Source organism: Aegilops tauschii, chromosome 5, assembly GCF_002575655.3.
Source record: "Aegilops tauschii subsp. strangulata cultivar AL8/78 chromosome 5, Aet v6.0, whole genome shotgun sequence".
Taxonomy (NCBI): domain Eukaryota; kingdom Viridiplantae; phylum Streptophyta; class Magnoliopsida; order Poales; family Poaceae; genus Aegilops; species Aegilops tauschii.
Window position 1 is genome coordinate 493,477,879 of NC_053039.3, and position 72,089 is coordinate 493,549,967.

A 72,089-nucleotide genomic window follows, 5' to 3' on the forward strand; every position below is an offset into this window, starting at 1 on the left:
AGGAAGAGAAGTTGAAAGAACAAGGTGATCCTTGCAATGATTTAGATGGAGCTTCGCGACGAGATAAAGCGGAAAACTTGGAACTCCGGAAAAGAAAGATGAAGCAACTCGAACCGAGAATGTGATATGATGAACAACTCCGGAAAGAAGAAATTAATCACTTGGATGAAACAAGAATAAGAATTATGTTATGCATATCCTTCACCAATTTAAATTGATGACAAGCAACGGATTTGGCATGCCACTTATTTATTTTGCAAGGATTGAAGAGGGATATAGCGCCAACTTGAAGAAATCTTCGCCGAATCACCGGGAGGATTGGAAAGAACGAATGAAATGATACGATAATAAAGGAATAGGAATGTTGAACAAACCACCGGTAGGATTATGAGAGAACAAATGAATTGATACGATGCCAAACGAAGAGGAATCTTAAACAAACCATCGTAAGAACTGAAAATGAAAGTAGCAAAGGCACAATTCACCGGGAAGAATTGGAAAACAAAAGAAGATACTTGAGGGGATTTAGATACAAGTGAACGAATAGATGACGAGCTGATTAGAGAATACTTGAATGATGCACCGGTTGTTGTGGATCGTAGCAGAAATTTAAAATTTTCTACGCATCACCAAGATCAATCTATGGAGTCATCTAGCAACGAGGGAGAGGAGTGCATCTACATACCCTTGTAGATCGCGAGCGGAAGCGTTCAAGTGAACGGGGTTGATGGAGTCGTACTCGTCGTGATCCAAATCACCGATGACCGAGCGCCGAACGGACGGCACCTCCGCGTTCAACACACGTACGGTTGGGAAGACGTCTCCTCCTTCTTGATCCAGCAAGGGGGAAGGAGAGGTTGATGGAGATCCAGCAGCATGACGGCGTGGTGGTGGAAGTAGCGGGGATCTCAGCAGGGCTTCGCCAAGCACAGCGAGAGGGAGAGGTGTCACGGGAGGGAGAGGGAGGCGCCAGGGGCTGTGGTGCGGCTGCCCTCCCTCCCCCCCACTATATATAGGGCCCCTGGGGGGGCGCCGGCCCTGGGAGATGCAATCTCCAAGGGGGGCGGCGGCCAAGGGGTGGCTTCCCCCCCAAGCCAAGTGGGGGCGCCCCCACCCCTAGGGTTTCCAACCCTAGGCGCAGGGGGAGGCCCAAGGGGGGGTGCACCAGCCCACCAGGGGCTGGTTCCCCTCCCACTTCAGCCCATGGGGCCCTCCGGGATAGGTGGCCCCACCCGGTGGACCCCCGGGACCCTTCCGGTGGTCCCGGTACAATACCGGTAACCCCCAAAACTTTCCCGGTGGCCGAAACTGGACTTCCTATATATAATTCTTCACCTCCGGACCATTCCAGAACTCCTCGTGACGTCCGGGATCTCATCCGGGACTCCGAACAACTTTCGGGTTACCGCATACTAATATCTCTACAACCCTAGTGTCACCGAACCTTAAGTGTGTAGACCCTACGGGTTCGGGAGACATGCAGACATGACCGAGACGACTCTCCGGTCAATAACCAACAGAGGGATCTGGATACCCATGTTGGCTCCCACATGTTCCACGATGATCTCATCGGATGAACCACGATGTCGAGGATTCAATCAATCCTGTATACAGTTCCCTTTGTCAATCGGTACGTTACTTTCCCGAGATTCGATCGTCGGTATCCCAATACCTTGTTCAATCTCGTTACCGGCAAGTCACTTTACTCGTACCGTAATGCATGATCCCGTGACCAACCACTTGGTCACTTTGAGCTCATTATGATGATGCATTACCGAGTGGGCCCAGAGATACCTCTCCGTCATACGGAGTGACAAATCCCAGTCTCGATCCGTGTCAACCCAACAGACACTTTCAGAGATACCTGTAGTGTACCTTTATAGTCACCCAGTTACGTTGTGACGTTTGGTACACCCAAAGCACTCCTACGGCATCCGGGAGTTACACGATCTCATGGTCTAAGGAAATGATACTTGACATTGGAAAAGCTCTAGCAAACGAACTACACGATCTTTGTGCTATGCTTAGGATTGGGTCTTGTCCATCACATCATTCTCCTAATGATGTGATCCCGTTATCAATGACATCCAATGTCCATAGTCAGGAAACCATGACTATCTATTGATCAATGAGCTAGTCAACTAGAGGCTCACTAGGGACATGTTGTGGTCTATGTATTCACACATGTATTACGATTTACGGATAACACAATTATAGCATGAACAATAGACAATTATCATGAACAAGGAAATATAATAATAACCATTTTTATTATTGCCTCTAGGGCATATTTCCAACAGTCTCCCACTTGCACTAGAGTCAATAATCTAGTTACATTGTGATGAATCGAACACCCATAGAGTTCTGGTGTTGATCATGTTTTGCTCTAGGGAGAGGTTTAGTCAACGGATCTGCTACATTCAGGTCCGTATGTACTTTACAAATATCTATGTCTCCATTTTGAACACTTTCACGAATGGAGTTGAAGCGACGCTTGATATGCCTGGTCTTCCTGTGAAACCTGGGCTCCTTGGCAAGGGCAATAGCTCCACTGTTGTCACAGAAGAGAGTCATCGGGCCCGACGCATTGGGAATCACCCCTAGGTCGGTAATGAACTCCTTCATCCAGATTGCTTCTTGCGCTGCCTCTGAGGCCGCCATGTACTCCGCTTCACATGTAGATCCCGCCACGACGCTTTGCTTGCAACTGCACCAGCTTACTGCCCCTCCATTCAAAATATACACGTATCCGGTTTGTGACTTAGAGTCATCCAGATCTGTGTCGAAGCTAGCATTGACGTAACCCTTTACGACAAGCTCTTCGTCACCTCCATAAACGAGAAACATATCCTTAGTCCTCTTCAGGTACTTCAGGATATTCTTGACCACTGTCCAGTGTTCCATGCCGGGATTACTTTGGTACCTTCCTACCAAACTTACGGCAAGGTTTACATCAGGTCTGGTACACAGCATGGCATACATAATAGACCCTATGGCCGAGGCATAGGGGATGACACTCATATTTTCTCTATCTCCTGCCGTGGTCGGGCATTGAGCCGTGCTCAATTGCACACCTTGCAATACAGGCAAGAACCCCTTCTTGGACTGATCCATATTGAACTTCTTCAATATCTTGTCAAGGTACGTACTCTGTGAAAGACCAATGAGGCGTCTTGATCTATCTCTATAGATCTTGATGCCTAATATATAAGCAGCTTCTCCAAGGTCCTTCATTGAAAAACACTTATTCAAATAGGCCTTTATACTTTCCAAGAATTCTATATCATTTCCCATCAATAGTATGTCATCCACATATAATAAGAGAAATGCTACAGAGCTCCCACTCACCTTCTTGTAAACACAGGCTTCTCCATAAGTCTGTGTAAACCCAAACGCTTTGATCATCTCATCAAATCGATGTTCCAACTCCGAGATGCTTGCACTAGCCCATAGATGGAGCGCTGGAGCTTGCATACCTTGTTAGCATTCTTAGGATCGACAAAACCTTCCAGCTGCATCATATACAATTCTTCCTTAAGAAAGCCGTTAAGGAATGCCGTTTTGACGTCCATTTGCCATATCTCATAATCATAGAATGCGGCAATTGCTAACATGATTCGGACGGACTTCAGCTTCGCTACGGGTGAGAAAGTCTCATCGTAGTCAACCCCTTGAACTTGTCGATAACCCTTAGCGACAAGTCGAGCCTTATAGATGGTCACATTACCATCCGCGTTTGTCTTCTTCTTAAAGATCCATTTATTTTCTATGGCTCGCCGATCATCGCGCAAGTCAGTCAAAGTCCATACTTCGTTTTCATACATGGATCCTATCTCGGATTGCATGGCTTCAAGCCATTTGTTGGAATCCGGGCCCGCCATCGCTTCTTCATAGTTCGGAGGTTCACCGTTGTCTAACAACATGATTTCCATGACAGGGTTGACGTACCACTCTGGTGCGGAACATGTCCTTGTAGACCTACGAAGTTCAGCAGTAACTTGATCTGAAGCTTCATGATCATCATCATTAACTTCCTCCCCAGTCGGCGCAGGCACCACAAGAACATCTTCCCGCGCTACGCTACTTTCCGATTCGGAAGGGGTGACTATCACCTCATCAAGTTCCACTTTCCTCCCACTCACTTCTTTTGAGAGAAACTCTTTCTCCAGAAAGGACCCGTTCTTGGCAACAAAGATCTTGCCTTCGGATCTGAGGTAGAAGGTATACTCAATGGTTTCCTTAGGGTATCCTATGAAGACGCATTTTTCCGACTTGGGTTCGAGCTTTTCAGGTTGAAGTTTCTTGACATAAGCATCGCATCCCCAAACTTTTAGAAACGACAGCTTAGGTTTGTTCCCAAACCATAATTCATACGGTGTCGTCTCGGCAGATTTCGACGGAGCCCTATTTAAAGTGAATGCGGCAGTCTCTAAAGCATAGCCCCAAAATGAGAGCGGTAGATCGGTAAGAGACATCATAGATTGCACCATATCCAATAGAGTGCGATTACGATGTTCGGACACACCATTTCGCTGAGGTGTTCCAGGCGGCGTGAGTTGTGAAACTATTCCACATTTCCTTAAGTGTGTGCCAAATTCGTCACTTAAATATTCCCCTCCATGATCTGATCGTAGGAACTTTATTTTCCTGTCACGTTGATTCTCAACCTCACTCTGAAATTCCTTGAACTTTTCAAAGGTCTCAGACTTGTGTTTCGTTAGGTAGACATACCCATATCTACTCAAGTCATCAGTGAGAGTGAGAACATAACGATAGCCTCCGCGAGCCTCAACACTCATTGGACCGCACACATCAGTATGTATGATTTCTAATAAGTTGGTTGCTCGCTCCATTGTTCCGGAGAACGGAGTCTTGGTCATTTAGCCCATGAGGCATGGTTCGCATGTGTCGAATGATTCATAATCGAGAGACTCTAAAAGTCCATCAGCATGGAGCTTCTTCATGCACTTGACACTAATGTGACCAAGGCGGCAGTGCCACAAGTATGTGGAACTATCGTTATCAACTTTACATCTTTTGGTATTCACACTATGAATATGTGTAACATCACGTTCGAGATTCATTAAGAATAAACCATTAACCAGCGGGGCATGACCATAAAACATATCTCTCATATAAATCGAACAACCATTATTCTCGGATTTAAATGAGTAGCCATCTCGAATTAAACGAGATCCTGATACAATGTTCATGCTCAGAGCTGGCACTAAATAACAATTATTGAGGTTTAAAACTAATCCCGTAGGTAAATGTTGAGGTAGCATGCCGACGGCGATCACATCGACCTTGGAACCATTCCCGACACGCATCGTCACCTCGTCCTTCGCCGGTCTCCGCTTATTCCGCAGCTCCTGTTTTGAGTTACAAATATGAGCAACCGCACCGGTATCAAATACCCAGGAGCTACTACGAGTACTGGTAAGGTACACATCAATTACATGTATATCACATATACCTTTGGTGTTGCCGGCCTTCTTGTCCGCTAAGTATTAGGGGCAGTTCCGCTTCCAGTGACCACTTCCCTTGCAATAAAAGCACTCAGTCTCAGGCTTGGGTCCATTCTTTGGCTTCTTCCCGGCAACTGGCTTACCGGGCGCGGCAACTCCCTTGCCGTCCTTCTTGAAGTTCTTCTTACCCTTGCCTTTCTTGAACTTAGTGGTTTTATTCACCATCAACACTTGATGTTCCTTTTTGATCTCCACCTCCGCTGATTTCAGCATTGAATGTACCTCAGGAATGGTCTTTTCCATCCCCTGCATATTGAAGTTCATCACAAAGCTCTTGTAGCTCGGTGGAAGCGACTGAAGGATTCTTTCAATGACCGCGTCATCCGGGAGATTAACTCCCAGCTGAGTCAAGCGGTTGTGCAACCCAGACATTTTGAGTATGTGCTCACTGACAGAACTGTTTTCCTCCATCTTACAACTGAAGAACTTGTCGGAGACTTCATATCTCTCGACCCGGGCATGAGCTTGGAAAACCATTTTCATCTCTTCGAACATCTCATATGCTCCGTGTTGCTCAAAACGCTTTTGGAGCCCCGGTTCTAAGCTGTAAAGCATGCCGCACTGAATGAGGGAGTAATCATCAGCACGTGACTGCCAAGCGTTCATAACGTCTTGGTTCTCTGGGATGGGTGCTTCACCTAGCGGTGCTTCTAGGACATAATCTTTCTTGGCAGCTATGAGGATGATCCTCATATTCCGGACCCAGTCCGTATAGTTGCTGCCATCATCTTTCAGCTTGGTTTTCTCTAGGAACGCGTTGAAGTTGAGGGCAACGTGGGCCATTTGATCTACAAGACATATTGTAAAGATTTTAGACTAAGTTCATGATAATTAAGTTCATCTAGTCAAATTATTCAATGAACTCCCACTCAGATAGACATCCCTCTAGTCATCTAAGTGAAACATAATCCGAGTCAACTAGGCTGTGTCCGATCATCACGTGAGACGGACTAGTCAACATCGGTGAACATCTTCATGTTGATCGTATCTTCTATACGACTCATGCTCGACCTTTCGGTCTTCCGTGTTCCGAGGCCATGTCTGTACATGCTAGGCTCGTCAAGTCAACCTAAGTGTATTGCGTGTGTTCCGAGGCCATGTCTGTACATGCTAGGCTCGTCAACACCCGTTGTATGCGAACGTTAGAATCTATCACACCCGATCATCACGTGGTGCTTCGAAACAACGAACCTTCGCAACGGTGCACAGTTAGGGAGAACACTTTTCTTGAAATTTTAGTGAGGGATCATCTTATTTAAGCTACCATCGTTCTAAGCAAATAAGATGTAAAACATGATAAACATCACATGCAATCAAATAGTGACATGATATGGCCAATATCATTTTGCTCCTTTGATCTCCATCTTCGGGGCGCCATGATCATCTTCGTCACCGGCATGACACCATGATCTCCATCATCATGATCTCCATCATCGTGTCTTCTTGAAGTTGTCACGCCAACGATTACTTCTACTTCTATGGCTAATGTGTTTAGAAATAAAGTAAAGTAATTTACATGGCGTTGTTCAATGACACGCAGGTCATACAAAAAATAAAGACAACTCCTATGGCTCCTGCCGGTTGTCACACTCATCGACATGCAAGTCGTGATTCCTATTACAAGAACATGATCAATCTCATACATCACATATATCTCATTCATCACATCCTTTTGGCCATATCACATCACAAGGCATATGCTGCAAAAACAAGTTAGACGTCCTCTAATTGTTGTTGCATGTTTTTACGTGGCTTCTATAGGTTTCTAGCAAGAACGTTTCTTACCTACGTAAAACCACAACGTGATATGCCAATTTTTATTTACCCTTCATAAGGACCCTTTTCATCGAATCCGTTCCGACTAAAGTGGGAGAGACAGACACCCGCTAGCCACCTTATGCAACTAGTGCATGTCAGTCGGTGGAACCTGTCTCACGTAAGCGTACGTGTAAGGTCGGTCCGGGCCGCTTCATCCCACAATGCCGCCGAAACAAGATAAGACTAGTAGTGGTAAGAAAAATTGACAACATCTACGCCCACAACAAGTTTGTGTTCTACTCGTGCATAGAAACTACGCATAGGCCTGGCTCATGATGCCACTGTTGTGGATCGTAGCAGAAATTTAAAATTTTCTACGCATCACCAAGATCAATCTATGGAGTCATCTAGCAACGAGGGAGAGGAGTGCATCTACATACCCTTGTAGATCGCGAGCGGAAGCGTTCAAGTGAACGGGGTTGATGGAGTCGTACTCATCGTGATCCAAATCACCGATGACCGAGCGCCGAACGGATGGCACCTCCGCGTTCAACACACGTACGGTTGGGAAGACGTCTCCTCCTTCTTGATCCAGCAAGGGGGAAGGAGATGTTGATGGAGATCCAGCAGCACGACGGCGTGGTGGTGGAAGTAGCGGGGATCTCAGCAGGGCTTCGCCAAGCACAGCGAGAGGGAGAGGTGTCACGGGAGGGAGAGGGAGGCGCCAAGGGCTGTGGTGCGGCTGCCCTCCCTCCCCCCCACTATATATAGGGCCCCTGGGGGGCGCCGGCCCTAGGAGATGCAATCTCCAAGGGGGGCGGCGGCCAAGGGGTGGCTTCCCCCCCCCCCCCCCCAAGCCAAGTGGGGGGCGCCCCCACCCCTAGGGTTTCCAACCCTAGGCGCAGGGGGAGGCCCAACGGGGGGTGCACCAGCCCACCAGGGGCTGGTTCCCCTCCCACTTCAGCCCATGGGGCCCTCCGGGATAGGTGGCCCCACCCGGTGGACCCCCGGGACCCTTCCGGTGGCCCCGGTACAATACCGGTAACCCCCGAAACTTTCCCGGTGGCCGAAACTGGACTTCCTATATATAATTCTTCACCTCCGGACCATTCCGGAACTCCTCGTGACGTCCGGGATCTCATCCGGGACTCCGAACAACTTTCGGGTTACCGCATACTAATATCTCTACAACCCTAGCGTCACCGAACCTTAAGTGTGTAGACCCTACGGGTTCGGGAGACATGCAGACATGACCGAGACGACTCTCCGGTCAATAACCAACAGCGGGATTTGGATACCCATGTTGTCTCCCACATGTTCCACGATGATCTCATCGGATGAACCACGATGTCGAGGATTCAATCAATCCCGTATACAATTCCCTTTGTCAATCGGTACGTTACTTGCCCGAGATTCGATCGTCGGTATCCCAATACCTTGTTCAATCTCGTTACCGGCAAGTCACTTTACTCGTACCGTAATGCATGATCCCGTGACCAACCACTTGGTCACTTTGAGCTCATTATGATGATGCATTACCGAGTGGGCCGAGAGATACCTCTCCGTCATACGGAGTGACAAATCCCAGTCTCGATCCGTGTCATCCCAACAAACACTTTCAGAGATACCTGTAGTGTACCTTTATAGTCACCCAGTTACGTTGTGACGTTTGGTACACCCAAAGCACTCCTACGGCATCCGGGAGTTACACGATCTCATGGTCTAAGGAAATGATACTTGACATTGGAAAAGCTCTAGCAAACGAACTACACGATCTTTGTGCTATGCTTAGGATTGGGTCTTGTCCATCACATCATTCTCCTAATGATGTGATCCCGTTATCAATGACATCCAATGTCCATAGTCAGGAAACCATGACTATCTGTTGATCAACGAGCTAGTCAACTAGAGGCTCACTAGGGACATGTTGTGGTCTATGTATTCACACATGTATTACGATTTCCAGATAACACAATTATAGCATGAACAATAGACAATTATCATGAACAAGGAAATATAATAATAACCATTTTATTATTGCCTCTAGGGCATATTTCCAACACCGTTAAGATTTGAAGAATGAGATCTGAAAGTTGAGAATGAATAATTCTGAGATTATGAGTTCCAGAGAATCAAACTGAAAAGACTCCTGAATTGCTCCAGATGGGTGAAAAGAATACTCGCAGTCAATAACAATTATGAGAGGATGGCAACAAGTTAGAACCACGCATCTTTGAGAGAACGGATAAGATTGAAGAGGAACTCTTCTTCGGTCTTCAAATGTTGAGAATGATGACGAGAAACACCACCATGAATTGTTGAGGCACTCCGGAATGACAATTAGAAAGATTGAACCAACAATGAAAAGAATTTGAAAGATCTTGGAGAAAGACATTTGACTGATGATAATTCATTCTTACGTCAAACTTTGCAATGAATTTGAGAATAACTCCGGAAAGAATTAGAAGAGTTAGGTAAGATCCTTGGAAAAGACCCGTGGGTTAGGGCCCACTCAAAAGAAACACCGTTGAACAATTTAAAAGAGAGATTGCGCCGGTTGAATTAAATGGCTTGAATGAGATAACAACCTCGAAATAGCTTGAACGGATCTTGAATGAAAACACGAATCTCCTGAGATATCTTCAACACTCCGGAACAAAAGAATAGCGAGCGGTGAAAGATTAAGAGATACACCGTCATACGAAAGCACTTGAAACGGGGAAGGGGATAAGATCAACACCTGCAACTTGAATTGAGTCCACCGAAAAAGAATACGAGAATGAAGAATGATACACTTGAAGCTTCGTTAGTATCTTCCTGAGAATCACCGGATAAGAACATTGACGGAAAAGAATGGAGAGACTTCCCATCAATAAAATGATACTTGATTAAGAAATATGAGTCCTTGAAGAAAAGGGTGGGAGGGTGGGAAAACAAAGGCAACTTGGGTCGGATGAAACGAACACCGTTGAGAAAAAGCTTAGAACTGATCTTGCGAAAGTTGGAATGACTGGATGCACTTGAAGAGAAACACGCCGGTTGGAAAGAATTGGGATGACAATCTCGATGATCAAGAAGGATTGGTATTCACATAGAAGTATGAGAACACCGCTTAGGAAAGGTAGGGAATCAACACTTGACTTCGACGCAACTCGAATACCACAAACCAAAACAAAACAAAGGGATTGGCTTAGGAAATAAGCCGGAAACAAACATATGATAGATCCCATATCGTATCATGTGTCTGTTGGAAAGATAATCTAGGAGCTACTTGAATTCCCACTTATAAACTCCCGAAACTTTCTGGTTATGCAATCTGGTGTTGGGGATACAGGGGACACAATATAACTCACCCAAACTAACAATCCCTAGATCCAGCTGTATCCATCCGTCAACACATAACCAAGAAACTTCGGAAATCATTTAACTCAACCTTCGAAAAGCATCCATTATACAAGCTATGGCAATACTCCCGAACTCCTGCCCCAGTACTGGGTGGCGTCGAGGTGATCTCACCAACAACTGCATGAAAGAGATTTTCGATGTCGGTGAAACTCAGGTATTCCAGAACTGCAACGATAAAATTGTGACGACAACACCTCGGAGCTCAACTCCCCGGGACACTACCACAACCCCTAAATGGCAGGAGGCACCAAGAACAATGTTCTCGTCACAAAACCATCGGAACGATTCCAAGATACCCGTGTGATCCTAAATTTTTTTTAGTGAAATTTGAGGAGAGGAAAGTCAAAACTTCTACGTCAGGAGACCTCACCAGAGCGACGAAGGGACTGAGGAGTAAAAAGAATCCTACTCTCCGATATATATATATAATCCTAAGACTCAAAACATTTTTGTTCTAGACTCAACAACGCCAGCGATTCGATCAAGCAAGGGGCTCCTAAGTCGGGGATGGCTCTGATTACCAACTTGTAATGCCCATGATGCTGCTATATCTCCCACGTGTCGAGGCACGGCTTAGAGGCATAACCGCATTGTGGTTTTGTCGCAAGAAGGGTCATCTTCACACAATCCCATGTAATGAACAAGAATGGGATAAAGAGTTGGCTTAGAATTGCCACTTCACACAATACATAAATAAATCATACCTCAAACAGAGTACACACATAGGTTCGACTACGGAACCAAAATAAAAGAAGACAACCCCAAATGCCAGATCCCTGATCGTCCCAACTGGGCTCCACTACTGATCATCAGGAAACGAAACATAGTAACGACCACGGTCCTCGTCGAACTCCCACTTGAGCTCGGTTGCGTCACCTGCACTGGTATCATCGGCACCTGCAACTGTTTTGGTAGAATCTGTGAGTCATGAGGACTCAGCAATCTCACACCCGCGAGATCAAGACTATTTAAGCTTATGGGTAGGAAAGGGTAAGGTGGTGAGGTTGCAGCAGCGACTAAGCATATATGGTGGCTAACATACGCAAATAAGAGCGAGAAGAGAAGCAACGGAACGGTCGTGAAGCTAGCAATGATCAAGAAGTGATCCTGAACTCCTACTTACGTCAAACATAACCCAAAAACCGTGTTCACTCCCCGGACTCCGCCGAAAAGAGACCATCACGGCTACACACGCGGTTGATGTATTTTAATTAAGTCAAGTGTCAAGTTCTCTACAACCGGACATTAACAAATTCCCATCTGCCGCATAACCGCGGGCACGGCTTTCGAAAGATAATACCCTGCAGGGGTGTCCCAACTTAGCCCATTATAAGGTCTCACGGTCAACGAAGGATATTCCTTCTCCCGGGAAGACCCGATCAGTCTCGGAATCCCGGTTACAAGACATTTCGACGATGGTAAAACAAAACCAGCAAAGCCGCCCGATGTGTCGACAATCCCGATAGGAGTCACACATATCTCGTTCTCAGGACACACCGGATAAGCGAAGCGTACACGTACCGATGTAACCCTAGTTGCCAAGGGATGGTCCCGCACGGTGCTCTAGTTTGGGCCAACACTTAGACAAGCACTGGCCCGGGGGTAAAATAAAGATGACCCTCGGGATGCGCGACTCCCAAGGGAAAAAGGCTAGGTGAGGCAAATGTAAAACCAAGGTTGGGCCTTGCTGGAAGATTTTTATTCAAAGCGAACTGTCAAGGGGGTCCCATAAATCACCCAACCGCGTAAGGACGCAAAATCAAGGAACATAACACCGGTATGACGGAAACTAGGGCGGCAAGAGTGGAACAAAACACCAGGCATAAGGCCGAGCCTTCCACCCTTTACCAAGTATATAGATGCATTAATTAAGATAAGAGATATTGTGATATCCCAACATAATTATGTTCCAACATGGAGCAATCTTTAGCTTCACCTGCAACTAACAACGCTATAAGAGGGGCTGAGCAAAAGCGGTAACATAGCCAAACAATGGTTTGCTAGGAAAGGTGGGTTAGAGGCTTGACATGGCAATATGGGAGGCATGATAAACAAGTGGTAGGTAGCGCAACAAAGCGATACAGCGAACAACTAGCAAGCAAAGATAGAAGTGATTTCGAGGGTATGGTCATCTTGCCTGAAATCCCGCTAGGAAGAAGAACGGGTCCATGAAGATGACAAACGGACGTAGTCGAACGAATCCTCACAACTCCGAAACGAAACCGAAGCTAACGAGAGAAGCAACCCGGAAAGAAACAAACAACATAGTAAACAACCACCACATAGACATGGCATGATGCAAAAACAAGTATATGATGCATGTCCGGTTAAATGAGGCATGGCATGGCAAAGTGCAACAAACAATACTACAAAGTAAGTGGAGCTCGATATGCAACGAGTTGCATATTGACGAAACACCACATCAATTATTTAGTTCTCTCTCGTTTATGCACCCAACAATATTAAATGTTATTAAACATGGCAAGGGGTGAAGCATAATTAAACAACCTATCTAGGCAAGTTTAAATGAGGCCGGAAATAACAAACAACAATTCCGGAAAATCCCAATATGCATAAATAGCAATTTAAAGGAAACAACAATAATAAACATTTTTAAATGTTGTTATCATGATGCGGATGACAATGCAAGTTTTTATGCAATTTAAAGAAAATATTGACATGAGCATGTTATGAAGCATTTGTCACCGTGGTGGAAGAAAGGGGTGCCACGGCAATGAATCCAAAAATGATGCCACGGCAACATATCGGTTTCGGTAGCTCATGGAGATACCGGTGCAAAAAGGAAACGTGGCGTGAGCGTGTCATGCAAGATGGTGGGGTGATCCCGGCAACCGGGTTCCCATGGGTCGATGCCATGGCAACGGGAAGATGCAAGAAGCACGTCAGGCACGTTGCAAATGCGAGCATTTCATGCAACATATGCATTCGTCCACGGGCGGTCGTTCTCGGCGGTATACCTTCGTAGCGTGCATTTTCAGAGCGGTTCAAAATCGTCGAGGGAAGTAGTCGTTCATAGGTCATCGTGGGAAGTAGTGGTTCACGTCTCGAAGAGGAACTTGGCGGATCCAAGGTCTCTGATGTAGTGGTACACATTTCGTAGACGAACTTGGCGTTCCGGAGAGGGTACTTGCCGGATCCACAACACTGTGACCGTTCGTGGCAGGGGAACTTGATGTTCACGGGTCTCCCAAAGACGTCGTGGTACTTGGCGTCCTTGGCGATTCCGGAGACGGCGGTAGAGGTATTCGACGTGTCACCATGTAGTCGTACACTTGTCGGAGAGGATCTTGGTGCATCCAAAATGAAGCAACACAAAAGGGCCTCGGGTCTTGGTGGTCAACGAAGGGAGGCGGGCGGCGAAGCAGCAGCAACGTGTCGGCATTGTACAGCCACGACGGACACCATGGCCGTGAGGTGGAGGGTCCCTGGAACGAGACCAGCAGCGGGCACGCGCGTGCAGGAAGGCGGTGAGGTTGACGGCTTGCCCAAATCGCGGCGGAGCGACGGGAACAGCGGTGGGCGAGGAAGCAGAGGGGAGGCGTCGCGTGGAGGAGAGTCGACGGGGCGGCGCTCGCCGGAGTCGGGGCCGAACGGAATGGATCGAGGGGCTCCTCCCCTGGCGACGGAGCTGACGAGGCGGTGGCGCCGTGTAGACGAGGAGGCGGGCGAGGAGGTCCTGGCACGGTGGCGAGCTTGAGGTGGCTGACGACGGAGAGGTGCAGGCGCGAGCAGGAGGTTGGGCGCGCGGCGCTCGCGCGCAGAAGCGACAGGGCCGCCGGAGTTGGTCGCACCGCAGCTCAGGGCGGAGCAACAAATGCAGAAGGGAGCAGGGCGCGGCGAGCCATGGTGCTGAGCGACGAGCTGCTGCTGCTCGATGCAGACAGAGGCAGCCAGGGGACGGGGTTGGAGGAGGACTGCACTCCCGCGGTTGAAGACGAACGGCGATGGCACGGCACTCTAGGAGGCAGCAGGGCGCGGGGACGGCAGGGGCGAGACGCGGCGGTGGAGGTCGCTAGTAGAGGGATCGGGCGCGGGGATAGTGTGCGTGTGGTGGTGCGAGGGACAGAAAGGGAGAGAACCAGGGAGAGATGGCGGCGCTGCGGGAGGAGATGGGGATCGAGGGAGATATGCTGAGGGGATCGAGAGAGGCTAGGGTTAGAGGTGGTGGGGGCGCCGGCTGGGCTGCTGGGAGGAAGGATGGGCCGGCCTGGGCTGTCTCTCTCCTCTCTCTCTCTCATACTTTCTTTAACAGAAAAGAATTAGAGGGAAGAAAAGAAAGAGAGGGTTAGGGAAAGAAGTTGGACATGGGGATTATTTTCCCGGACTCACAAAAATGTGCTTGTGCCGAGAAAATAGAAAAGGCCATGATTAAAAGATTTAAATACAAACTCATTTGATTTAAATTCAGATGATTTGAATAGGAAGTGAGGGCAGGGAAGGTCAAAAAATGTTGAGAATTTTGGAAGAGCCTCGATAAATGAGATAAGAATTGTTGGCAAAGTTTGAGGCAAGGAATTGAGGTAGAAAAATGCATGGAACTTAAACTGTAAGTGTGTTATGGTTTATTCCTAAAGGATGGAATATTTATCATAGCTCCCTAATAATATTGGGAGGGTAATTGTTATAAAGAGAAATCACCATGTGCGTTTCCCTCGATTTAAATGGATCGAAGATCCATACAATTTATTTAGATGAGTTTTTAAAATTAATGATATGATGGCATGATGAAATGCAAGAGATGGCATGATGAAAGCACAAACAAAACAAATCACACGACAAAACTCGGAATAGCTGGAAGTCTTCTGGAGCGTCGGTCTCGGGGCGTTACAGAAGTGGACACTTCCGTGATGATAATTTTGATAATGTCATGGAACACTTCTACGACAGCACAGGTATGACTATCTTGATTCTGTCATAAATTTGTCATGGATGTACATGCATGACAGAAAACGTGACCTACTGTGACAAACACGTATCATCACGGAAGTGTATTTTTTTGGTACTGCATTACGGAACGAGTAAAGAGACTTGCCGGTAACAAGATTGAACTAGGTATGAGGATACCGACGATCGAATCTCGGGCAAGTAACATACCGATGACAAAGGGAACAACGTATGTTGTTATGTGGTTTGACCGATAAAGATCTTCATAGAATATGTAGGAGCCAATATGAGCATCCAGGTTCCGCTATTGGTTATTGACCGGAGATATGTCTCGGTCATGTCTACATAGTTCTCGAACCCGTAGGGTCCGCACGCTTAACGTTCGATGATGATTGGTATTATGAGTTTATGTGATTTGATGTACCGAAGGTTGTTCGGAGTCCCGGATGAGATCACGGACATGACGAGGTGTCTCGAAATGGTCGAGACATAAAGATTGATATATTGGACCATGTTATTCGGACACCGGAAGTGTTCTGGATAGTTTCAGATAAAAATCGGGGTGCCGGAGTGTTACCGGAACCCCCGGGAAGTAATGGGACTTAGTGGGCCTTTAGAGGAGAGAGAGGGCCGCACCAGGAGGTGGCGCGCCTTCCCCCAAGGGGAGTCCGAATAGGACAAGGGGAGGGGGGGGCGGCCCCTCTTTCCCTCTCCCTCTCCCTCTCCTTCCTTCTCCTAGTTGGACTAGGAAAGGGGGCAACCTATTCCTACTTGGAGTAGGATTCCCCCCCTTGGGTGCCCCTTGTGGCCGGCCGGCCCCCTCCTCTCCTCCTTTATATAAGGGGGAGGGGGCACCCCATAGACACACAAGTTGATCTTTAGCCGTGTGCGGTGCCCCCCTCCACAGTTTTCCACCTCGGTCATATCGTCGTAGTGCTTAGGCGAAGCCCTGTGCCGGTAACTTCATCATCACCGTCACCACGCCGTCGTGCTGACGGAACTCTCCCTCGGCCTCAGCTGGATCTAGAGTTCGAGGGACGTCACCGAGCTGAACGTGTGCAGATCGCGGAGGTGCCGTGCGTTCGGTACTTGATCGGTTGGATCGCGAAGACGTTCGACTACATCAACCGCGTTACTTAACGCTTCCGCTTTCGGCCTACGAGGGTACGTGGACACACTCTCCCGGCTCGTTGCTATGCTTCTCCTAGATAGATCTTGCGTGATCGTAGGCAATTTTTTTGAAATACTACGTTCCCCAACAGTGGGGTACTCAAGCAGTTGTCGGAATGTTTCCCGTCGCTCCGCTGGGTTCGAGCTCGCCGGCGTCGGCTCCGGCACCCAGAGACGGTGAAACACTGGCACATCCTCTGGATCCACACACCAGGCCCTGAGCTTGAACAGTGACAGATCCTCTCTGCTCTCTGTTTCGGGCGCCAAGCTATCAATCAGAGAAGAACTGCCCAGGAGCTCCACCGTCGTGTCCCTGGTCCAAGCATGAGACGACACCCCTTCAATCATCAAATCAACCTGCACCCTCATCGGCTTGGATTTCGCATGCGCCTGCCTTAGCCATGGCTTAATGAACAGCTACACCCCCCATGGGAGACGGAAGGAACAACAAGAGCTTTGTTCCTGAACTCATGGCCGGCGAACACCACCAGAAAATCCTCGAGGTGGTACTTGTGCACTGAGGACCTGTGCCGCGGCATGTCAAGTTGCACCGACAAGATCTCCGCCGCCGTATCACAAGAAATTCGCGGCCTCTGACCCCCCACGTACATCACCACCGCCAACTGCAGCCGGCGCTCCATATCGTTCATCGTAGCAGAACGGGGCAGGATGCAGACCTCCACCGACGGCGACGGCGTCTCCGGAAACAGCGGGAGGAAGTTGGGCGCAACTGGCGAGGGAGCCGTGCGCGGCGCCCCCTGCCCAGGCTCCAACAACAACCTCCCCCCGTCCCGAGCCTGCCTCTTCGCCACCGGCTCTGCAAGATGATGACATAACTGTCAACTACGGGTGGTGACTTAATGTCGAGATTTGCTGATTCAGTCTCTCGAGGTCTTTTTATGAAAAGAAATGTTCACGTGCATTCATAACGATGATCGTACGTGTGTGTGTTCGTAAGCGCTTGCGTTATACCATGTTTTTCTGAAGAAAAGAAACCATGGTGCCCCTTCTGTGGGACACGTTGCGGGTCCCATTTGTCAGCCAAACAGAGTTGTCAAATTCAGTGGAAGTCAACATACAAGAGTCCTGAAAAAAAACATTCAAGAGTCCTCGCGTGGTCGCTGCAGTTTGCCGAGCCGGAGACGAGACCTCGTCCAGTCCGCCTTCCCATCGCAGTCCGGACGCAACAAGAAACAAACCAGTTCCAAATCTACTCCGCTTCCAATCTGGGCCGTCCAGTCCCCTCCGCAACTTCTTAAACCCCGGCGAGCCCAACCGAACCCCGCCCCGGACCCAAACAAACAACCCTAGCCTTCCGCGTCGCCCTACGCGCGCCTCGCCTCCGCCGCTTTTCTCTCCGCCCCGGAAACAGACTCGCCGCCTCCCATCCCATTGCCGTCCTCCTCGCCGGCCGATGGCGCTGGAGACGCGGAAGCTCTACGTCGGCGGCCTCCCGCCGTCGGCGCAACAGGAAGAACTCCAGGAGCACTTCGGCCGCTACGGCGAGGTGCTGCGCGTCCGTGTCGTCCGCGACTGGGAGACGGGCCAGTGCCGCGGCTTCGCGTTCGTCGAGTTTGCCGACGACGAGGGCCCGCGCGCCGCGCTCCAGGAGAAGGAGAAGGCCAACCATGTCTTCGGCGACCGCACGGTGAGGCACTTTCTCTTCTTGTTTGCAAACCCCTCGATTAAATCTGTGGTAGCGATTGCTGTAGGCGTGTTTTAGGGCTTTGCGATTGAATGTGGCTTGCTTACCAAAAGGTTTAATTGTGAAATAAAGGCGTTGCTGTCTTTTTTAATTTTCTATTAAAGATTATTGATTGTGTCGAATCTACAACTGAGCTGCTTGAATTCATTACATTGGAGTAAGATACATCACAGATTCAGATGTTCTTAGAGAATTTTGCAACTTCCATGTACTGTCTTAAGGTAGAATTATTGCTAGATGCTTGTGCTGTACAAAGAAATACGTTCCTTGTGGTATATTTATTTAGTTTAATGTTAAGCTTTTTCAGATCTTCTGAGATGTTTTTATTGTATTTTTGACAAAAGGTTCCACTGATTTTTTTTCTTCTAGTAAGGTCTGTTTTTTTTTCTAACTCAGATATCTGAACTATGTGTTTGATTGCAGGTGGATGTTAAACGAGCTCGAACCAGGCCAATGCGATACCAAAATGAGCAATCATTCTACCAATACGCTTTAAATCAGAGCCCAATTCAGAGCCCAGTTCACAACCAGTGGTACACTCAGTCTTCTAGTAACAACTCATATGCTGGTAATGGTCATAGAAGTTGTGATCCAAACAAGGTCTTTGTTGGTGGGCTACGAGGTAATGTTACCAAGGAGCACCTCCAGAGCTATTTTGAGAAGTTTGGCAGAATAACAGATGTTGTTGTGATACGTGAGGGGGCTAGTCAGAGATCACGAGGCTTTGGTTTCATTACATTTGATTCAGAGGAGGCTATGGTAAATGTCTTGGAGAGTAAATTCCATGATTTGAACGGTACAAAGGTTGAAACTAAGAGAGCTATTCCCAAGGGTCATAGCTACTACCAGGATACGCGACAATATAATCCTATGATATGGGATGGCAACAATCCTCCCATTGGCTTTGCTGGAGCATACCCACCTCACATGCAGCATATTGTTAATAATCATTATGTGATGCCTATGCCACAATACATGTGCTTACCAGAGTATGTCTACATGATGAATGGAGGAGTCCCCTTGACAAGGCAAGGTTCACTCTATACAGGCTATGGAACAATTGGGTATGGGTATGATCACGTGAATACAAATCGTTTTGGTGCTCAACTTGGGGAAGCTAAAAGTGATAACAAACTGATTGAAGACATAAAAGAGCAACAAGTGGACCTACCAGCTACCAGGCAAGAAACTTTGGGCATGGAGTAAGAATCTGAACTTTTATTTCATATTGTTTTGGACGAGTCTTTGAATTACTGTAATTGACATGTTTTGATATTAAATAATCAATCTGTCATTTGGACGAGTCATGGAGTAAGTATTTTTTTAGTAAAAATTATGCACAAAAGAATTTTAGTAAATTATAAGGTATGCACAAAAGAGTTTTAGATCTTAGTGTTAAGTGCAAACGAAGTAACCATTAAACATTGATGAAACACTCGCTGAAGGCTTGACATATTTATATAAGTTAATATTTCCCGTATTCATTTTCTAACCTACACAAGGTATATCCGAATGGAATGAATGTTTTTTGTATCGTACTAATCTGAACTTAATAAATGTGTTAGCCATTATCTCTTACCAAAATCTTTTCTCACTGGTTAATCAATAATATTAACAACTTGTTGACATACTTGTTATGCATCATTTGGTCTTCTCTTATCTGTCTTAACTGCTTCATCCAACAGTCAATTTGTATAGTGATCCTGTGTAATTAATAGTCTTGATTGTGTTTGATTGAGACAGACCTGGCTGCATCACAATTTGCAGGAGCGGAGCTCATGGCACATAACAGAAATCCATGCTAAGGAATGATAATAGCTACTCATAATTGTAGGCATCCTTTGGTGAACTAATATACTGATAATGAGACCATGTTGCCGTATTGAAACTGCTATACTTTGCATGTTACTTTGCAGCTATGTGCCTTGTACGTGCACACTGACTAGCAAGATATCATTCATGAATACTATCAATTGTAGATTTAAATTTTGGCTGATGATGGTTGGGTACTATAAGGATGGATGCCATAACAATGAATCTGATTGTTATTTTGTCAATCAATTTTCCTGTGACCATGAATCTAAATTATGAGAAAAGCGGGGCACACTTGTCTGTTGTCAATAGTCTTTGTTGCTTTGATTATTTTCTGTCTTCTATGCAAATACGTTTGCTTAATCAATGCTATCTAGTATTTTGAAATTCCAAGTACTTGTCCCCAGGATCTGCTCTCCTTATTTGTATCCAGTTTGCCGTGTTTCACTCAAATAGTAATGTTTAATACTTATATACATATCCTATCAGCTTTCTGGTGGTAATAATAGTATTTATCTAATTTACATGTGCAGTGACCAGGCTACTGTTACAACATTGTAACGATGGACAGCAACTTGTTATCTGGGAACTCGGCAACTGTGAAGAACTTGAGATGAAATTCTTTGGTGACAATACATGTGTGGAAATCCTGCGCTTACTTTGGACCTTGTGTACATTGCAACCGGCAATAGACCCTCCTGTACCATGTTTAAACTCTATGTTACTGCTGTTACATTTTTTGTGGTGACGAACCTGTTTTGGAATTGGTCTGGGTTACACATGTTACCTGTGCGTGGTTATCTGCTGAGGTTTCATGCATGGTTATTTTGTTACAGTTTTTTTTTAGCTAGTTTGTGAGCTTCATGCGCTGAGTGGTGACATCTGACGTTTTAGTCAGATGCGTAGGCAATATTTGAGTGCTATCAGTTTAGGTTGGATTGGGAAAGTAATGTTTCAGTATATTAGGACTCTGGGAGTGGATGTAAGGTGCAGTTCTTTCGGCGGCTTCTCACTAATAAGTCGCCCCACCTCTAGCTTCTCGTATAATCCTTTTCCTATTTCTTTTTTCTGGCTTCTGAACTAGTTTGTGATAACTAGCTTAGAAGCCGGAAATAATTAAGGGAATGGCTTATGAGAGAAGCTAGGGAGGGGCTGGCTTATGAAAGAAACCAAAGAACTGTGTCTAAATGGGAAATCTGTAGTTAGATCTCTTATTCATATATATACCTACTTAGTTTTTTTTATTTAGGGCCTACGTAGTTACATGATGCAAGTCAAATTTGAAGTAATTAAAAACTACAGTGCCACGTGTAAACTTTGTATGTCCAAGGGTTTGACAACTTCATTCGCAAAAAGGAAGAGGCTTTGTAACTTGTTGCCAAACATTTGGTCTTTAAGCCACATCCCCTCCTGCTTCCTCGTAAGAAGTACAGTTTCACGTCTAAACTTTACCAAATATTTGGGCTTTCAGCTACAATTCAACCCAAGCTTCCCAGCCGTTCTCCCTCGAGCTTCCCTGTTTAGAAAAATACCCTTAGAGAAACTGAAGACAACATCTTCTGGAGGCCGAAGTCTTCTTCCTCCAGCTGGACCTTCATCTCAATGTAGCAAATATATTGAAACGTAGGGGCTTGTAGAAGCAACAGTAGGGAAGTTGTCAGATGTGACCAGAAGATGTTGGCAACTACGATCTGCGTATCAAATCGCCGCCCGAGAGAAGAAAATGTTGGGGATGTTCTGTAAAATGGCCTAGGTTTGCCAGATGGCCAATCTTCATCGGTCGGAACTAAAGTGGAAGGACGAAGACACACGACCACATTGTCCACAATACAGGACATCACCGAGAGTCTGAGATAAACCTCCAGACGAAACCGGACCTGGAGAACCAGATCTAGGGACACTCCTCACACGCATCACAACGATACGAAGAAGCACCACGGGAACAGAGGCGAGGCTAGAAGACCTTATTCCATGTCAGCTGTCGCACTATCGTCTCGCCACCATCGATCAACGACGACACCTAAACTTTATTTCCAACCCTACCACCACCGGACTGAAGCTATCAGATCCCTGCTCCCTCCATTCGCCCGAATTGCCGAGGAAGAGGATCCACCCTTGGTCGCCTAGGTCATGGAAGCGAGAAGGACAAGAAAACGTGTCGTTTCGATGTGCAGAATTATGTGATACTCCCTCCGTTCCTAAATATAAGTCTTTTAAGAGATTTCAACAAGTGACTACATACGGAGAAAAATAAATAAATGTATACTCTAACATACATCCGTATGTTGTAGTCCATTTGAAATGTCTAAAAAGACTTATATTCAGGAACGGAGGGAGTACATGTTCAGCAAGATGTTACTCCCTTCGGTCCTTTTTAGAATGCATATAAGTTTTGTTTGAAATCAAAGTATCTCTATTTTGATCAAATTTATAGAAAAAAGTATTAACATTCACAATGTCAAATCATTATTGTTAGGTTCATCATGAAATGTAGTTTCACAGGAAATATATTTGGTATTGTAGATGTTGATATTTTTTAATATTTAATATAAATTTGGTCAAACTTTATTAAGTTAAGTTTGACTTGATGAAAATCTAATACGCAGAGTAAAAAGGACCGAAGGGAGTACTAAAATTTAGAGGCTTTTCATTTGTGGAATTCTAAAACCTCGGAAAGAGAAAAGAAAAAGCATGGGATTAAAATTTAATGTCTTCACAAGATCATAGAAGATTAGTTGAACCATAGGGAAATCATACGGGATTTAACCAAGGATATCAGTTAATTAAATATCAAAAATACTATCTAGTGAATGTTCACTAGGGGGCCAACCCTGGCGAATGGTCTCTTCACTGTTTTGGCGCAAGCTCTTGGACACGTAGGATAGCTGAAGTGGTTCGCTGTCAGTCGATCTCCTAGTGAACCTTCTCTGATTTTTCCCAATAATTACACAACCAAGGTTGTGTGCTCATGGGCTTCAAACCCGCCAACTCCCACGGTGGGGAGCGGGGAGCGGGGAGCGTACCAGTCGACCAGGATTGTGAACACTCGGGACCGAAAATGGCATATATTTTTAAAGCTAAATTTGTTCTAAAGTCCATTTTCATTTAAATAATTTTGTAAATCCCGATTTTTATATTTTTTGAAAGAACAAAAATCCCTATTATTTTAAAGGGGGTGTTTTTTTGTAACTTTCCATGTGCATTTTTTCATTTATAGATAGCATCGCATTCTTTTCTTTTTTCTTTTATAATTGTCTGTGCCATGGCAATTTTATTATAGGTCACATGAATTTTCTTTGTTATTAAGAGATTCACATTTTAATAAGTAATAACATGCAATTTCTTTATTGGTATGACAATTTTTTTACATTGACATGGCATTTTTATATGAATTTTTGCACATTAGACCAACTCAAGAAAAAAAATACATAATGGCGTTTTGTGTTTGGTCCATTATTTACTTTTTTATTTATGGTAGTTTATAAATGTTCAAACTATGTCACATGGTATGTTTTATTTATTATAACAGATGTAATATTTTTATCAAGATATGGCATTCCTATTTATTTAAGAGATGGCATTTTTTTATTAAGAGAGGGTATTTTTTATTACTAAGAGATGTCCTTCTTAATTAAGAGATGGAATTTCTATTTACTTAGGAGGTACCTTTTTTAACAGATGACATTTTTTATTATTAAGAGATGGCATTTTTTAATTAAGACCCTACATTTTTGAGTTTTAAGAGATGACATTTTTCTATTAAGCGATGCCATTTTTCTTATTTAGAGAGGGCATTTTTATATTAAAATATTAAAGTTTTAATATTAATAAATGCCATTCCTACTTTAAGAGATGACATATTTTATTATTATGAGATGATATTTTTATATTAAGATATGGTATTTTTATTAATAAGAGATGGCATTTTTATTAAGAGATGTAATTTTATTATTAAGAGATGCCATTTATTCTTATTAAGAGATTGCATTTGTTATTTTTAGATGTCATTTTTTGTTTAGTAAGAGACGACATTTTCTTTCTTTCTTTTGTGTTCACATGGCAACTCAAATTGTAGGACCACGACAAGTTTAAATATATATTTTGGACATCCATGATTAAGTTCTGATATTAGAGGACGGCATTTTTCATAAATTTATAGCATGTCATTTTTCTTTTTTTTGATTTTCTATGTGTTTTTATAAGAATTATTTTTTGGGGGGGGTGGAGGGATCATGGCATTTTTCTATATAAGAAAAGCTAACTAAAGCAAAAAAAATGTTATGGCATTTTGTATTTGGTACATGGAAGGTACGTTTTATAAGAAAAGCTAACTAAAGCAAAAAAAATGTTATTCATCTTTTTTTATAAGAAATGCATTTTTCAATGACATTTTCGTTAAGAAAAACATATTTTTTAACTAGGCCTCTGGGCCAAGGGAGGGTTTATCCTGGTGAACGAAATCATTATGACAGGTCATCCCGAGATAAGGGACAGATGAAAGGTACGTTCGCTGGTTCGCCCCGTCCTCTCTAACGTATAGTTCGCTCGGCGCTCCTCCCTGGCGACCTGGAACGGGTGCCCCTATATCGCGCCTCCAGCGAGTCTAGCTTCCGACTCGCTAAACTGGCATGCGAGATGACCGGCCCACGCGTGCGGGAGGCCATAGCCACTTTTTTCTCCTTTTTGACATTTTCTGTTCTCATTTTTTTACTTTTGTTTATACTTTTAAAATGCTATATTACAAAAAACATTCTAAATAAAACATTTTAAAAAGGTTGAACATGTATTTGAAAAATATTTAATAAATTTTAAGAAAATGTTAATCATGTATCCGGAAAATGTTGAACGTGTATAAAAAAAGTTGATCAAGTATTAAAAAATGATCAATTTTTTTGGTCATGTATATAAAATGTTAATCGACCATTTAAAAAAATGTTGAACAACTATTTGGGAAATGTTAAATGTGTATAGAAAAAATGTTGAGATTGTATTAAAAATGATGAATTTCTTTATCATGTACTTGAAAATATTAATCAAGCATTTGGAAAATGTTAAATGTATATATAAAAATGTTGACCATGTATTAAAAAAGTTAATCTTTTTATTTGAAAAATTTTTAGTTAAGCATTTAAAAAATGTAGAAAAATATAGAAAAATGTTGATCATGTATACAACGAATTATAACTGAAAATAGTAATCAAGAATTTGAAAAAGTATAAAAGTGTCGATATGAAAAATGTTGACCATGTATTCAAGAAAATTAATCTTTCATTTGAAAAATGTAAAACATATGTATGAAAAAATGTTGACCATGTATTACATAAATTTTAATTTGTAGTAAAAAAATGTTAGACGTGTATTAGAAAAATGGTGTTGACATACACAAAAAATGTAGAATAAAAACAAAATAATAAAGAAAACCAAAAAAGACACAAAATAAACCAAAGGAAAAAAATGAAAATGAGAACCAAAGAAACAAAATGCAAAAAAAGAATGAAAAAACGGAGAAGAGAAAAAGAAAATAAAAAAATTAGAGAAAACCTGGTCGAATCGCCTTAAGTAGGACGCGCCCCTACTAGTTACCACGAATGGGACTTGGGCGGAGTGGCTAGCACCGATCTCGCCGGAGACCAAGTTTCCCTTTCCTGTGCTCATTTTTTACTTTAAGTATGCGCGCGCGAATGGGCCAGCCCAATTACTCTACAAACCTTAAATGAAACTTTCTACCGACTGGCTTTAATGCGAGATATAGTCGCTGCAAGCCGTCACCAGCTATTCGGGTCAAATTCTGTGTGACATACAGAGTGCAAAGGAGGCGTTGGGGAAAATTCTGATGGTCCAATACAACAAAAACAAGAAAAACAAAATAATGTATTATTTACAGGACTAAAAAACTTCAAGAATGAAAAAAAGTATGATTAGTCCGAGGGAACCACATTGGAAAAATGTATGAAGATCTTTTGAACCAACTAATTTGTTTGGACTTAAAACATATGTGGCCTTCAACCAAGTTTCCCCACCCACTTGAGTCTGGTTTTGAAGACACCCTTCACTTTACCTGATGTGCAAAGCTGTGTGTGTGACAAGATACTACTGCTAGAAGTAGAAGCCAGTGCCTCTGCAGCTGTGAACATAGCTAGGGCTTTGTAGGCATGTGAAGGCCCACGGAAGCTAGCGGTGTGACTGGGTGAACTAACCCCTCCTGTCATTCCATGTCGCTCTAGGCCTCGCCCTGATGGATAGATAGACAGATAGATTGATGATAGATGCGTGCATGCATGGCCATGGAAGAGGCGAGGGGAGCAGACGACGACTGGCGAAAGAACAAATGAAAGTCTCTCTCTCGCTGTCCTCCAACTTCCCTTTGCATGTAATTGATGTGGATGAGATGAGACGGATAGAAAAGATAGGCAGGCCTGGCGAGTACGTTGATGGACGCGTGATGGAAGTGGAAATTTCGGGGTGTGAGGGGGCAGCGACGCGACGTCGTAATATTTTGGGCGCCGGAGGGTGCCACCGCTGTTTGTTTTCTGATTGATTTGAGGCGCTGCTCTTCGTCTATCAGCTTCCCGGTTCTTGACATGTTCCGTGTAGTAAAAGCGAAAGCGGCATCCCTATCTTCTTCTTCTCCTGCCGTGTAATGCGGTGCCTGCAAAAGCTTGCTTTGCCTGAGCGGCGACATGACCTGAATTCTAGGCAAGTTTATGTTTTTGTTTGTTGCTTCCTTTGAATGCTCCTCCTGTCTGTCTTCAGCTTTATTGGTCCGTAGCCAGGTTGAACAGACGAGAAGGTCTTGATGTAATAAGATAACTCCACCGGTTAAACCAACAACATTCAGTTAAACTCGAGCACGGCGGCGAGCGGTTGCACGACCACGAACACGATGGCGAGGGTGAGGGTGATTCCCACGGGTACCTATTCAGGTGGCAGTTTCAGCGTCGGCGACTTGCTTCTCGCAGCGATTTCAGCTTCGGCTGCCAATTCTGGCGACGGCGACTCAATTCCGACGCGCGATGCTGCCTGCTTCTCACAATTTCAAATATCGACGTCAATTTCAATCCACCACGACCCCGCAAAAAATAAAAATCAATCTACCACGCACCACACATCTTGCCGTCGAGTCGCCGATTTATTCGTACTTATTGTTAAAAATTATGCGAACCATTCTGGGCACACATGCGATGATCCTTGCAGAAATCCTTGTATGTCTCCCAAAATGGATAGTATAATGCTTATCATCGTTTCTCCTCCTCCAACCCCGTTCCTCCCCCGAGAACAACACCCTCCGCCGCCGGTGACAGTGGCGCCTGTGGGCATCTAGAAGGGAACTGGAAGTTGTGGGCGGTTAGAGCATCTCCAGCCGTTGACCCCACTAGAGGCATAAAAATCGCCGCCTGGGGTGAGTCGGCGCTAAAATCGGCTCTGGAGCGATTGGGTACCCAGCCGTCACCCCCAGGTCGCCTCAAGGCGCCGCTTTTCAGCCCACTTTCGACGAAAAATCGACCCGATATCGGCGCAAATCGGCCCATATTCGCTATGGTTCGACGCGAATTCAACAAAAGTAATTTTTTTATCACATAGTTCATCACAGCAAATCAATAGAAATCAAATAGTTCAACAACTAGTTCAATACAAATTATATAGTTCAACAAATAAAAACTCATTTCATCACAAGTCGAGCTAGGCGTTGCCCTTGAGCCTCCATAGGTGCTCCACCAGATCCTGCTGCAGTTGTTGATGCACCTGTGGGTTTCGGATCTCCTGACGCATATTGAAGAAGGCAGTCCAGGTTGCCGGTAGCTGGTGATCAACTTGGGCAAGAGGACCCTGCCTGTAGTATGGTTCAATGTCAAACACTGGTTCTTCCTGCTCGCTCTCAATGATCATGTTGTGCAAGATGACACATCAAGTCATGATCTCCCACATTTGATTTTTCAACCAGGTCTGAGCAGGGTACCGGACAATAGTAAATCGAGATTGGAGCACACCAAATGCCCGCTCGACATCCTTCCTGCAAGCCTCCTGAACCTTCGCAAAGTGGGACTTCTTGCCTCCTGTCACAACGTTTGAGATTGTCTTCACAAATGTAGACCATCTCGGATAGATGCCATCAGCTAGGTAGTACCCCTTGTTGTAGTGCCGCCCATTGACCTCGAAGTTCACCGGAGGAGAATGACCTTCAACAAGCTTGGCAAAGACATGGGAGCACTGTTGCACGTTGATGTCATTGTGAGTTCCTGGCATACCAAAGAAGGAGTGCCAAATCCAGAGGTCCTATGTGGCAACTGCCTCAAGTACCACACTGCAACCGCCTTTGGCGCCTTTGTACATCCCCTGCCAAGCAAATGGACAGTTCTTACATTTCCAATGCATGCAGTCGCTGCTTCCAAGCATCCTAGGAAATCCTCTTACTGCATTCTGTGCTAGGATCCGAGCAGTGTCTTCAGCATTGGGTGATTGCAAGTATTGCGGTCCAAACACTGCCACCACTGCCTTGCAGAACTTGTAGAAACACTCAATGGCCGTGGACTCGGCCATGCGCCCATAGTCGTCGAGTGAATCACCGGGAGCTTTGTATGCAAGCATTCTCATAGCTGTTGTGCACTTCTGGATTGAGGTGAATCCAAGTTTGCCGGTGCAATCCTTCTTGCACCTGAAGTAGCTGTCGAACTCCCGGATGGAATTCACAATCCTGAGGAAAAGCTTTGGCTCATCCAATAACGGCGCCGAAACACTTTGTCGCCGTGCAGTGGAGCGTCGGCGAAGTAGTCGGAGTAGAGTATGCAATAGCCTTCCACACGATGCCGGTCCTTTGCTTTCAGCCGCGCCGGCGCCGAGCCACCTCGCCGCGGCTTTTCATTGCTCGCGAGCAGGCCGGCGAGGGCGACGAGGACCATGAGATTTTCCTCGTCTTGGACGTCGGCATCGGCTTCCTCCTCCAGCAGCGCCGCGAGCGCCTCCTCGTCGTCCGAGTCCATCGCCGAGCAGACAAAACACCGAACACCTGGCGGGTGTGGTGGGCTCACACCCGCCGGTATACCGCCCTGCGCGGCCGGAGCGCCGGAAAACTGTACCGGACGGTGGTGGAGAGGCTGCCGCGGCGAAACCTTCTCTCTTTTGCGGCGGGGAATGGCCTATCTAGCGGTGTTGGGCGGTGGGCGGTGCCGGGATCGGCAGGGTGGTGGCCGAGCGCGCGGGGGATGGGGGCGAATCTGGACGCTTGCCTTGACTTTTCGCCTGACGGCGTGGCCCAGGCATGTTTTCCCCTTCCGCCGGAGCCCCCGAGCGCCCCCAGTGTGTTGGGTTCGGCCTGCGATCGCCGGGCCCAAAAACGGGCCGAGACGGCGGATTTCGGCGTCTTGGGGGCGCGACTAGGGTTTTTTTCGGCGCCGGCGCGTAAAAAGGCGCCCTGGGGTCCTATTGGGGGCGCGGCTAGAGATGCTCTAAGAAGGGAGGTGGAAACTGTGGGCGGTGAGAAGGGAAGTGGAGGTTGTGGGGCCTTCCGTAGCCGCGAGTGGCAAACGGATGGAAAACATGGAGGATGACAGGAAAAGATGACAGCAAAATTGTCACGGACCAGCGTGGGAGGCGGGGAGAAAGGTGAAGCCATTGTTGCCCACCTCCTTCTCAGGAGGCGCAACGGTCTTCCCCTTCTTGGAGGGCACACAATGAGCTGTTGGAGCCTTCTCTGGCTCTGGCTCCATCACCATGGTCATCAGCGCGTTTAGGACCTACCCAGGCTATGGAAAAATCGACAGGAAAGTCACGAAGCTCGTGAACTCCCGCGAGATTCCAAGAAGTCAAAATAAGGGCAGAAAATAAAAATACTTACAAGCAAAAGAAAAGTCGGCCTTGGGCCCAAACGACCTATGTCCTTAGGTGCACAACCTGGACGGATGGTCTCCACGAGACCACGACGATGTGAAAGGGGATCTTGTCCAATGACAAGTCCGTCATGCCATGGATGTGAGTCCGCACCTCGTCCTTGATGAGATTCTCCGCGGTGACTTGGGTTGCATCCCCAAGCCCCGTGTAAAGATACATCGGGGCATCTCCAAGCCCTGTGTAAAGAGTCTTGATGACCCACAAGTATAGGGATCAATCATAGTCCTTTCGATAAGTAAGAGTGTCGAACCCAACGAGGAGTAGAAGAAAATGACAAGTAGTTTTCAGAAAGGTATTTTCTGCAAGCACTCAAAGTATCGGTAACAGATAGTTTTGTAGTAAGATAATTCATAGCAAGTAACAAATAACAACGATAACAAGCTGCAGCAAGGTGGCCCAATCCTTTTTATAGCAAAGGACAAGCCAGAAAGTTATCTTATATAAAGCAAAGTGTTCTCGAGAACACATGAGAATTCTCGTCTAGTCACGTTCATCATGTTTAGTTGGTTCGTGTTCGCTACTTTGATAATTTGATATTGGGCCACCTATACTTGTGCTAGGGTGCTAGGGTGTTGATCTTACTTAAACAAGCAAGTTTGTTAGTTTTCAAGAAAGTTTAGGCCTTATACTTCGATGTTGTGATGAATTATTACTTGTTCATGAGAAGTTATATGATAATGAATATTTTTGTTGTAATAACGATCATGATGCTACTATGTTCGTATTTTGTTTTTATCGACACCTCTCTCTCTAAACATGTTGACATGGTTATCGATATCGGCTTTCGCTTGAGGGCAAGCGAGGTCTAAGCTTGGGGAGTTGATACGTCCATTTTGCATCATGTTTTCCTACTGTAATTTATAGTGTTTTCAATCAATATAACATTATGTGAAGCAATTCGAATGCCTTTTCTCTCATAATATACAAGGTTTACACAAGGAGGGAGATTACCGGCAGCTGGAATTCTCGGCCGGAAAAAGCTATGTCAGAGATACACATTATGCACTGATACGTCTCCATCGTATCTACTTTTCCAAACACTTTTGCCCTTGTTTTGGACTCTAACTTGCATGATTTGAATGGAACTAACCCGGACTGACGCTGTTTTCAGCAGAATTGCCATGGTGTTATTTTTGTGCAGAAATAAAAGTTCTCGGAATGACCTGAAACTTCACGGAGAATATTTTTAGAATTTATAAAAAATACTGGCAAAAGAATCACGACCAGGGGGCCCACACCCTGTCCACGAGGGTGGGGGGCGCGCCCCCCAGTCTCGTGGGCCCCCTGAGGCTCCACCGACCTCAACTCCAACTCTATATATTCACGTTCGGGGAGAAAAAATCAGAGAGAAGGATTCATTGCGTTTTACGATACGGAGCCGCCGCCAAGCCCTAATCTCTCTCGGGAGGGCTGATCCGGAGTCCGTTCGGGGCTTCGGAGAGGGGAATCCGTCGCCGTTGACATCATCAACCATCCTCCATCACCAATTTCATGATGCTCACCGCCGTGCGTGAGTAATTCCATCGTAGGCTTGCTGGACGGTGATGGATTGGATGAGATTTATCATGTAATCGAGTTAGTTTTGTTAGGGTTTGATCCCTAGTATCCATTATGTTCTGAGATTGATGTTGCTATGACTTTGCTATGCTTAATGCTTGTCACTAGGGCCCGAGTGCCATGATTTTAGATCTGAACCTGTTATGTTTTCATGAATATATGTGAGTTCTTGATCCTATCTTGCAAGTCAATAGTCACCTACTATGTGTTATGATCCGGCAACCCTGAAGTGACAATAATTGGGACCACTCCCGGTGATGACCGTAGTTTGAGGAGTTCATGTATTCACTAAGTGTTAATGCTTTGGTCCCGTACTCTATTAAAAGGAGGCCTTAATATCCCTTAGTTTCCAATAGGACCCCGCTGCCACGGGAGGGTAGGACAAAAGATGTCATGCAAGTTCTTTTCCATAAGCAAGTATGACTATATTAGGAATACATGCCTACATTACATTGATGAACTGGAGGTAGTTCTGTGTCACCCTATGTTATAACTGTTGCATGAGGAATCGCATCTGACATAATTATCCATCATTGATCCAATGCCTACGAGCTTTTCACATATTGATCTTTGCTTAGTTACTTTATCGTTGCCACTTTTATAATTACTACAAAACTGCTGCTGTTACCTTTGCCACCGTTACCGTTACTTCCATACTACTTTGCTACTAAATACTTTGCTGCAGATATTAAGTCTTCCAGGTGTGGTTGAATTGACAACTTAGCTGCTAATACTTGAGAATATTCTTTGGCTCCCCTTGTGTCGAATCAATAAATTTGGGTTGAATACTCTACCCTCAAAAACTGTTGCGTTCCCCTATACTTGTGGGTTATCAAGACTATTTTCTGGCGCCGTTGCCGGGGAGCATAGCTCTATTCTTTGAGTCAATTGGGATTTATATCTGCTGGTCACTATGAGGAACTTGAAAGACGAAAAAACAAGATTTATCCCTCAACTACGAGGGGAGGTACGGAACTGCCATCTAGCTCTGCACTTGATTCACCTTCTGTTTTGAGTAAACTTGCGACACCTAAACCTGCTTCTGCTATTAATTCTGCTATGTCGCGTGTTATTGATGATGCCACTTCTGCTTTGCATGATACTTATGATGAAACTACTTCTATGCTTGATAATACTGTGCCATTAGGTGAATTTCTTGATGAACAACTTGCTAGGGCTAGAGAGAATGAAATTATTGAAACTGATAATATTGATGAAAGTGATGATGAAGACTCTCCCCCTAGATATGAATTGCCTGTTGTGCCTGAGGGTTATGTTATGGATGAAGAGACTGCTAGAGATTTTCTTGCTTGCAATGATAGATATGATCTTAAGAAACTGTTAGCTAAGCTGAAAGAAAAGTCTTTGAATGCTAGAATGAAATATGACCCTGCTTTTGCTACTTCACCTATCTGTATTTCTGATAAGGATTATGATTTCTCTGTTGATCCTCAGTTAATTACTTTGGTTGAATCTGATCCTTTTTATGGCTATGAATCTGAAACTGTTGTGGCACATCTTACTAAATTAAATGATATAGCCACCCTATTCACTCATTAGGAAAAAATTTCATTACTACTATATCCTTAAATTATTTCCGTTCTCATTAAAGGGTGATGCTAAGACATGGTTTAATTCTCTTGATCCTGGTTGTGTGCGTAGTCCCCAGGATATGATTTATTACTTCTCTACTAAATATTTCCCCGCTCATAAGAAATAAGCTGCCTTAAGGAAAATATATAATTTTGTGCAAATTGAAGAAGAGAGTCTCCCACAAGCTTGGGGGAGGCTTCTCCGATTACTTAATGCTTTGCCTGATCATCCTCTTAAGAAAAATGAAATACTAGATATCTTTTATAATGGACTAACCGATGCTTCCAGAGACCACCTGGATAGTTGTGCTGGTTGTGTTTTCGGGGAAAGAACTGTTGATCAAGCTGAAATGCTATTGAATAATATGTTGAGTGATGAAAATGTTTGGACACTTCCTGAACCAACTCCTAAGCCAACTCCGAAGAAAAGGGGTATTCTATTTCTCAGTCCTGAAGATATGCAAGAGGCAAAGAAATCTATGAAAGAAAAAGGTATTAAAGCTGAAGATGTTAAGAATTTACCACCTATTGAAGAAATACATGGTCTTGATAACCCGACACAGGTAGTAAAGGTAAATTCTCTCTATAGGTTTGATGAAGGTGATATCCCTCGTTATAAGTATACTAGCCAATGCTTAGATGAGTTTGATAATTTTATTGTTAAACAAGAAAACTTCAATGCTTATGTTGGTACACAATTGAAACGTAATGCTTATATGATTGAACACTTGAGTGATTATATGTCTAGAGTTAAAGGTGAACTTAAACTCATTAGTAAACATGCTTCTATGGTTACCACTCAAGTAGAACAAGTGCTTAAAGCTCAAAATGATTTGCTCAATGAATTAAATAATAAGAAAAATGATAGTGCTGTTAGAGTTATGACTAGAGGGGGTAAAATGACTCAGGAACCTTTGTATCCTGAGGGTCACCCTAAGAGAATTGAGCAAGATTCTCAGAGAACTAATGTTGATGCACCTAGTCCTTCTAAGAAGAAGAAAAAGAAAAATGATAGGACTTTGCATGCTTCTAGTGAACCTATTGTTGACACACCTGAGAATCTCAATGATATTTCTATTTCTGATGCCGAAACACAATCTGGTGATGAACATGAACCTAGTGATAATGTTAATGATGATGTTCATGTGGATGCTCAACCTAGCAATAACAATGATGTAGAAATTGAACCTGCTGTTGATCTTGATAACCCACAATCAAAGAATCAACGTTATGATAAGAGAGACTTTGTTGCTAGGAAGCACGGTAAAGAAAGAGAACCATGGGTTCAGAAACCGATGCCTTTTCCTCCTAAACCATCCAAGAAAAAGGATAACGAGGATTTTGAGCGCTTTGCTGAAATCATTAGACCTTTCTTCTTGCGTATACGTTTGACTGATATGCTTAAAATGAATCCTTATGCTAAGTATATGAAAGATATTGTTACAAATAAAAGAAAGATACCGGAAGCTGAAATTTCCACCATGCTTGCTAATTATACTTTTAAAGGTGGAATACCTAAGAAACTAGGAGATCCAGGAGTACCAACTATACCATGCTCCATTAAAAGAAACTATGTTAAAACTGCTTTATGTGATCTTGGAGCCGATGTTAGTGTTATGCCTCTCTCTTTATATCGTAGACTTGATTTGAATAAGTTGACACCTATTGAAATATCTTTGCAAATGGCCGATAAATCAACTGCTATACCTGTCGGTATTTGTGAGGATGTGCCTGTTGTGGTTGCAAACATTACTATTTTAACGGACTTTGTTATTCTTGATATTCCCAAGGATGATAGTATGTTTATTATTCTTGGTAGACCCTTTTTGAATACTGGGGCTGTTATTGATTGCAACAAAGGCAATGTCACTTTTCATGTTAATGGTAATGAGCATACGGTACACTTTCCGAGGAAACAACCTCAAGTCCACGGTATCAATTCTATTGGAAAATTCCAATGATTACTATTGGAGGTTTTGAATTTCCTCTTCCTACTGTCAAGAAGAAATATGATATTTTTATTATTGGGGACGTGCATATCCCCGTTGAGGTAACCTAGTGTTATTCGAAAATTCTCCGGTTGCATGCGATTCGAAATGAGTTTGTTAACAAGACTTGATCAACCTTGTTAGTGGATCCCTTTTGATGAGTATGAGATGGATGAAGTTAGAAAGCACAACACTCTGTACCCTCCTTTTACTTTCTGTTATTTAGATTAAATAAAGCAAAAACAGTATTTTCTGTCTGTTTTTTGAATTATCCTTACAATAAAAAAATACCCCGAAAATAAAAGTTCTCCAAATGTCCCGAAAATGAAATATGATTTTTTCTAGAATATTTAAGAATATCTGGCACTGAGTACACACCAGAGGGGGCAACCACCTAGCCACGAGGGTCCAGGGCGCACCCCCTCCACTTATTCCTGCACCCACACACTTCGTCTTCCTCCAGAAAAAATCACCACACAGCTCAAACCCGTGTTCTAGCTCATCTTGCTGCGATTTTCGATCTCCTTGCTCAAAGCTCCACTCACTAAACTGCTTTGGGGGATTGTTCTTCGGTATGTGACTCCTCCAATGGTCCAATTAGTTTTTGTTCTAGTGCATTATTTATTGCAAATTTTTGCTGCTTAGGTGACCCTGTTCTTGAGCTTGCATGTCAAATTTATATGGTCCTAAGTAGTTCTAATGCATGATATAGTCTCTAGGAACTTGTGGGAGTAGTTGCTATCAAATTTGTTGAGTTTGGTTTACTTTTATTTTGAGTCACTAAAAATTTCAGAAATTTTGAAGAGGAAGAAATATGTTTAGGAAAATGTACCAAGGTGGTTCCTCAAAGAAGCAAGGACCCAGGCTCGCGATACGTGAGCCGGACTATGAACTACCAAGAGAAGCTCAAGTGCGGCCTTGTGAATGGCCGTCAGAAGATTTTATGGTCCAAGCAGGAATTAAGGAGGAATTTGACGCGTATGTGCATAAAGCTGAACTTGAGGGCTTCGTGTCAGATAAGTGCCCCCAATATTACTACCTAATTGATTCCTTTGTGAGAAGGTTTAAATTCACATCCTCACGCAATTCTCACACTGTTTTGTTTGATCTTTATGATAAATCATATACCATGGATTTAGAAGATTTTAATATTGCTTGTAAACTCCTGCAGTGGGGCAATGCTAGTGAATATCGCAAATCTGAATATAAAGACTTTCTTGCTAGTATAACTGTGGGGGAATCTAGAGAAATCACGCAAGCCACCATAGGGAGCATCTATTTTCCTAGCATACATTATTTTGCTCTCTTCATAGGTAGATGTATTAACGGTAAAGATGAAGCCTATCACATGTGCGTTCCAGATCTTAGTGTCCTCAAGAGTGCAGTTAGGAGATAAACAATATAACTTGGGGGCTATCATTGCACGAAGGTTGCATCATAACAGTATAAGTGAAAATTTGCTTGGTGGGATTTATGCAACTCGTTTAGCTAATTATCTTGAGATACCCATACATAAAAATGATATGGAATTGCCTCCTGTTTATTTAGATTATGATGCTATGGCCCGCCATCAGTTTGTTGAGAGGAATGAACAGTCCCTCCAGTACCGACTAATCTTTGACAGACGTCGCACTGTCCATGTTGCTCTCCCTGCTCGTACTTTCTTTGACTTTCAATCAAAAGGGAGATATGTTATAACTAGGGATGAGGCGAACGAGTATGAGAGGAGGACGGAGGCAGCTCGCCTCCAAGCTGCAGGTCATCAGGCAATAGCTGTTGCATCTCAGTACGACCCCAGCTACAACTTTGGATATCCGCCAGGCCAGCCATGGCCCAAGACCAACTTAGGTCAAAAGCCTAAGCTTGGGGGAGTACGTATTTCTTACCGACATTACATTCATGTTCACACACTCATTCTTGTTGTCGGTGCTCATCCTTTTTCATTGTACTATCCATGCTAGTTTTTTTTTCTAGGCCTTTTTCTTGTGTGTTCGAAAAACCTTAAGAAAAAACAAAAACAAAATAGTTGTAGCTTTTAGCTAGTTTACTTTCCATGCCTGTAGTAGTAGTAATTAAAAGAAAACCCAAAAAGATTTCTCGTTCTTCTTTTGCTTGTTGGGAGCTTTCCCGTTTAAATAGTTTTATTTCCTTTCTTTTCTTTGGGGTCAAGAGGAGAAGACCATGATGAAAATGTTGAGTGGCTCTCATATGCATCATTGTTGAATTAACCAAGAGCCCGTATTACCTTGTCTTCTCCTCTGTATTAAATGCTTGCAGATTCCAGCTTAGTCCAATTGCACGTGCACTATTATTATTATCCACATCGTTCGGTCGTGCAAGTGAAAGGCAATAATGACGATATATGATGGACTGATTGAGATGAGAAAAGCTGGTATGAACTCGACCTATCTTGTTTTTGTAAATATGATTAGTTCATCGTTCCTGCTTCATCCTATTATGAATGAAACATGTTTGCAATGACAATTAGAGATTATAGTTTCCTATGACATGCTTAATTAGCTAGGAGTTTATAATGGTTTACCTTGCGTGCCAACATGCTATTAAAATGGTTGTGATGTGGCATGATAGGGTGGTATCCTCCTTTGAACGATTTGAGTGGCTTGACTTGGCACATGTTCACGCATGTAGTTGAAACAAAATAAACATAGCCTCCACGATATTTATGTTCATGGTGAATTATATCCTACTCATGCTTGCACTCAGTGTTGATTAATTTTAATGCATGTTCATGACTGTTGTCGCTCTCTAGTTGGTCGCTTCCCAGTCTTTTTCTAGCCTTCACTTGTACTAAGCGGGAATACTGCTTGTGCATCCACTTCCATAAACCCCAAAGTTATTCCATATGATTCCACCATACCTTCGTATATGCGGTATCTACCTGCCGTTCCAAGTAAATTTGTATGTGCCAAACTCTAAACCTTCAAATGAAATTCTGTTTGTATGCTCGAATAGCTCATGTATCAACTAGGGTTGTCTGTGTCTTCCATGCTTGGTGGGTTATTCTCAAGAGGAGTGGACTCCGCTCCTCATTCATGAGAAAATGGCTGGCCACCGGGATGCCCAGTCCCATGCTTAAACCAAATCAAAATAATTGCAAACAAAACTCCCCCAGGACTGTTGTTAGTTGGAGGCACCCATTGTTTTGGGCAAGCCATGGATTGATGCTTGTTGGTGGTGGGGGAGTATAAACTTTATCATTCTGTTTGGGAACCGCCTATAATGTGTGTAGCATGGAAGATATCGAGATCTCTCGGTTGTTATGTTGACAAATGAAAGTATGCCACTCAAAATATAATTTATCTCTATTTTAAAACTCGAGCTCTGGCACCTCTACAAATCCCTGCTTCCCTCTGCGAAGGGCCTATCTATTTACTTTAATGCTGAGTCATCATCCTCTTATTAAAAAGCACCAGTTGGAGAGGACCGCTGTCATTTGCATCCATTACTATTAATTTATATTGAGTATGACTATGACTGGATCTCTTTTACCATGAATTACAATGTGTAGTCAGTCCTTGATCTTCAGAGGTGCTCTGCATTTATGTTTTGCGGTCTCAGAAAGGGCTAGCGAGATACCATCTTGTTATATCATATTATGATTGTTTTGAGAAAGTGTTGTCATCCAAGATTTTTTATTATTGCTCGCTAGTTGATTATGCCATTGATATGAGTAAACATCAGACCTAAGTGTTATTGTGAATATGGTTAGTTCATAATCTCAGCTGAAAACTTGAATGCTGGTTTTACATATTTATAACAACAAGAGCAAACAGAGTTTGTAAAAGTTTTTCTTTATCACTTTCAGTTTATCAACGGAATTGCTTGAGGACAAGCAAAGGTTTAAGCTTGGGGGAGTTGATACGTCTCCATCATATCTACTTTTCCAAACACTTTTGCCCTTGTTTTCGACTCTAACTTGCATAATTTAAATGGAACTAACCCGGACTGACGCTGTTTTCAGCAGAATTGCCATGGTGTTATTTTTGTGCAGAAATAAAAGTTCTCGGAATGACCTGAAACTTCACGGAGAATATTTTTGGAATTTATAAAAATACCGACGAAAGAATCAAGACCATGGGGCCCACACCCTGTCCACGAGGTTGGGGGGAGCGCCCCCCTGTCTCGTGGGCCCCCTGAGGCTCCACCGACCTCAACTCCAACTCTATATATTCACGTTCAGGGAGAAAAAAATCAGAGAGAAGGATTCATCGCATTTTATGATACGGAGCCGCCACCAAGCTAATCTCTCTCGGGAGGGCTGATCTGGAATCCGTTTGGGGCTTCGGAGAGGGGAATCCGTCGCCGTCGTCATCATCAACCATCCTCCGTCGCCAATTTCATGATGCTCACCGCCGTGCGTGAGTAATTCCATCGTAGGCTTGCTAGACGGTGATGGGTTGGATGAGATTTATCATGTAATCGAGTTAGTTTTGTTAGGGTTTGATCCCTAGTATCCATTATGTTCTGAGATTGATGCTGCTATGACTTTGCTATGCTTAATGCTTGTCAGTAGGGCCCGAGTGCCATGATTTCAGATCTGAACCTATTATGTTTTCATGAATATATGTGAGTTCTTGATCCTATCTTGCAAGTCAATAGTCACCTACTATGTGTTATGATCCGGCAACCCCAAAGTGACAATAATCGGGACCACTCCCGGTGATGACCGTAGTTTGAGGAGTTCATGTATTCACTAAGTGTTAATGCTTTGGTCCCGTACTCTATTAAAAGGAGGCCTTAATATCCCTTAGTTTCCAATAGGACCCCGCTGCCACGGGAGGTTAGGACAAAAGATGTCATGCAAGTTCTTTTCCATAAGCACGTATGACTATATTCGGAATACATGCCTACATTACATTGATGAACTGGAGCTAGTTCTGTGTCACCCTATGTTATAACTGCTGCATGAGGAATCGCATTCGACATAATTATCCATCACTGATCCAATGCCTACGAGCTTTTCACATAGTTTTTTTGACAGAAAGATTGTAAGGGAACCCCCTACAGTATGATTGGTGCAACAACCCCAAATTGCAAGTACCATGCCTTGAACCTGGGTGGGTGGGAAGGCATCAGCCCCTTCCCACCACTAGGCTACGCCTTAGTCTGCGAGCTTTTCACATATTGATCTTTACTTAGTTACTTTTCCATTGCCACTGTTACAATTACTACAAAACTGCTAGTGTCACTTTTGACACCGTTACCGTTACTTCCATACTACTTTGCTACTAAATACTTTGCTTCAGATATTAAGTCTTCCAGGTGTGGTTGAATTGACAACTCAACTGCTAATACTTGAGAATATTCTTTGGCTCCCCTTGTGTCGAATCAATCAATTTGGGTTGAATACTCTACCCTCGAAAACTGTTGCGATCCCCTATAGCGATGGTGTTTGGATGACAGCAAATTGATACTAACAGGTGTGTACATGCACAAATTTAGTAGCATAGAACTAATAGCACTAAGGCCATCCACTATCTATGCCAAAACTGGTGTAAAGACAACTGTTGCTACATCTCGCACCGGTGCCCTGCACTGGCGAGCCGATGTAGCGGAAAAAAATCAGGGACCCGGACTCCGGAGCACCTAGTTGCTTCGATGCCCAGTTCCTTCGTGCCATAAAGATTTAGTATTTTACTGCTTGGCTGCTCGGATGTGTGGACCAAAGTTGGCTGCACAAACTGCTGAAGCGGTGCCAAATAATTTTCTAATGGCACCGCTGATGAGATGGCAACAATTTTAGATACTAGGTACAAACTCTGACACTGTCTTAGGATGCGTTTGGTGGAAGGTGTGGTATGAATGGGTTGGGACCGTGACAGTGTCTGAATCACATCAAACAAATGATTTGTAACAACGAAAGAGGGTCTAACCTTCTCTGCACATGCCAGAAACTTCCTCCCACTGTCCACATATTCAAACGCAACTAGCTTCATGCATGGAGATTGATGGTGACAATGAGCAGATAGATCTTCAGCCACCTCGCTCCATTCGGGTAAAAATCGACCGCCGGGTAAAAATCCTTCATTCCAAGTCATAGCCCGAGACAAAGAAGGAGGCATACCCGGGTGGTGAAGGAGTCGTCGCCGGAGGAGGAACCGCTGGAGAGGTCTTTGAATAAGACCATGGAGACCCCGGCGGTAGGTTGCGAGACGGCGAGAGCGAGGAAGCAAGCGAGGAAGCGGCTATAGCTTAGGAAGGAAGGAAGGAGGAAACAGGGGAAATGTGACTTGTGGTTGCGGAGAAAAGGGGGTGGGGAAGGGGGGAGGGGCAGGGGTAGATATTTTGGCGGTAGGCCAAAATTTTGGAAATGTGGAGGGCAACTTAGCGCGCGGTGCCACCGGACCATTCACTTTGAACGATTGTGTGCATCGCAAACGATTCTTCTGCTTTACGCGCATGGGATGAGTTTGATAATTCAAATTTTGGTGGAAATTTCCCCGGGTACGTCATTGCATAATTTAACATCGCTTGCTAATTTGGGCACACAAAAGAGCATACAACAGACAGAACACACTTACCGAATTGAGCAATTTTAGTAATTAAACAGAGCCAGTTAACCTAAACATTACTCTAAAAAAGACCAGCATTAAAAACAAAGCCTAAGTACGCATAATTTTAACAAATCCGCCGCCGCGCCGGCCTATGCATCACCGGTGTGAGATGAGACGTCGATGACTTGTCCTGGCGACATGCCGCCGTTTGTGGACTCCGCGTCCCCCCTGCTGAAGTCAACCGTGTCCTCATCCTCGTCATCGGCGCCGCCCTCAAGGTTGTAGTACTCGTAGTAGTGGCTGCGCCAGAGCTCACGTTGGTACTCCAATATCGATTCCTCAACTCACAAACTCTTCTCTACCTCGACCTCTGCCACGCGCAACTCCTCCTCCCGGCGCTCCTCGATCTCCGCCGCCTCCTGCATCTCCAGCTCCCGCTCGGCGACCTCATGAGGAAGCAGGTGCTCCATGGCCACCACCGCCTTTTCGGACGTGGGTTGCATGCTGGATTTCGAGGTGGCCTGGAATATCTTGGCGTGTGTATCCTCGATCTTGGCGTGGATGGCCTCGACCCGGGCCAGGGCGACATCGGCGGCACGGACGGCAGCTCAAGCACTCTTGGCATTTGCAGCCGCCGTCGCTGCAGCAGTAGCAGCCGTCTCGGCTGCCGCAGCTGCCCTGTCGGCTGCCGCAGACGCCCTCTCGGCGGAAGCGGCCGCGCTCAATGCGGATGCGGCGGCACTCTCGGTGTAGGCGGCCGCGCTCTCGGCACAGGCGGCGGCGCTCGGGGGGACGCGGGCATCGTACGGGCCTTCACGAAGCGTTTCCACAACGTCATCTTTGCAAGAAGGGGGTGCGGGAATGGGGATCGGGATTCGTGGATTCGGGGGTTGCTGGCAAATGGAGCAGACGAGCCGACGAAGCTTAAGGAGGAAGACTTAAATAGACCCAGATATTTCATCGCAAACGGTTCCTACAAAAGAACTGTGTGTGATGTTGTAGATATTTTTTATTAGCTGTGAAAGACGAATTTGGAGTAAATTGGCAATGGATGGTGTTTTAAATGTATGGGAAATTTTTTTAGTACTAATACAATGTCATGTGAAGTTTTGGAAAATGTACGAGAAAATTTGTAGTACTAATACACCCCTCACAAATCGGAGCAACTCACTAGAAGGCTCGTGGTTTCGAGAGGGAACAATGCATGTTTGATGACGAATGGGAGATAGCTTCCTCTTACGGCCTTCAATTTTTTTCTACGTGTAATGTGCACTAATACAACTGTCATGTGAAAATTTGGAAAATTTTAGGGGTCATTTGACCTTTTGAAGACATTTAAGTAATTTTCTAGCCATTTAATGACCATAATTCAAATTTGAACTACATCTACATGCAACGGCTAACCATAACGGTTTGAAAAATCATATTTCTGTACTTGTGTGCGAGTTAATTCCATGTGCAGTAAATAGAAGGAATTTTCAAACATATTGGTCTCATGACATGGTCACATGCATATGTATGCATGGAGTGCCATGGCATTTTAATTCCAAAAAATTAAAAAATGATCAAAAAAACATGAAACCTTGCTTAATGTAACGTCATGCCACCAAGATGATGTGGTAAAAAAATTGGCATGTTTGACGAAAGTTTGGACACACACCCCTCACAAAGCGGAGCAACTCACCAGAAGGCTCGTGGTTCCGAGAGGGAACAATGCATGTCTGATGATGAACAGTAGATAGCTTCCTCTTAGGGCCTTCAAATTTTTTCTATGTTTAACGTGCAGTACTACAACTGTCATGTGAAAAATTGGAAAAATCTAGGGGTCATTTGATCTTTTAAAGACATTTAAGTGATTTTCTAGCCATTTAATGACCGTAATTCAAATTTGAACTACATCTACATGCAACGGCTAACCATAACGGTTTGAAAAATCATATTTGTGTACTTGTGTGCGAGTTAATTCCATGTGCGGTAATTAAAAGGAATTTTCAAACATATTGGCCTCACGGCATGGGCACATGCATGGAGTGCCATGGCATTTTATTCCAAAAAATTAAAAAATGATCAGAGAAACATGAAACCATGCTTGATGTAATTTCATGCCACCAAGATGATGTGGTAAAAAAATTGGCCTGTGTTACAAAGTTTGGACATACCCCCTCACAAACCGGAGCAACTCACTAGAAGGCTCATGGTTCCGAGAGGGAACAATGCATGATTGATGACGAACGGGAGATAGCTTCCTCTTATGCCTTCAATTTTTTTCTACATTTAACGTGCATAATACAACTGTCATGTGAAAATTTGGAAAATTTCAGGGGTCATTTGATCTTTTAAAGACATTTAAGTGATTTTCTAGCCATTTAATGACCGTAATTCAAATTTTAACTAAATCTACATGTAACGGCTAACCATAACGGTTTGAAAAATCATAGTTGTGTACTTGTGTGCGAGTTAATTCCATGTGCAGTAAATTAGAAGGAATTTTCAAACATATTGGTCTCATGGCATGGGCACATGCATGGAGTGCCATGGCATTTTAATTCCAAAAATTTAAAAAATGATCAAAAAAATATGAAACCTTGCTTGATCTAATGTCATGCCACCAAGATGATGTGGTAAAAAAATTGGCATGTTTGACGAAAGTTTGGACACACCCCCTCACAAACCGGATCAACTCACTAGAAGGCTCGTGGTTCCGAGAGGGAACAATGCATGTTTGATGACGAACGGGAGATAGCTTTCTCTTACGCCTTCAATTTTTTTCTACATTTAGCGTGCACTAATACAATTGTCATGTAAAAATTTGGAAAATTTCAGGGGTCATTTGATCTTTTAAAGACATTTAAGTGACTTTCTAGCCATTTAATGACCGTAATTCAAATTTTAACTACATCTACATGCAACGGCTAACCATAACGGTTTGAAAAATCATATTTGTGTATTTGTGTGCGAGTTAATTCCATGTGCAGTAAATTAGAAGGAATTTTCAAACATATTGGTCTCACGGCATGGGCACATGCATGGAGTGCCATGGCATTTTAATTCAAAAAAATTAAAAAATGATCAGAAAAACATGAAACCTTGCTTGATGTAATATCATGCCACCAAGATGATGTAGTAAAAATATTGGCCTATTTGACGAAAGTTTGGACACACTCCCTCACAAACCGGAGCAACTCACTAGAAGGCTCGTGGTTCCGAGAGGGAACAATGCATGTTTGATGACGAACGGGAGATAGCTTCCTCTTACGACCTTCACTTTTTTTCTACATTGAACGTGCACTAGTACAACTGTCATATGAAAATTTGGAAAATTTTAGGGGTCATTTGACCTTTTAAAGCCATTTAAGTGATTTTTAGCCATTTAATGACCGTAATTCAAATTTGAACTACATCTAAATGCAACGGCTAACCATAACGGTTTGAAAAATTATATTTTTGTGTACTTGTGTGCGAGTTAAAAAATCATCAGACGATGTAAATATCTATTGTTTAAAAAAGAAAATGTAAAGATCTGGCAAGACAACCTGCCCTCACACGATTGGCACTCTATCTCGCGGGTCATTAATCAGACACGGTTTTGTATTGGAAACCGTCAGCTATTATGTTCACACATAGATTTTGCTGCGGGAATCGTGTGTAATTCAAACTACAGTACTCGTATATTCCGCGACTGGCATGTGTACTGTTCCCGTTGATCTAGATTCCGGCCACTAATAAATACTACCTTGCTCACGTCATCTCGCCTGCATTCTCAACTACATCCTCCCCTCGCTTGCCTTCTTTCTCTCTCTCTCTCTCTCTCTCTCTCAAATCTCTGCCATGGCGTCGTCGGTCTACCCACGCGCCAACGAGGAGTCGCCGCCCCTCGAGGACGCTCACTCGAATAGCAGCGACGAGGACCCCTACGCACTGCCGGACGAGATTGTGTCGGGCCCCCTAACTTTGGATTGGTTTTGGGACCAGTACAATCTTTGTCTGTGGAAGTCGCAGCCGCCGGCTGAGAAAGTCAGGCAAGTGGTGTTCAAGATGGAGATGGCGGAGGAGGAAGCTAGGTACCAGGCGGCCTGTGAAGCCCGTGATGCCGCCTGGAAAAAGGAGGCGGCGAAGCTTTGGAGGCGGGCGCGTCGTCGTGCGGAGGAGGTGTACGAAGACGGGTACTTCGCGGGCAAGGTCAAAGGCGCTGGGCGCCTCATCGCTGCGTGGAGGTGGGCCGATAAGCTCCAGCGTGCCACCGACGAGGAGCTCCTGTGGGCGCCCAACAAAATGGCAAGATCATTCGCGCTCGTCCGCCAGCAAGAGGCAGATCGGTACGTCAAGCGCTGCGAGGCGGAGGAGGCGGAGTACTGCCTCCGCACTGGGAAGACGCCGCGCACCAGGGAGCTACTGGCGAGGGGCTGTTGGAATACTGGCCCCAGGAGGGATTATTAGTTTTAGTATTGTTCGTTTTGAATTTTATGCATTGTACCTAGTAGTTAAGTAGCATCACGTATATGTGATGATATTATATATATATATATATATATATATATATTCTGTGATGAACTAATGAACAATTAATATATATATATATATATTATGAATTCCATTTTCTATCTGTTTTGTATACTAATTTGAATCTAGTTGTTATCATCCACATATACAGAATGGAAAACGTATATACACAAATTGAAACAGAACATATAAGAACGAAAAATAGAGTACGCACATTGAAACAGAGCAATAAACAGAGCAATACTATTATTGCTGTGAATACATAGCTATCCAAGTCGATACGACTCAACAAATAAAATGCGTCCATGAGACCATGACCAGCAGCCCATGCCTACGGTAGCTCTTGGCTCTGCCTGAACTCGTGCAGGCATTCGTCCAAGCGGTCGACACGCTCGCGGTATATCTGGAGTGCGATCTCAAGCTCCAAGTTGGCTATTTCATCGGAGATCACCAGCTCGAGGATGCGACGGCCATGTTCCTCTACTGCGCCCAGGTGGACACCTGGGCAAAGGAGACGGTCAAGCCTACCGACCAGTGCGTTGGCATCGAGCGGGCCACGGACAAGGCGAATGGCGCGACCCATGCAAACGGGGCGGCGGGCGTCCGGTGCAAGTATGGCATGGCCGGCCTCTAGTACATGTATGGTGTGGAGGGCCTCTGCCCACTCCTGGCGAGGAATGGGGGTACTGACGGGACGTGTACCCAGCTATGACGCCGTGTCGACAGCAGGCAAGCGTCGATGAATCCGCTCTTGCTGTGCGGCGCGCCGCGCCTCTCGCTTTGCGGCACTCCAACGGTCTCGCTGTGCGGCGAGCCGCAGCCTATCAGCGCGGACGCGCCTAGCTTGCTCTGCGGCGTGCCATCGATCATGTTGTGCGGAAGTTGCAGCCTGCCGGCGCTGACATGCCTATCTTGATCCGCGGCGCTGAAGCACCATGCGCCAAGGGTCTGCTCAACCCCGGCGATGACGCGCATCAGGGCATCGTCCATCGCGTTGCCGGGGAGCGTCTCGGCCTCGACGGGCCGTGTCACCTTCTGGTTTTTCTCATCGACGAGGTTGATGGCAGAGGCGGCGCTTTGGTGGGTTGGCATGCTTGAAAAAGGTGGATGTGCTACAGGTTGCGCTTGTTGCCTCCGTGCGTCGCGCGTCGCCTAGGTTTATGCGCAATATCGCTGGGTGGCGGGAAACAGGTGAGGAAATGGCGGGAAACGGTGGCGTGTTCATAAAACGCCATCAATAAATGAAAACTTAGCATATAATGAACATCGAGCAAGCACAAGAAGTAGAGGGTGATGAGATGAACACGGACCACACTAGGGAACCCATCGGTGATGAATTCATTAATCGCAAACGGTTGTACACTAGCAAGCTTTTGCCCACAACACACACGGCTCATTCCATCACAAACAGGTTGAATGGATCAACTGTATGCCACGTATCGCACATTGTCAAAAAGTAATGTGGTAGACCTTCTTTAACATGTGTTAAAAAAACAAGGACCTCAAGGTTAAATTAACTTATGGGATGGGTCATATCAGTCATTTAATTTGACAGATATGGACCCATTCTATCAGTTAATTTAACATCAACACAACTTCCCATCCAGTCACCCATCTGATGGCTGCTCCAGCCTGAGCACACTTAATATGAGAGTTCTCTTACATGAGCTACTGGTGAAACAACTAGTCCTTGCTGATATAGGATGCCTCTTCGCATCCTTATGGCATATCCGGATGACCGCCCGTCCCCCAATGGCCAATAGATGTTGTGTAGACAGAGCATATCACACATGTCTTATTAGCAGCAATCGTCTGTGTTATTATCGGTCTTCGCACACATTTATGATTACAGACCTGTTTGCCGCGTATCACACACATCTTGTTATATTGAACCGTTTCTGTTCTCTTGTCTCAACACAAACAGTTCATCCGAGTGAACCGCATGCCGTATATCGCACACACCTTGATCTGGCTGACCGTTTCTTTTGGGTTGCCTAATCACAAACAGTTCATCCGAGTGAACCGTATGCCGTATATCACACACACCTTCATCTGGCTGCCCATTTCTTTTGTTCTTCCTCATCGCAAACAGTTAATTGAACTGAACCGTATGCCCTGCATCGCACATGTAACTAAAATCTGAACCGTGTTTTATGCATCCATCATCGCAAACGTTTTGCACCTTTTTGACGGTTTTTTTACACCACCATTTGCGATTATTGCATCGCACACAGTTTCGTCTAAGGGTCTCTGATCGTAGTGTCGCGTTAGTAGCATCCTGCAGTAGTGGTATTTCTTCTTTGAATCTTCTTTTTAGTTAGGCCAACTAGATCGATTTTTCTTGCCATGGGAAGAGGTGCTTTGTGATGGGTTCGATCTTACGGTGCTTGAACCCAGTGATAGAAGGGGAACCGACACATATGTATCGTTGCTATTAAGGATAACAAGATGGGGTCTATTTCTACATAAATAGATCTTGTCTACATCATGTCAACATTCTTATTACATTACTCCGTTTCTCCACGAACTTAATACACTAGATGCATGCTGGATAGCGGTCGATGTGTGGAGTAATAGTAGTAGATGCAGGCAGGAGTCGGTGTACTAATCTTAGACGTGATGCCTATATAATGATCATTGCCCAGATATCGTCATGATTATTTGAAGTTCTATCAATTGCCCAACAATAATTTGTTTACCCACCGTATGCTATTTTTCTCCAGAGAAGCCACTAGTGAAATCTACGGCCCCCGGGTCTCTTCTTTATCATATTTGCCTTCGCGATATATTTTTATTCGCTTTTATTTTCATATCTATATTTCCAAAAATCCAAAAATACCTTGCTGCAATTTCTTTTATTTTGCGTTTATTCGAGATCTATTTATCCAATCTATCATATTTTTATCCCGTCAACTCGACAATTTCTGGCACCGTTACCCGAAAGGGATTGACAACCCCTTTAACATGTCGGGTTGCAAGTATTTGTTCTTTGTGTGCAGGTGCCGTTTACGTAGTGTTGCGTGGTTCTCCTACTGGTTCGATAACCTTGGTCTCATCACTGAGGGAAATACCTACCGTCGATGTGCTGCATCATCCCTTCCTCTTTAGGGAAATACCGACGTAGTTCAAGCTGCATCATTTATTCATATTGATTGGATTTACTTTGTCTACATCATGTCATCTTGCTTAAGGCGTTACTCCGTTTCTTATGAACTTAATACTATAGATGCATGCTGGATAGCGGTCGATGGCTGGAGTAATAGTAGTAGTTGCAGGCAGGAGTCAGTCTACTTGTCTCGGACGTGATTCCTATATACATGATCATTGCCTTGAATATCCTCATAACTATGCACTTTCAATCAATTGCCCAACAGTAATTTGCTTACCCACCATATGCTTTTTATTCGAGAGAGAAGCCTCTAGTGAATACTATGGCCCCGGGTCTACCTTTATCATATATAAAATACAAAAATACCTTGATGCAATTTATTTAACATTATTTAATGTTGTGCTTTATATTATCCATCTATCACTATGGGATTTGGTGATTGCAAATAACCGCTAAGGGGGTTGACAACCCCCTTGATTGTGTTGGGTGCAAGTATTTGCTCTTTTGTGTGTAGGTGCTATTAACGAGGTTTCACGTGGTTCTCCTAGTGGATTGATAACCTTGCTTCTTAACTGAGGGAAAATACTTATCTCTATTGTACTGCATCATCCTCTCCTCTTCGAGGGAATCCTAACGCAGCTCACAATTAGCACCTACATGGTATGCTTTTGGAGCAAATACCATTTCATGGAAGGAATCTCAGGAAATGGTAGTGAAATCATGTACTTAATGGGATAATCATCTACCATAAAAAGAGTGGAGCAAAGCAGCCAAACGAGGATTCGCCACGGTGCTTACAGAGCCAAAGGTGACGTTCCATGCGAGTGCGCCCGCTCGTATGAGCGGTTGTATGAGGTGCCAGAACCGCCGCCTCATCCACTACTTTCACCTCGTGAAATCGGATTGGGGATCAGATGAATTGAGAGACGAGAAACTCGTCCAGAAGGGAGAACCCTAGCCTTCGGAGATCATTCGGAGGAGGGATTGGCAAGGACGAGATCGCCATCTTCACCACCAAGCACAGTGGTGCTTCAACATCATCACCATTGTCATCATCATCCACATCCATCTCATTGTAACATCTTGAACCCTAGTGGATCGTCTTGTGTGCCACTTGTGTGATTCATTCGTGTTTACCATCACCATCCTCATGATGATTGTTGTCTTCATGTGTGAGTAGACCCCTACTTCTCGGGGATATGGATGTACCCTGCTATGTATAGGATCTGAAGCTTTCAAATGGATATGAGATCCTCTGTTGAATGCTTAGTTTATTAGACTTCGTGAATGTTGTGAAGGGGCCCTAGTCAGCATTACCACCGAAAGACCATGAAGTATTTTACTAGTTGTAAAGGTTAGGATGTGAAGCTAACTCAAGGTGACAGTAAAAGCCTTTGCTTCTAACCTTTGCAATTTATAGGGGATATATGGAGAACCCTTAGAGAGGCCGCGTCCAGGGGTAACCCCTGGTTACCTTAGTTGTTACCCGCGGTGGGAGACTACGGTAGTGGCGTGCGTGGCACGAAGTTTACATAGAGTAGAACATGTTATGTACCCGGTTCCGCCCAACATAATCGTCAAGAGTGGTTCAAGTATCCAGACCATACTATGACAATGCATAGGTTACGCTAGAAACATACCAATGGGGATTCCAGAGTCCCTGAGAATGCCTTACTCCTCTGTCATTCTCACTTGTTATTCGTGCTACAGTTTCTTCTTTACTTTTATGTCATTTACTTTCCGTTCGCTCTGCACAAAAATTACTATTTACTTCGGCCCTCACTTTGTTTGTAGTCTAGAATTCCTTGCAGGCACAAATCCATAATTCACTCTAAGAGGCAACGCTCAATTCATGTGCTCCATGTGGGATCGATACTCTTACTTCAAAAAGGCTACGACTAAACCCTATGCACTTGCAAGCTATCAAGCTTTTTATGGTGCCATTGCCGGGCGGCTGAGTATTTTTGGGCTTTGCTTTGAGTTTTGAATTATCTTGTGTTCTAATAGTTTTTGCAGGTTGCAAGCAATCATGATCTTACAAGAATATTTTTAGCAGGTAGGTGTGGAACTTGTTGCGGGTCCATCTTGAGGAGAAAATTATATATCTATGGCCCCGACTTGACTGGTTAAACATTTGAGATAAATCATTGGTTGCTTGATATGCCAAAAACAATACAATTCGAGGTGATGGAACTCAAAGTCCACATTTACATATTAAAGAGTATGAAATTACAAGTGGGACATTTCAATTGCAAGATCTGACTCATGAAGAAATTAAAGTAAAATTGTTTCCTTATACTCTCGAGAAGGAAGCCGCTAAATGGCCACTAGAATAGCCTGGAGGTACCTTGAATGATTGGAGGAAGTTATTGATACCTCCATTTTGCATCATGTTTTCTTATTGATATTTATCATGTTTTTGGTCATTGTTTTACTTTATGATGCAACTCTAATGCCTTTTCTCTCTTAATTTGCAAGAACTATATGGAGAGGGAAATTACCGGCAGCTGGAATTTTGGACCTAAAAAGCTATAGAATAGATACCTATTCTACGGAGTTCCAAATGATGTAAAACTTCACAGAGATTTTTTATTGAATATATAAAAATACTGGAGAAAAGAAACACCAGAGGGGGGCCACCTGCTGCCCACAAGGCAACAGGGCACGGCCACCTCCCGGGGCGCGCCGTGATGCCTTGTGGGGCCCACAGCTGGCCTTTGGTGCCCGACTTCTTCTATATGAGGGGGTTTCCCTAGAAAAAACAAGGAGAGGACTTTTGGCATGAAGCACCTCCGTCTCGAGGCGGAACTTGGGCAGGAGCACTTTTGCCCTCCCGCAAAGCGATTCTGCTGGGGATACTTCTCTCCAAGGGGGAGGGGAATCGAAGCCATCGACATCACCAACGATCTTCTCATCGTGGGAGGACCAATCTTCATCAACATCTTCACCACCACCATCTCATCTCAAACCCTAGTTCATCTATTATATTCAATCTTTGTCTCAAAACCTCAAATTGGTACCTGTGGGTTGCTAGTAGTGTTGGTTACATCTTGTAGTTGATGCTGGTTGGTTTATTTGGTGGAAGATTATATGTTTAGATCCTTAATGATATTCAACACCCCTCTGATTTTGAACATGAATATGATTTGTGAGTAGTTACTTTTGTTCTTAAGGACATGGGAGAAGTCTTGTTATAAGTAATCATGTGAATTTGGTATTCGTTTGATATTTTGATGATATGTATGTTGTTCTTCCTTTAGTGGTGTCATGTGAACGCCGACTACATGATACTTCAGCATACTTGGGCCTAAGGGAAGGCATTGTGGAGTAATAAGTAGATGAGAGGTTGCTAGAGTGACAGAAGCTTAAACCCTAGTTTGTGCGTTATTCCGTAAGGGGCTGATTTGGATCCATACGTTTCATGCTATGGTTAGATTTATCTTAATTATTCTTTTGTAGTTGCGGATGCTTGCGAGAGGGGATAATCATAAGAGGGTTTCTTGTTCAAGTAAGAACAACACCGTAGCACCGGTCCACTGACATATCAAATTATCAAAGTAGTGAATGCGAATCAACTAAACATGATGAATGTGACTAGATGACAATTCCCATGTGTCCTCGAGAGCACTTTGTTTTATATAAGAGAACTTTCCGACTTGTCCTTTGCTATAAAAAGGATTGGGACACCTTGCTGCACCTATGTTACTATTGCTATTTGTTACGAATTAATGATACGTCTCCAACGTATCTATAATTTTTTATTGTTCCATGCTATTATATTATCTATGTTGGATGTTTTATATGCATTATTATGCTACTTTATATTATTTTTGGACTAACTTATTAACCTACAGCCCAGTGCCAGTTTCTGTTTTTCCTTGTTTTTGAGTTTTACAGAAAAGGAATATCAAACAGAGTCCAATAGAGCTGAAAATTTACGGTTATTTTTTATGGACCAGAAGAGACCCACGGAGCATCGGAGTTGGGCCAAAAGAGTGCCGAGGAGGCCACAAGCCTCCAGGGCGCGCCCTACCCCCCCCCCCCCCCCCCAGGGCAGGCCCTGAGGGCTTGTGGGCCCCTCGGGCACCTCCTTGACTTGTTTCCAATGCCAAAAATTCCTATAAATACAGAAACCCCCCAAAAGAAACCAAGATCAGAATTGCCGCCGCCGTAAGCCTCTGTAGCCACGAAAAACCAATCTGGAGCCCATTCCGGCACCCAGCGGGAGGGGAAAACCATCACCAGAGGCCATCTTCATCATCCCGACGGTCTCCATGACGAGGAGGGAGTAGTTCACCCTCGGGGCTGAGGGTATGTATCAGTAGCTATGTGTTTGATCTCTCTCTCTTGTGTTCTTGACTTGGCACGATCTTGATGTACCGCAAGCTTTGTAATTATAGTTGGATCCTATGGTGTTTCTCCCTCTCTACCTTCTTGTGATGAACTGAGTCTTACACTTTGAGGTTTCGTTATGTTGGTTTGAGTATTGGATTTGAGAACACTTGATGTATGTCTTGCGATGGGATATCTGTGGTGAGAATGGGATGTTCTATTGATTCACTTGATGTATGTTTTGGCACTCAACTCGCGGATTCCCGAGGTGACATTGGGGTAATCTATGCATAGGGGTTGATGCACGTTTTCGTCCTACGTTCTCCGATAGAAACTTTGGAGTGACTCTTTGTCGCACGTTAAGGGATTGCTATATGATTTAGTTATGTTATCATTGTTGAGAGAACTTGCACTAGTGAAAATATGAACCCTAGGCCTTATTTTCAAGCATTGCAATACCTTTTTGCTCACTTTTACTACTAGTTACCTTGCTGTTTTTATATTTTCAGATTACGAAAACCTATATCTACTATCCATATTACACTTGTATCACCATCTCTTTGCTGAACTAGTGCACTTATAGAATGTACCATTGTATTGGGTGTGTTGGGGACACAAGAGACTCTTTGTTATTTGGTTGCAGCGTTGTTTGAGAGAGACCATCTTCATCCTACGCCTCCCACGGATTGATAAACCTTAGGTCATCCACTTGAGGGAAATTTGCTACTGTCCTACAAAACTCTGCACTTGGAGGCCCAACAACATCTACAAGGATAAAGTTGCGTAGTAGACATCAATTACCTTGCTAAAAAACAATCTGTTACCGCCACTTTCAGTACTTGCAGAGAACACCTTGCTGAAATCCGCTTATCATTTTCTTCTACTCCTTGTTGGGTTCGACGCTGTTACTTATCGAGAGGACTACGATTGATCACCTATACTTGTGGGTCATTAGTTATTATCTCTATTTTTGCTTATTTTTATCCTCAAGGAAATTATATAAAATAAGAAGAAAGATTGGTAGCTTTCGCAACGTCCAGGTGAGCGATTGGTTGGCACTGATAAAAGGTACTGTAATATACTCTCTGGATGTCCTGAACACTATTACCCTGAATTACCTACTTGTGAATTTCTTTTATGGAGGACTTGATGCACAAAGCAAGCCTGCATTAGATATTGCTTCCCAAGGATCCTTTATGGGCACTAATATTTCCCAAGCTTGGGGGTTGCTTGACAGGATGCGCCAAAATGCTGAAAGTTGGTTCCTATGTTTAAAATAGAAGAAGATTGATCCTGGTTCTGGCAATATTAAATTCTTCTCCAAATCCGAGAAGATGAAAAATCTTCATCATAAACTTTACATTGGAGTTGACCCTGCTTTACGGATCTTGAAAGACATTTCTGAGTTTTGCTAAATACCACGCAAAGGGTTCGTAAAACATAACAGGGAATAAAAAACAATCCGCATGGTGGAAGCAATAATGAAGAAAGCCACTCCGCCTCCTAATCGGAGAGAGCCTTATTTTCAGAAGAAGGCAAAAGAAAAAGGAGAGTCACTCATAACCAAGCATAAAAAGAGTATCGAGGTAGAATGATACGGGATCTCGCCACACTTAATTTTGTGAAAGAACTTGTCGTACGTGTATTAGTGGTTAATAAAGAAGTCCACCTTGGCCGAGATACAACCTCTTATCTAAAAGGGTGCACTGAAGGTAAAGATACATGTAAACATACATTGGCATGCTCATTTGGTAGCAAGTCTTGTTTCGGTCTGTGATCATGGATCTCCGGTCAATATTATTCCTTATAGTCTTTATTCCAAAAAAATATGATGAAATTTCTCCACGTACTCTTGAGCCAACTAACGTGGTTATTAAAACTTGCAGATAAGACTGATAGAGCACCTTGTGGTATCCTCAAGGATGTCAACATTATTATCGGTTCACTCATATATCCTATTGATATTTTTGTGTTGATGATTTCTAAGGATAAAAATTGTCCTATTATCTTTGGAACCTCTTTTCTAAATATTCCAGGGGCATATATAAAAAAGAAGACTATCTCCATGAAGTGGGAAGAGGAGATGATTAAATTTCCCTCTCTGCTGTAATGAACAAGCCATACCACATAGAGTCCCAAGACAAAGAATAGCTGAAATTAAATCAATTAGCTGAAATTCATCTCCAAACACTAGAAGATGAAGTTGAAAGGGTCTTGGTGAAACCCGGATCTCTATTTGAAGATGAGGAGAAAGAAGAGATTGAAATGATCATGGATGCCACTCCCGTGCAACCCCGCTTGAATAAAATATATGAGGTTCTTGAAAGAAAAGGAGACGAGCAATTACCCCTCCTATTCTTAAACCCTTACCTGAGGGACCGAGGTATGAATTTATGGATAGAACTGAAAATTTTCCTATTATTGTTAATGCTAATATTTCAGGAAACGAGAAGGAGAAACTATTGACGGTGCTATCAGGACACCGTAAGGTGTTGGGATATTCAATGAAAGATGTGATAGGGACAGATGCCTCCATTTATTCGCATGCTATTCCTATTGAAGAGGGAGCCAAGCCTGTAATTGTTCTTGCCATGAACTATAGACTCCTTGATGCCTCCTTAAGTACACCACATAGAACTTCATCTACAAAAAGTCAAAGTAGTTTCCATATTAAGTCAAGTTCAAGCAGTTTCCATATTAACAAAAGTTGAAGCAGTTTACAGTTTACAAAGAAGTTGAAGCAGTTCCATATTAACAGAAGTGGAAGCAGTTTGCATTTTACAAAGAAGTTGAAGCAATTTGCATTCCACAGAGTAGATGAAGTAGTTTTCATCTTACAAAGATGAAGCATATGCAGTGTGGACAAATTCGGAATAGCACCATGATTATAAGAACAACCGCCATCTATAAATGGAATCCGCCGCCCTTAACCTAACCCTAGCCAGCCACCTGCAAAATCACAATCTAGATCCACCGCCGCAGGCCTCAAATCACGGATCCGCAGTCGTCGCCACAGGAGCCATGGTCCGCCGTGACCCGGCGTACTGCGCGCAGTCCAAATCGTGACGGAGGTCGCCGCCCTGGCCGTTGACCCGAGCTCCTCATGCCTCGAGTCTTAGGAGGAGGAGGTGGAGTGGAGGGCGGCGGTGGCTTCAGCGACCTCGACGACACCGTCAATGGAAACAACCATGACGCCGTCGACGACGAGGAGGAGGTGTGGGGGTTACAAGCCTAACCTTACTTGTTCGGATTGGTTTGATGGTGGCCACGGGGAGATGCAGCATGGCGGTGAGCATGGCTACACATCACGGTAACGTGCACACAACAAGCGCTCTAGGCTTGGCAATGCAAGGATTCTTAAATCTGGGGGTGACGAAAAGAACGGGGGCATTGGTGAACATAAATCATGGGTGTTCCACAAAGCATCCGGTTCTATAAACGAAGTCGCCTCAAATACTTTTGAACTGGAAGTGGTTATGATTTTCAAACCGCATCCGTAGATTATTAGAAGCGATTTCTGATTTCCAACCGTCTCCACGGGATTAATAGAGGCAGCTTTGTCACGTGTGAATGTATGGCCGCTGCTAATGCTCGTTTTTTCTAGTGAAGGATGATCAAGAAATGGATAGGCCTCCCGAATCTCGTTCTACGGGGCACTCAATAAAAAAAAATGGATGGATCAACATTTCATGCGACATCAATACCTCTTGATGGCTTCACTCACACTATTAGTACTAATTAAATCATTTGGAATGAGCAGAAGACTCGAGTCTTTTGCGCTATTTTAGCTAACAACAAAAGCAGGACTGAAATTTTCACAAATTGCAGATGCCACCCACCTCAACTCCGACTACAACCTCGCCGCTTCAGGAGTAACGGCATTATGCAGCCAGCAGCCATACATACAAACAACGGCGGAAATAGGCCCCAAGCAGCCCGGGCCGTGGGCTAAAGTAAAGGAAGGAAGGCTGCTCGGGGCAGCCTGGGCCTTGGCCATTTCCTGCCGCCGCCACTGCATACTGCGAACACTCAAACGTTTTTTACTTGACCGGGACTGATTAATTAGCAATGTACGTGTGCATGGCAACGCGCCGCATGATCTTTCACAATAATGCAGCTGGCCTTCACCATTAGAATACGGTGAAATTTTGATCGTCTTTGCTGCTCCGGTGGCAGGACTTGAGTTGTATATTTCCCTCCTGAAAAGGTCCACATGCTTGAGGGCAGTGCTCCTTTCTTCTTTGCTGTGTGCCATACCAATGCTGCATGAACAGTGCATGAAGCTTTAAATAGCGCAGTGTGCAACTCTGCATGGGCATACATACACACACAAGCCAGTAGGCAAAGGGAACTGCCATCAGATCAGCATGGGAACTGAGGCAAAATTCCTCGGCTCTTATTAAGCCGGATCCTAAACTAATCGGGGAGGCCTCACACTTGGAAGTGACTCGTGCTGCTAGAGAGATGGGCGTTTCACGTTTGCATGCTGGGCAGAGCAAGATCTAGTGGCATAGGAACCGGCCATGGCCATCCTAGTAGAGTAGCAGATGCTGATGGCCGGCCCCCTCCTCTACCCCTTTCTTTCTAATCTTGCCGGGAACTTGACGACGCTACGCTACAAGAGGAGAAGCTGGAAGAAAGCAAAATGAAAAGGAAAAAATGTCAAGGAAAGCAAAAGAGGGCACATGCATCATGCATGCATGGCACACGGCAACGGGAAGCAAGCAAAGCAAAGCAGGGCCGTTTTCAGGCTTGCGCGCAGGAGGCATCCCTCCCTAGCACGAGAAGGGCCCTTGCGCCCAGGGCCTCCAGCAACTTTCGCATTAATCCAAGGCTGCCCTCTGGCGCTGCATGCCAATATGCCATTGCCGTCCATGGAGCTGGCCGAGCTTTAATCGGCCATTGCCGATGGCAGGCAGGGCAGGGGCCGGGTGGGGAATGTGGAGGCATGGACGGTCGTGGGAGTGTCGCGACTTTGCTGGGTAGGCGCCATTATCCGACGCGTGTGACCCACCCCACCACGACGCGACACACACCCATGCCGTTTTGCAGCTCCGCCTCCGCCTCCGCCGGCCATGGCATGGTATGGAAGAGGAGGCCGGTCTGGCCCTCCCTGCCGGAGTTAGGGCTCGTAGGCACGTCCGTTCTCGTGTAAAACCTCCATCAATTCGCCAGCTCTGGCCCCGTTTCTTCTTGGGGCAGCATCTCAGGCGAGCCACTCCGGTGTCGGCGTCGACACCTCGGTGGCACCGAGCTAGCTAGAGCAAACATAGTAGTAGTACCGCCACTGCACCATCCGTACTTCATTCATCTTTGTTAATTAACAAACATCCTTTGACGTGATTTGAATAAAGGTTAAAGGATGCTTCTACCGATTGCTGAGACACCGGGTGATCGGTCTGGTCAATGGAGGCAACCACCCGTTGTAGCCTCGCGCGCGCGCGCGCGCGCGCGTGTGAACACCAGTTGATCAGGCACAGGCGGTACGCGTACGTACGTACGTGAACCATCGCACATATCCACGGAGCCGCTTGCAGCCGGTGCAGTTTTCTGGCGGATTCCTATCCTGCGCACACAAGCCGCAAAATGGCAGCACCAGTATCTTGTCTCGGAGTGCACTCGTATGCATGCATGCATGTGTCTCCGCAACCAACCGAGCTCAGCTGGCGACGTCCCGCCGGCGACCCCGTGCATGGCCGGCAATAGCAAACACGGTCCGCAATGGCATCGTCCGCGGCACCTCGTCGCTACCAAACATACGTGCCAAGACAAACGCCCTGCGCGCATGCATGGACCACGCACGTACTACGTACGGCGCCATGGCCACCATGGACCAGAGATCAGCTGCGAAAGGGGCCTAAGAAACCCAGGACGCCAAAGATGATGCAATTCGCATCCTGATCAAGGACAGGCTAGCTAATTGGACCATCCATATGTACGTGCATAGTGAGCGTCTCTGGAGCAAGACTGTTGATGGGAGGGGGAGGGGGCAGAGGAGATGGTGACCCCTCGGTGTTTAAGCCGTGTAAATGAGGGCACTATGGACACCATGGGGGTGGCTTGGCAGGCAAGGACGACTTGAGGGGCAGAAGGGAGGTAAGTTGCTTTTAATGAAACCAACGCTTTAATGGTGCGCATGCCCTGTACCGCGTAGCTGTGGATCATGCATGCAGGTGGGCCTAAGGGTTTGGGCTTTAGGGAAAGGTGGAGAATGAGTGAGATCAGATCATTCTCTCTTTCTCTTTGAGTTTGATCACATCATTTTTCTGCATGCAGGTGATAGGCATCCCCTTTTTTTTTCCTGAGAATGTGGGAGCTAACATGCCGCCGCATTTTTATTAGCAAGAGATATCAACATATTCTACCATTTCTACTGCACTGGTATTGCCAGGCTTAAGAGACCGTTGGAAGGCAAAACAAGAAGCGGAATCTGTGTCGTTCAAACTTCAAACTTGTGTTGCTTGACAAGAAGCAGAAAGAGAGAGAGAGTCCCCCCGAGGGATAGAAGTGGAAAACAAAAATTCCAACAGCTGTTTTGCAGTCACGTATGGTTACTATCTCAGGGCCCCCCTCGCAGTACTTCTCTTTGGGCAGCACAGCACGCACCCTCTCTCTCTTTCTCTCTCCAGCGCATACGCATACAAATCCACCCCTAGATTTTGTTTGGATCTTGTGCGTGCGTCCAGCCCATCCGATCCACTCGACTCCACTCGTGAACGGACAATGAAAAAACAGAGCCGGGCAGGGCCAGAGACACAGCCACCTTTAATTGCTAGTACCAGCTAGAGACCTAGCAGCAGCAGCGTAGCATGTCGCACGGCACTGTGCTTTTGCAGAAGCATGCAGCTAGCCCGGCCTCTGCCTTGCTGCAGCGTCTACCCCTACGGCTAAGAGCAACTCCAACGGACCGACCCAAACGGACGGCGATTTCGTTCGCTTTTTGTCCGTTTGGGTCGGTCAGACCGACACGGATGCCCGCTTCCGCATTTGGGTCGGCGCGTGCGCCCAACGCTGGCCTGAGACCCATTTTGACGGCGCCAAAAAAATAAATGCATATTAAAAAAGAAAAACAGCATTAATTAAACATTAAAGCCGGCCACGAAGGCCAGCGAGAGTCCACGCGTCCACATTTGCATTAAAAAAAACAGCCTAAACTACGAGGCGGCGCGCTGCCCTAGGCGTCGTCGTCGTCGGGGTCCGTGAGGTCGATGAGTGTCGGCGCCGGCCCGGCCCAGGCGAACGCCGTGTTCCAAGCGCCTCTCGAGGTACGCCTGCTCCTGCGCCGGCGTCGCCCCCAGCCAAACTGGTGGCGCGGACACCCACTCGCGCACCACTCCCCTCCAGGAGAAGCGCGCGATAGGCTCGGGCTCGGGCTCCGGCTGCGGCTCCGGCTTGATGGGGACGGCGGGGCCATCGGCGGCACCACGCTGTCGCCCGCCGCGGAGAGGGCAAGGGCCTGCGCCATTGCCGCCTCGTACCGGGCCTCCTCTTCCGCCTCCGCCGTCTCCGCTCTGCGCCGCTCGTCCTCCTCGCTCTCCCGGTAGACGGCCGCAAGGGCCGCCTGGTCCTCCTCGCGGACGACGAGCGGCGTTGGCGGCGACCTCCGGTCGACCTCGCGCACGCCCCGTCGCCTCGCCTCCTCGTGCTCGAACGCGAACCACCTCGCCCAGTTGGGCGAGTCGGTTACGTAGGCCTTGTCGAGGCACTGCTCCGGCGTCAGCAGCGCCCGCCGGCGCCGCACCTCCTCCGCGTGAGCACGAGCCGTCCGCGGCGCCGCCGGCACTGGGATCCTATCTGGATCCAGATGTCAGTCGTGCGACAGCGTCACGTCCGGATACGGCAGAGGCTGGCGGTTCTGCTAGTGCCACTCCGCCTGGTGCACTGGCACGTTCACGCGCTGCCTCTGCGGGCGAGGCGCCGGCGGAGGTGGGAGGAACTCTGAGGGGAAAGGGATGGCGGGGGACTTGCCCTTGGCCTTGCTGCCGCTGGCGCCGGAGAAGAGGCCCATCTCGCTGTGGTTGTGGTGGCTAGGGTTTGCCGGCGACGAGGGAGCAAAGGTGGGCAGATGTGGACGGCGAGTTTGGATGAGGACGGCCCCGCCGCACGATCGGCTTAAAAAAGGACGAGCGCCGTCGCTGACGCGTGGGCCCGTCGTCATAAATTAAGCTGACTGCGTGGACAGCGGGTAGTTGGACGGCCGCCATGTGGGGACGCGGCGGATAGCGAGAAGGCGCGTGAAGCGTCCGTTCGGCGTCCGCGCCGATGCATTTGAAACGCAAATTTAAGCCGCAAATGCGTCGGCGCGGACGCGACGCGGACATGATTTGGGTTTGGGTCAGCGCGTTGGGCCGCCACTTTTGTCCGCGCCGACCTAAGGGACGCAGGCCTTTGGAGTTGCTTTAACGCCACGAACGTGGTACGTGCTCTGTATGCCTCTTACACACACGGTCACGCATCACTCGTACCACACAAGGGGTAGACAGGCTCATACTAGCTTCTCTCGTGTACATGATGCTACATTTTTCTGCTAGTATGGTTCTTGTTTGCATCGGTCGCTTTGTTGGTTTCTTCTTTCTTGTAGTATGTGTGCGAGCCACTTTGCTGGCCTGTTTGTCTCGCCCTGTGTCAGGCCAGATAAGGGAATGCATGGCAGCGCGCAGTGTCGACTGTTGGGCAATAGATGCGACCGCAGAAATGGTTTTAATAACGTACCCATAGCTACATATACGAGCGCACAGTGACATGGGCCGTGCATGCATGCATGCGGAAAACGCAATGCATCGGTCGCCATGGACGCATGCATGCTGCATGCACCGGTCACGAGCCGCTCCGATCGATCTTTCCACCGTTGAACTTTGTTTTTGCCACTCGTAGCTTTTGTTTCCTGCTGTTCCCCTACCTCTCGCAGCTGCACGCTTGTTGATACCTTCTGGCCACCTAGCCATAAGCTACGCCGTAGGTAGCCTGCGCCTCTCCTACTCTCGCGCCATGGCCATCGCATGCATGCATGCAGGTTCTTCCCCTCGTGATCCATCTCCTGATATTCTACTATTTGCTTGCTCCTAGCTAAGTGCTTCTGCAGACTTAATTAATTTCAGAGGAGAGCTGGGAGTAACATAAAGCCGATTGATCGTGACGTCTATCCGCCCCTTGCCTGTGGACGCGCAGAAAGAAAGAGCACTCGATCGAGCAGCTCCGAGTTCCAAAACGAAGAACGGAGTAAGTTGGACGTGACACTTTGACACCTATCACCAGAGATTACTTGCTGGTGTTGCTGTGTGAGTTGTGCGATTAAATGGGTACGTAAGAGCAACTCCAACACACCGACCCAAATGGATGGCTTTTTTGTTCACCTTTTGTTCGTTTGGACCGGCGGCCCGCATGGTCCGTCCCGCCCTGTTTGAGATTTGCGTCGGCAGTGCGCGCAACACGCCGATCTATATATGCCAATATGGCCGGCTGGTCGTCCTTTTTCAACAAATAGCATAAATTTTGCATTATTTCATACATAAATTTTACATTATTTCACAAGTAAACATATAGTCCACAACCAAATAAATAGCATAGTTTTACAAGCCGAATAAAAGTAAAATAGTCTCACATAGTTTTGCAAGCCGAATAAAAAAGATACATCTATTGGTTGTCAACATGAGCCCACATATGCTCAACCAAATCATTTCGCAGTTGCATGTGAGTTTCCCAATCACGCATGTCATGATGAAATAGGATGGACTGTTCAAACTTGCAGCTCCTCCATGCTCAGGCACAACATTCTCACCCTGAAACTGAAACCCTTGATCGTACAGACGTTCCGGGCGCTCATTTTCTATGATCATATTGTGCATAATCACACAAGCAGTCATCACATCCCACAGTTTCTTCGTGCTCCAAGTCTTAGCACGATACCGAACGATGCCCCATCAAGATTGCAAAACACCAAAGGCACGCTCGACGTCCTTCCTAGCACTCTCTTGCTCTTGGGCAAATCTTTTCCTCTTCTCTCCGAGAGGGTTGGGGATTGTCTTCACAATAGTGGTCCACTGAGGATATATACCGTCACCCAGGTAGTATCCTTTGTCGTAGATGTGGCCGTTGATGGTAAAATTAACCGGTGGGATATTGCCTTCGGCAAGCCTAGCAAACACCGGCGACCGTTGAAGCACGTTGATATCATTGTGTGATCCGGCCGTGCCAAAGAAAGAGTATCGGATCCAGAGATCTTGAGATGCCATGGCCTCAAGTATGACAGTGCAAGCCCTGACATGGCCCTTATACTGCCCTTGCCAAGCAGAAGGACAGTTCTTCCACTCCCAATGCATGCAGTCTATGCTTCCAAGCATCCCTAGAAAGACCTTGTTGGCATTAATCTCCAACAAGCGGGATGTATCTTGAGGAGTCGGATCTCTCAAGTACTCAAAGTCAAACACAACAATAACAGCTCGGCAGAACTTGTACATGGAGTCTAGGCATGTAGACTCGCTCATACGGACGCTCGTCAATGAGATCACTGGGCACTCCGTATGCAAACATTCGGATGGCTGCAGTGTATTTCTGATAAAAGGATAAGCCAATCTTTCCAAGCGCATTCTCTTTCCACTCAAAATAGTCATCGTAGCCGACCACCCCCTCTCTAATACGGTTGAAAAGATGCCTACTCGTATGAAGACGGCGACGGGATTTTTGATGTTTGAACAACGGGTTTGTTGTGTCAAAGTAGTCCTTCCAAAGAAGGAAATGCCCGCTCTCTCGTTGAGATTCAACGTCGGAAGGTGCCCCGGAATGGAGCCCCGAAACAACGGCCGCTGGCTATTGAGGTGGTGATGGACCAACACGCCAGCCAAGATGCCCTCTCATCATCGAACGAGGAATCGTTGGAGTCGCAAAGTAAATTGTGAAAAAAGAACTCGTCGGCGGAGTACATTTTGTACCTTGGCAAACTGTCGAACAGTTTGCGGGCGTGGACGAACGAGCCGACCGGCAAAGGTAGTCGCGCCGCCCTCGGACCAGCTACCTGCCCCTGGCGGCGTCTGACGAGCGTGCCGGCGTCAGGACGAAGGAGCTGGCCGGGGCGGCTGCTTGGTCGCGGCTGTGTCGGGAGTGGGGGTGGGAAGCTTTCGGATCCTCAGTGGCAAGACGGCGGTGGCGGCGACGTGGGAGGTGGCGGCGTTGCATGGGGTGGATGTTGCCCGGCAACTTGGCGGCGGGCGTCGGCGACGAAGGAGGCGGACGATGGTTTGCTGTTGGAATGGGAGAGGATGACTAATGTGCCGCCGATTAGCGGGCTAGGGGAAGTAGGCGGGCGTGGCGCGCGTCTGCCTCGTGTCCGCGCCAACGCAAATCCGGCTCAAAAATGAGCCGGGAATGGGTCGGCAGGCGGACGAAAAGCGGACGCGCGTCCGTTTAAGTCGGCGCGTTGGGCCGACTTTTTTGTCCAGGCCGACCCAAACGGACGCGCGGAAACGAAATGGGTCGCCGCGTTGGAGTTGCGCTAAGAACATCTACAACCACGATTACCAAATCGGGCGCCCTGTACATCCGCGTATCTCATGTCCGGTGTCCTATACTCATACTATATATTCAACGTCATAAACTACTCCACACAGATCAAACAACGAACAAAAAATCAGCGTCAAACAGACAACAAAATGCACATAAACCCAGTTTACATCACCCAAAAGGGCACCAAAATTCATCGCCGGACATGTTCCAAACTTAGACATCTCGAAAACGATAATAATAAACGTAGGAGGAGCGTCTTCACCACTTCCTCCCCGGTCCTTTGCCCATCCGGTCACTGGCGCAGCTGTAGGCGTCCGCGGCTGGTGGTGGATCGGCCGAGTCGGAGGAGTCGTGGTCGGACGAGGAGTCGGAGAGGACGATAAGCCCCTTCATCCGCCGAACGACCATGTCATGCTGCCGATTCAACTTCGCCACCCGAGCCGCCTCCGCTGCCTCGCGCTCCGATTGCTCAATGGCAACTTGGAGGACCTTGGCATTTTTCCTCCGTAGACGGCGAGCGTCCGTTTCAACGTCATAAGTGACCGGCGGTAGACCCCAAACGAGGAGCCGCTCGTCCTCGGCCGGCTCCGCCGGCAACCGGCAGGGGCGGCACACAGGTTGCTCCGCCGTGTTCCTCTCTCTTGCCCGCTGCCTCTCACGGCGGGCGCCGGGCGCGTCCGATGCTGGCATGCGCGTCTAGGCCGGCAGAGCGGATACTAGAACCGACCACTGCCCATGCGGAGCACCAGCCGGCTGTGGAAGGGGACGACGAAGGGCAGCGCGGACTGAGCAGCCCCAGCGAAGCTGCGCGCGGGTCGAGGAGGGGGAGCTATGGCGTCCGCGCTGCACCGGCGTGGGAGCGGCGACAAGGGAGATCCGGAGCTGCCCCCGTGTCCACCTTGGACCACCTGCAGTGCAATGCCGATGGCCAGCTACTCGTCGAGGTTAGGTCGGAGTCGGAGCGGCAGCCGAAGCTTGACATGCTTGCTGGAGTCGTCGTATTCGATGCACGTCGGAGAAATCGGAGAGTGGAGAAGAAGGGACTAAGCGAGATAGGAGAGTGAAGTTAGTTAGGGTTCCGGATAGAGGTTTTTTTTTGTGAAGACGGAGTGGGGTTGGTGGTGGGTCGGGTTGATGTGCGGGCGCTTTTGGGCGCGTCTGGGCTGCCCCATATCTGCCCTATATTTTGGCTGGATACGAGGAGCTATGGACATCCCGGACGTTTGCGGTCAGTTTGTGACCCCGTATGGGTTGTTTTTTTACCCGTCAGTGATCGGTTTAAGGCCCCAGCTGTAGATGCTCTCAACAGCTAGCTAAGGTGAACTACATGAGATGAGCAGGTGATGAGCAGAGACGAGGAGTGGATGGATGTGGAAAAGAAAAGGAGTCGTTTGCACGCGTAGACTGGCGCCTGAGAAAGGGTGGAGGGAATTCTGTGTGGGTGCTTTTGTGGAGTAAAAGTCGGACAAAGATGAGGCCCAGCTCGCTGTGGAAAAGGTAGCTAGTGTGAGGAGACAGTTTGAGATTACTACCAAGCATCCCACTGCGTTGAACTAAACGTGTGTAATTATAGAGCTACCGACGAACCTGGACCTGCCTATGATCAGGGTGGGTACCTGAGGTGCCAAATCCTTGATCTGGTCTCTTGTAATGTAATTAAGTTCTCCCTCCGATCCTTTTTATTTCCCTTAAGATTTGTGTCAAGCCAAATTTTACAAAAGTTTACTATATTTATATTATAAATATCAATATCTACGATACTATATATAATATGATACTACATTTCATAATGAATCCGGTGATATTTGATTTGGTATTATGAAGGTTGATTTCCTTTTTTATAAGTTTAGTCAAATTAGAGATACTTTGAGTTCAAGTGAAACTATGCAGACTAAATAATTACAAGAGGGAGTAAATTCAGCCACCATCAACGTCACCTGTTTATTTCCCTGCAGTAGCTATTTGCAAGTTCACTAAAAACATTTTCAAGTGTAAGTGTATTTTGTGCATAGGCACATGGCCAAGACAGGGACACCGCCATCCTTGTTGGTCGGGTGGACAACGCGGCGTGCAGCGTTGTTGCAGTCAGAGGCAAGGCAGGGATGGGAGGAGAGTTCGGTGGATAGAAGAGGAAGACGACGAGGTGGTTGGGAGGAAGAACACGAGGAAAAATTAACTTCCAGCCCTAGTTTAAAAGACCGGACCGGCAATCGAACCGGTGAGGCTATCGGTTTAGCTTTTTACCGGTTGGATCGCCGGCTCAACTGCTTCGATCGCGACAAAAAACTGAAATGTTTAGGTCATTTTTCTAAATATTGAACTTTTTGAAAAAAACTAAAATGTTTAGGTTAATTATTCATCATCTGTAAAAGAGGTGATCAAGGCAGTAAAAGAGTTCTTCAGTTCGGGCGTCATGCCGGAAGGAGTTAATAATACTGTTATAGTGCTAATACCGAAGAAGGAAAACCCGAGCTCCCTAAAAGACTATAGGCCTATCAGCCTATGCAATGTAGTGTACAAAATTGTTTCAAAATGTTTGGTAAATAGATTGAGACCACTGCTCCATGATTTGATAGCCCAAGCGCAAAGTGCCTTCATTCCAGGGTGAATGATTACGAACAATGCTCTGATTGCATTTGAATGTATCTATAGCATTCAAAAAAGTTCTGACGCAAAAGGAAAATATTGCGCATACAAATTAGACCTCGCAAAGGCCTATGACAGAGTTGACTGGAATTACCTTGAAGGGGCGATGAGAAGATTAGGTTTTGCAGAAAAATGGATACAATGGATCATGACTTGTGTGAAAACAGTAAAATACTATGTTCGTTTCAACGGGAACCTGTTGCAGAGCTTCACTCCTACGTGTGGTTTGAGACAGGGAGATCCAATTTCCCCTTATCTCTTTCTCTTTGTCGCTGATGGGCTCTCACGGCTAATACAGAGTAAGGTGGAAACAGGTGAATTACAGGAGCTGAAAATTTGTAGACAAAGCCCTGGTATTTCACACATTTTATTCGCGGATGACAGCCTGCTATTTTTTAAAGCTAATAGCGATCAGGCCAATAAGGTAAAGAACATCCTGGACAACTATGAGAGAGCCACTGGACAGCTAATAAGTCCATCTAAATGATCCCTGCTCCTTGGAAACAAATGCTCACAAGAAGATGGACAGGACGTAATAAATATCCTGAATGTAGTGACGGTGACTTTTGAGGAGAAATACCTGGGTTTGCCGGTTCCAGAAGGACGTATGGTAAAAGGAAAATTCAAGCACACAAAAGATAAAGCGAGGAAAAGAATGAATAATTGGACAGAAAATTATTCTTCTAGTGGAGCTAAGGAGACACTAATTAAATCAGTGGCCCAAGCGATCCCCACTTTTGCAATGAGTGTTTTCAAGTTCTCAGCAACCCTTTGTGAGGAGCTCATGCACATGACCAGAGACTTTTGGTGGGGAGATGAGAAAGATCGTCGACGTATTCATTGGTTGAGTTGGGAGAAACTTACAAAACGTAAAAGCCAAGGAGGTATGTGATTCAAAGATCTTAAAGTTTTTAACCAGGCTTTTCTCGCTAGGCAAGCCTGACGACTTATTGCACATCCTGACAGCTTGTGCGCGAGAGTACTTAAGGCAAAATACTACCATGGGGCTGATCTGCTAGACACGGCGTTTATTCATAATGCGACGCCGGGTTGGCAGCGCATCATGCATGGTTTGGAACTCCTTAAAAAAGGATGTATTTGGCGCATTTGCAACGGAAATAGTGTCCGCATTTGGAGAGACAATTGGATCCCGAGAGGAAACATGAAAATAAACATGAACCCAACAAGCTGCCGAACTCGGTGGGTAGCAGTCCTCATCGACCAGGAGAGTCACGCTTGGAAGGAGGATTACATCACGCGTATATTTACACGCGAAGACGCAAATGATATTTTAAGTATCCGACTACCAAATTATGATGATGAGGATTATATTGCTTGGCAGCCCGAAAAAAATGGAATTTTCAGTGTTCGTAGAGCATACCGGTTAGCCATGGACGAAAAGGATTCTGTGGTGATTGGGTCCAGCCACAATACCCAAGGGGATCGCAGTATTTGGAATAATATCTGGAAGACAAATGTACCCCAAAAAGTACGTATTTTTACATGCAGACTAGCAACGGAGTCAAACTAATAGATTTCGTCGCATCCCAGGCCTCACCCCGATTTGTAATGTATGTGGGGCCGAGGATGAAACAGGCTTCCATATGGCACATCGATGCACATTTGCAAGGGCCCTGTGGCACGAACTCAAGGAGGTACGGAACCCGCCCCTGAGCATGAAATAGAATATACTGAAAGGGATTGGGTCCTAATCCTGCTAGATAAGGTGAGTGAAGATATAAAACAAAAATTTATGCTATTTTGGTGGCGTGTTTGGCACCATAGAAATGACGCGATCTTCGCAAAAGGTAAAGCGAAAATTTCCCACTCTGCTCGTTTTCTGCAAAACTACCTTGCAAACCTCCGCTTGATTGCGGAGGGAACTTCTGAGATAGATCGAAAAGGGAAAAGTCCGATGGTTAAATTGCCATCTGTGCAACAACATGATAATACAAAGGAAAAAGGATGGACAAAGCCAGAGCTCGGATGGGCTAAGGTCAATGTTGATGGAAGCTTTTTGGAGGAAAGTAGGAGTGGAGCCTGGGGAGCTGTGATTCGAGACCATGATGGAAGAATTATCTTATCAGCTTGGGATTATATACCGCGGTGCAATGGAGCGGACTGCGCAGAAGCCATGGCTTGCCTAGAAGGACTACGAAAGGCAATGTCGGGGACGGATCTACCCTTAATCATCGAGACGGATTGCAGCTCGGTGACAAAGGCGCTTATCCTCTCGTTTATTGATAGATCGGAGGTTGGAACAATTGCAAAGGAGTTTCAAGCCATGAAAGGGAACAGAGAAGTTAGAGTTTGCAAAGTAGATAGAAGGGACAATAGGTTAGCTCATAGTCTTGCCCAGTTGGGGCGTAGAGAGTTGCGTGGTGGGGTTATGCAAGGCACAATGCCAACCTGCGTGTTGAGCGAGGCCTTGCACGATTGTACGAACTATATTTTCTCTACTTAATTAATACAACTCTCTATTTCAAAAAAAAAAATCATCATCTGTAGCTAGCACACTTGGTATTGGGTCTTTGGGCGAGCAGTTGCTAAAGGTCAAATGGTTTGATTCCTAGTTTAGACACGATTTTCTGATATTTTGCTTTTTTTGTAAAAGACTGAGACATCTTAAAAACCGGACGAAGCCTCAGTTCTGGGTTTTTTCGAATGGACCATCAGTGCGGTCCGGTTTTTAAAACTATACTTCCAGCAAACAAATATCAGGCAACTTGCGCACAGTCCATCCCTTATTTCCCATCATGGCGAGTGCAATATTTCGCTTGAAAAGATTCTTTATTACGTCCTTCGTTCATAAATATAAGATGTTTTAGATATTTTAATATGGACTACATACAAACTGAATTGAGTAAACAAACACACTAAAATGCGTCTATATACATTTGAATCTAAAAAACATCTTATAATAATAGTGAACGTACGAGTAATTTTCAAATGTTATTAAGGTTTTATCATTTTATAATATGCACACCTGCAAAATCTGTTGTTTGTTTTAATAAGGACAATAGTCACAAGCCACCAAAGACTTGAAAGAGCAAAGGTTGCCGTCGCACATTGTGACGAAGATTGACGACCGAGGAAGGTCACCGACAGTGCCAAAATCTCAATCTAGGACGCTTCGACAATCCCCGCCGTCCTCATGCTCAGCCGTCCTTGCCCATGGTGACTAAATCAATCGACAAAACGATACTCGTCGTTTCTATCGTATTTGAAGATCCTTAATATCCTCCCTGTCACAACAATCGCTTAGCAATGCAAGACCACAACGTCACTTGCGCTTTCCAAGGAGAGACCAGCCATATTAGGATGGAACAGGCCGATGTTGCCGCCGGCTTAGTTGTAGACATGATCGTAGCCACGGTCGTCTCACTATAGGCGTGGTCAGAAAATCTACCACCATTGCACAGCCATGCCCTCTACCTCAAGCCATTGTCTATAGATCACATCTCAACACCAAAGGCTACAAGAGGAAAGACCTCCCTATCGCCACTTTCATCAATCGGTGAAGGGGCTTAGCTAGTCCACTAGTTTATTGCATCAGAGAGGGGGAAGGGGGACATAGAGGTATGAGGCAGCGACTTATGTTTGGGCGGCGCCTGAAGGAGTTGAATCTGGCAGATCTCGGGTAGGGGGTCCTGAGCTGGTAATCTTGGCACGATGGTAACAGGACACAACAGAGACACGATGTTTACCCAGGTTCAGGCCCTCTCGAAGTGGTAAAACCCTACGTCCTGCTTTGTTATATTGATTGTGGATGGGGTACAGAGTAGAGGTTGGTCTACCTCGAGATTGTGTATGAATGAGTTTTTTCTCTGGAATATGAGATATCGACTAGACTAGCCTCCGCTTTATATAATGCACCGGAGGCCTAGGATAACAGGTGTCCTAGTCGACTACCTTGATGGAGAGGAGTCCTTGTCTTGTATGCCAAGTCTTGTGGAATCCTTCCTCGTATGCGCTATGGGCTACCCGAAGTGGCCCGCTAATGAACGACCATGGGGGTGGTGGAGTCCTAGACTAGGGGTACTCACCACGCCGTATCCCGACTAGGTGGATCAGGCCGAGGACCCCCCATGGCGGTTCAGTAATGGGCCACTTCGGGCAACCCTTTACGTATACAAGGAATATTCCGCAAGACTTGGCGCACAAGACGAGGACTCCTCCAGAT

At 45.6% G+C, this 72,089-nt stretch overlaps 1 protein-coding gene across 1 annotated transcript; it reads left to right on the forward strand.

The window, feature by feature from the left end:
• The first annotated feature begins 18,036 nt into the window (after positions 1-18,036).
• On the forward strand, positions 18,037-21,083 carry LOC109741949 (RNA-binding protein 1). The gene is made up of 3 exons (XM_020301038.4): positions 18,037-18,414; positions 18,895-19,673; positions 20,817-21,083. The coding sequence occupies exons 1-3, from the start codon at positions 18,181-18,183 to the stop codon at positions 20,842-20,844; spliced, it is 1,041 nt and encodes a 346-aa protein (XP_020156627.1). The 5' UTR covers positions 18,037-18,180; the 3' UTR covers positions 20,845-21,083.
• The last annotated feature ends 51,006 nt before the right edge of the window (positions 21,084-72,089 follow it).

What these genes read in the sequence shown, in the direction of transcription:
- LOC109741949 (XM_020301038.4), top strand. Translation starts at nt 18,181, where the DNA reads ATGGCGCTGGAGACGCGGAAGCTCTACGTCGGCGGCCTCCCGCCGTCG. An exon ending in ATGTCTTCGGCGACCGCACG is followed by an intron (nt 18,415 to 18,894) that starts GTGAGGCACTTT and finishes GTTTGATTGCAG; the next exon opens with GTGGATGTTAAACGAGCTCG. An exon ending in CAAGAAACTTTGGGCATGGA is followed by an intron (nt 19,674 to 20,816) that starts GTAAGAATCTGA and finishes TTACATGTGCAG; the next exon opens with TGACCAGGCTACTGTTACAA.